Source organism: Rattus norvegicus, chromosome 10 (assembly GCF_036323735.1).
Source record: "Rattus norvegicus strain BN/NHsdMcwi chromosome 10, GRCr8, whole genome shotgun sequence".
In the NCBI taxonomy this organism is placed as follows: domain Eukaryota; kingdom Metazoa; phylum Chordata; class Mammalia; order Rodentia; family Muridae; genus Rattus; species Rattus norvegicus.
Window position 1 is genome coordinate 55,639,445 of NC_086028.1, and position 69,144 is coordinate 55,708,588.

At 47.3% G+C, this 69,144-nt stretch overlaps 4 protein-coding genes across 16 annotated transcripts; 3 read left to right on the forward strand and 1 right to left on the reverse strand.

The window, feature by feature from the left end:
* The first annotated feature begins 6,094 nt into the window (after positions 1 to 6,094).
* Positions 6,095 to 14,041, forward strand: Arrb2 (arrestin, beta 2). 11 transcript variants are annotated; one of them, XR_005489692.2, is made up of 15 exons: positions 6,095 to 6,258; positions 8,989 to 9,019; positions 9,632 to 9,692; positions 9,797 to 9,841; positions 10,028 to 10,224; positions 10,324 to 10,383; positions 10,769 to 10,836; positions 10,972 to 11,110; positions 11,339 to 11,423; positions 11,721 to 11,793; positions 12,037 to 12,174; positions 12,879 to 12,962; positions 13,043 to 13,139; positions 13,246 to 13,300; positions 13,536 to 13,618. XR_005489692.2 is itself a non-coding variant. In XM_063268463.1 (15 exons), the coding sequence occupies exons 1-15, from the start codon at positions 6,236 to 6,238 to the stop codon at positions 13,627 to 13,629; spliced, it is 1,266 nt and encodes a 421-aa protein (XP_063124533.1). In that variant the 5' UTR covers positions 6,095 to 6,235; the 3' UTR covers positions 13,630 to 14,041. The 11 variants fall into 11 exon arrangements, 9 of the variants coding, with proteins under 9 accessions (XP_063124533.1, XP_063124529.1, XP_063124531.1 ...); XM_063268463.1 differs by having other exon boundaries at positions 13,060 to 13,139; positions 13,213 to 13,300; positions 13,536 to 14,041; XM_039085267.2 differs by having other exon boundaries at positions 6,125 to 6,258; positions 8,963 to 9,413; positions 13,060 to 13,139; positions 13,536 to 14,041.
* Positions 14,042 to 23,511: 9,470 nt separating this feature from the next.
* Positions 23,512 to 25,130, forward strand: Med11 (mediator complex subunit 11). The gene is made up of 3 exons (NM_001399586.1): positions 23,512 to 23,657; positions 23,804 to 23,934; positions 24,679 to 25,130. The coding sequence occupies exons 1-3, from the start codon at positions 23,573 to 23,575 to the stop codon at positions 24,814 to 24,816; spliced, it is 354 nt and encodes a 117-aa protein (NP_001386515.1). The 5' UTR covers positions 23,512 to 23,572; the 3' UTR covers positions 24,817 to 25,130.
* A 780-nt stretch (positions 25,131 to 25,910) lies between these two features.
* On the reverse strand, positions 25,911 to 30,506 carry Cxcl16 (C-X-C motif chemokine ligand 16). The gene is made up of 5 exons (NM_001017478.1): positions 30,151 to 30,506; positions 29,830 to 29,968; positions 29,536 to 29,618; positions 26,846 to 27,247; positions 25,911 to 26,637 (listed from the first exon to the last, which is right to left on the reverse strand). The coding sequence occupies exons 1-5, from the start codon at positions 30,218 to 30,220 to the stop codon at positions 26,588 to 26,590; spliced, it is 744 nt and encodes a 247-aa protein (NP_001017478.1). The 5' UTR covers positions 30,221 to 30,506; the 3' UTR covers positions 25,911 to 26,587.
* Positions 30,388 to 37,002, forward strand: Zmynd15 (zinc finger, MYND-type containing 15). Of its 3 annotated transcripts, none has more exons than NM_001105800.1 (14): positions 30,388 to 30,915; positions 31,428 to 32,009; positions 32,687 to 32,921; positions 33,011 to 33,166; positions 33,404 to 33,564; positions 34,316 to 34,468; positions 34,791 to 34,871; positions 35,024 to 35,140; positions 35,227 to 35,315; positions 35,404 to 35,502; positions 35,646 to 35,799; positions 35,914 to 35,972; positions 36,157 to 36,317; positions 36,699 to 37,002. In NM_001105800.1, the coding sequence occupies exons 2-14, from the start codon at positions 31,430 to 31,432 to the stop codon at positions 36,868 to 36,870; spliced, it is 2,217 nt and encodes a 738-aa protein (NP_001099270.1). In that variant the 5' UTR covers positions 30,388 to 30,915; positions 31,428 to 31,429; the 3' UTR covers positions 36,871 to 37,002. The 3 variants fall into 3 exon arrangements, with proteins under 3 accessions (NP_001099270.1, XP_006246724.1, XP_006246723.1); XM_006246662.5 differs by having other exon boundaries at positions 30,775 to 30,915; positions 31,400 to 32,009; positions 36,699 to 36,986; XM_006246661.4 differs by having other exon boundaries at positions 30,850 to 30,979; positions 31,400 to 32,009; positions 36,699 to 36,986.
* The last annotated feature ends 32,142 nt before the right edge of the window (positions 37,003 to 69,144 follow it).

Below are 69,144 nucleotides of genomic sequence, written 5' to 3' on the forward strand. Positions count from 1 at the left end.
TGGATGTGTACAGGGCTTTGTATGTCTAAGTGGGCAATTATATCTTATCTATTGGATCTGAGGTTATTGTGTTGTGTGTTCTTTCATGTGGCGATTTAAATTTAAGAGAGTATGTGGGGAATTGGGATGTATATGTCTGGCATGGCGGCAGCCTCCCTTGGGAACTAGATGGGTAGCCAGATTGTTGCCAGGCTCAGAGAGAAGCCATCGGCAGTGTGATATGGGATGGAGCAGAGCAGGTGAGAGGCTTTGCTGACTGAGATGAAGATGTCCACCAGACATCTTGGGGCACTGCGGTGCCGGATCTAGTGCGGGATAAAAGACGGCATTTTTTATAATTTTACAGCAATAATGAAGAAACACACACAAACAAGTGCTGAAAACCAAATTAGGAAAACAACCTGGGCAAGCACCTGTGATAGAACGACACGGCAAGGTGTTCACTATGAAGCATCGCTGGTACCCATAGGGCCACAGACATCCTGAGAAACTGAGTCCTCCCAAAGACAGGCAAGCGCTCGTGACTCTCTGAGCATTAAGGGAATTTAGCTTTGTGTCTTATTGCCAGCTGAGAAAATGCAAGTGTTATGTGGGGAAAAAATTAAACATACCCTTTCATATAAAAAACCCTCAAATATTAAATATAAAATAAAACAAAGCATCCGATCAATAATAGGCAAATGAAATGAGCACGCAGTTCTCAAAAGAAGAAATATAAATGGTCAATAAATATATGGGAAAAACTTTAGCCTTCAGGTAAACGCGAATTAAAACCGTATGGAGGAACTAAGGAACTAGTCACTGAAATGCTGGTCATGGGGCATGAGGACTTGAGTTCAATCCCTGCATAAAAGCCAGGGACAGTGGCAGATGCTTGAAAGCCTTGGGAGGCAGAGATGGGAGGATCCCTGAGGCTGGCTGGGCAGCCGCTGAGCCCAGGGAGCCCCAAGTTTTAGTTACTTTGTCTCAGAAAAACAAGATAAAGGGCTTCTAGGGAATGACATCTGAGGTTGACCTCTGGCTTACACACACACACACACACACACACACACACACACACACACACACACACACACACACACATACACCATTGTGTCTTGGAGTATTGAGATTCCATCTTACCGGACTCAAAAGAACAGTCATCAAGAAAGCAAGTGGCAGCAAAACTGGTAGGCTGTAGGAGAAAAGAAATGTTTACATGCTGCTGGTGGGGCTTGTAAATTGTGTAGTCCCTGTGCAATCTGCATGGAGATTCCTCAAAAAACTAAAACTACAACTGTTGTATGACCTGGACATGCCACTTCTGGGCTAAGGTCACAATCCCACAGAGATACTGGCCCATCCACATTTATTGTAACAGTATTCACAGTGGATACAGTATTCACAGTAGCCAAACTATTGTGTTTTATGCAGCTGTAAAAAACAATGAAATTATGTCATTTGCAGGAAAATATATCAAACTGGATATGAACACATTGAACAGGGGTTCTTGACCTTCCTAATGCTGCAACCGTTTGATACAGCAATGTAGCTCCTCATGTTGTGGTGACCTCAAACCATAAAACCTCTTTCTTTCTTTCTTTCTTTCTTTCTTTCTTTCTTTCTTTCTTTCTTTCTTCCTTTCTTTCTTTTGTTCGTTCTTTCTTTCTTTCCTTCCTTCCTTCCTTTTTTTCTTTCATGTATATGAGTGCTCTGTTCTTCATGCACACCAGGAGAGGGCATCAGATTCCATTACAGATGGCTGTGACCTGCCATGTGTTTGCTGGGAACCAGACTTAGAACCTCTAGAAGAACAGCCAGTGCTCTTAACCACTGAGCCATCTCTCCAACCCCATAAAATTTTCATTGCTACTTTATAACTGTAATTTTGCTACTGTTATGAATCATAATGCAAATATCTGATATGCAGGAGATCCGAGATACTACTGTTGAAAAAGGGCTGTTTGACCTCCAAAGAGGATGTGATCCACAGGTTGAAAACCACCAATATTGAGTGAAATAAGCCAGATGGAGGAAGACAAATATATTTTCTCTCTTAGTCAGTATATGTATTATGTATGTGTGTATATGTATATATATATATGTATATACAATATACGTAGTATATGTACAAGTGTATATATGTATATGTATGTGAATGTATGTACATATGATGTGTGAGTGTATGTATGTGTGAATGTGTATGTAAATGTATATGTACCTATGTAATGACATGAAAGTAAAGAGAGAACTGTATGTTGAGAACATGTAAAGAGAGGAGAGAATGGGAAAGAGGGTGACAGGAAGAAAGCCAAATATTGCAGATTTTCTCCCATATGCAGTATCTAGACTTAACAATATGGATATATAAAACATAAAAACAGAAGGCGGAGTATGGGGAGGGGAAAGGGGACTGGGGGGACGAGGAACAGAAGGACAATGGAGCGTGAACAGCGAAAATGCCAGAAGGAAACAGTCTTTTCTTTCTGAATCTTATTAGGGATTATTCATCAAGGTTAAATTATTCATTTAATATAATGTTAATTATTCATTAAGGTTAAATCTCTCGGAGTGAGGGCGTTCTAGTTAGAGGGCACAAAAGCCCACGAAGCCTCCTCCGATCTAGTGAAACCTCAGCTCAGGTCCTTTGGTAAGCTCACTGCTTCACTCCAGGAACAGATAAAGGGTACTGCTTTGGCCCCACAGGCTGGTAGATGAGGAAAGTCTCTCCCACCCAGAACATGAAAATTAGGGATGCCACAAAGCTGAAGAGGTATTTACTCGTGGCATTCCAAGAGACAGGCATAGGGGACCTGTCCACATGATTCCTAATATATTAGGTCCCAGTGCGTGAGTCCATCACAGTTCAACTTCAGGTCTGAGAGGTCCCACGCATGCCATGGATCCCTCCCATGTTCGTGATCAGGGAGCTTCAGATAGCCACCATACCCTGCCAAGCTTGCCCTAGCCTTCTCCATGCATATTATACTTCTTGGGGTCCTGGCTTGTTCTCCTGGGGTCCCAGGGTATGGCCCTAGCAGCATGTCCTGTGATCATGTGGGAGACTTTCTATGCTGCCAGTGGCCCCTCACTACCCTTTGCAGCTACCAGATTCCCATGACTGCAGTCCAGGCCAAAGCCATCTTCACCTTCTCTGGAAAAACATCATTTTCTATCTGACCTTTAAAATTAGAGATTATAGCCAGGCAGTGGTGGTGCACACCTTTGATCCCAGCACTCTGAAGACAGAGGCAGAGGGATCTCTGAGTTCGAGGACAGCCTGGTCTACAGAGTGAGTTCCCTGACAGCCAACAACAACAACAACAACAACAATAACACAGCAATCAATCTCAGTTATCACCTTGATAAGATCTACCTATCTGAGAGGTGATCTACTATCATATCTATCCTCTGCCTATGGAAGAATAGTTTTATTAGGTTGACTGCCGTGGGAAGACTTTTCCACTATGGGTGGCATCATTCCCTGGGCTAGGATCCTGAACTTTATTTTTTAAGTGGCACTTGTATTCCTCGGGTATTTGGGTAACAGGGTCATGCAAGCCCTGGCATTTGTGTGGCTGTCAGAGACCAACTTGTATGTGGAGGGGTAGGGGTTGGTTCTGGGGATTGTACGCAAGCAGGTCATCAGGGTTAACATTAAGTGCATTTACCCACTAAGCTATACAGATTTCATGCCATACTGACCATTGCCTTTCTCTTTGCTATAACCAATAGCTCATTATTATTTTGTTGATATTGCTGTTGGTTATTGTTCTATTTCGTTGGTGAGTGTGTGTTTGAGACAATATCTCCATCAGCACAGCTAATTTAAACTCGATATGTGGCTGAGAATGACCTTGAGTTTTTGACCCCCCCTCACTAGCACACCCAGTTTTGCAAAATGCCAGAGATCCAATACAAGGTTTTTGTCTTGGTTTTTATTTTTAATTTTATGTGCACTGGTGTATTTCCTGCATGTGTGTCTGGGTGAGGGTGTCAGATATTGGAGTTACAGACAGCTGTGAGCTGCCATGTGGGTGCTGGGAATTGAATCCAGGTCCTCTGGGAAAGCGTTTAGTGCTCTTAATCACTGAGCAATCTCTCTAGCTCCCCACAAGGTTTTCATGTATGTTAGGCAAGCACTCTGCCAAGTAAACCACATCCCTTGCCCCCAGATACCACGTTAGATATAGATTGTCTTACCTTGACCCTCGGCAAGGGTCAAACCTGAATAAGAGCCATTCATGAGTCAAAGTTTTACTGTTAAAACCTTAAGAGTAAATTTAGGCTGAGTTTGTTGTTTCAGGAGGCATAGGTAAGGGGACCTTGTGAGTTCCAGGCCACCCAGGAATCATATTGGGGCTGGAGAGATGGCCCAGTGATTAAGAGCACTTCTTGTTCTTGCAGAGGACCTGGGTTCAATTCCTAGCACCCACATGGAGGTTTATAACTGCTTGCAACTCTAGTTCCAGGGGACCTGATACCATCCTCTGACCTCCATAGGCACTATACATACCTGCAGGCCAACACTCATACACATAAATATAATAAATTGTAATAATAAAAGAGTGAACTTAGAAGGTGACGATAGAACCATGAGGGGAGGGGTAAGCAAGTGGTAAGCAAGGTCTATGTTCGAAAATTAAAGATGATGGGAGATTTTTTTGTCTTGTGCACATTGTTTTTCAAACGGAAAAGTGGAGAGAGTGGCACAAAGGTATTCCACTGAGGGGAAATAGGGAGGAGCGGAAGGAAGAGACCAAAGAGGAGAAAAGCCTGTCTCTGTAAGTCTAGAAATGTCAATCACCCTTGTCGTCTTCCGCCAAACCCAGTCAATGCTGCCCCAGCAATGAACCTCTAATATGGCCCCTCTGCTCCCCTCCACTCTCTGTTCATCATTTTCCCTCGGCTAGCTTATCTTCTAGCGAGCGGTCTCGCTATGCGACACGTTACCCAAAAAGAGAAGTCCTATCTCGACATTCCTCTGGTGAAAGCAAAACCCAATCAAATCAGCACTGGGCTGGAATTAGTGGTGAGCTAAGCATATGTGAGGCCCTAGCAGAAAATTAAATTAAATTAAATTAAATAAAGACTACAGTTCCTCGGGCTCTTTCTTTCACCTGCTATACACAGTCTTCCACCGTCTCTTCTATTCCTCCGCAGCTCTACCTCCTGCCATCTAACCCACAGACATTTTAGAACAGGGCGTGCTTTTCCTTACTCATCTTTAGGATGTCCTTTCCCCACTTCTGTCCATCCTTCAGAAGGGCTGTCCTCAAATTTCCTATGCTATGGAGTGACTGCACTCCCTCCTCCACGCTGGCCAAGCGCTTTTAGGCTTTTAGTTGCTTGATGGTCTGAGTCATATCTATTATAGCGTTCCTGGGAGCATAATACCTGTTTTATATGTCTCACGGATCCCAGGAAACTTAGGCCATGATGTTGTCCCGATGGCTCTGCACAGTGACTTACACAAAATAGGCAGGGAGGGAAGGATGAAGAATGGAAGAGATAAGTGGAGTAGGTGAATGATGGCTAGGATAGACGGTAAGGGAGATGACAAAGTCTGAATGTTTTAAAGTGACACTGCAAAAAAAAAAAAAAAAAATCAAAGACAATACACCAGGGGGAGCTGAAGACCACGAGAACGCGGGAAAGGTAGGCCAAACAAGGCTGCAAGCTCAGGGATGAGCAGCGCATACCAAAGCAAGCATCATCACGCAACAGATACGGCTCACCCACGTGGGCAGCCCCTTGGTGCTCAGACCCAGACAGTGTTTGAGCTCATTCCCACCGCCCCCTCGATCCCGTCCCTCCTCCGCTACAGTGAAAGCAAACAAAGGGGAGGGATCCCTGCAGGGCTATGGATACCAACGGCCAATCAGCTGCTTCTAAACTTCTCGAAGGCGGCCGCCTCCATTTTAAGGGGCCCAATCTAGTTCCAAAGGCTTGAGGAGGGGCGGGGAGATCGAGAGTAGGGACGGCGCGAGGAGGCTTCCCCGAGGGAGACTGAGGGCGGAGGCGTGGGGCGGAGCCAGCTCGAAGAGGGCGGGCTGCGCCGCGGCGCGCGGGCTCCGGCTGACGCAGCTGGCCCCAGCTCCCCTAGACCCAGACCGCGAGGGGAGGGGAAGGAGGAGAAAGAGTGAGGACGCGCGTGCGCAGTGACTCGGGGAGGAGTGGGGACCTGGCAGCGGGTGAGAAGGCTGCGAGCGAGCCGCGAACCCGGCGGGTGGAGGGCGGCGAGCGCGCGCGCACCATGGGTGAAAAACCCGGGACCAGGTAAGGGAGGTGGGGCCGTGCCGCGGGGCATGGGCGGCTGCTCGCGGAGTGTGCCAGGTTGATCCACAGACAAGGACACCGGGGAAGAAACCCCGGGGCCGGACGCCTGGGTCCCTAGAGGGTAGCTGTCCGGGGCCGCAAGCCTAGGTCCTTGAGGATATTGGAGTGGGGGTGCGTGCTGGGGCTCCTGCAAAAAGCAAGACTTGATAGAGATCGGGAAACCCACGCCTGGGTTCTCACAGAGATGTAGGAGTCGGACTACTGGGTTCTCTGCAGGCTGTGATGCAGGGGCGGAGGAAGGAGGAGCAGGTGGCCGGCCCCGAGGGGTTGTGTGCTGGGAGACTGGATGCTGGGAAGGGATTCCCCTAGACTCGTGCCCAACCAATGGAAAGCCTCCTGCCCAATACCCCACAGTCTGATTGCTCCCACCTGTCCCAAGGGTCGGATAGCTCTGCTACCAAACTTCTGCCTTCTCCTAGGTTGCTAGGAGCAACAGCTTCTTGAGAGAGTAGAGTGCATAGGGACCCTCGCTGAAATTGGGCTTTATTCCTGTCCTGGGGAGAGAGAGAGGTAGTATCTGCCCTGGACACACATCCTCTCCCCGGATGTTTTCTGTGCAATCGAGGCTCCTTCCTTCCACTGATACCAGAGTTCTCTTTTTTGGTCTATAGCAAAATCCACTTCCTGTTGTGACCCAACACCCCCAGGAGGACATGGGGTGAATACTTGAGTTCCAAAGGAGCAAGAACTAAATAATAGGTTGGGGCCATGTGCCTCAAGCCAGAGAGGACCAAGGATAAGGGCCTGATTATGAACAGTGACTTCTGCAAAACATGAGACCAACCCCACCACTCCCACTGCCCTTAAGTATTAAGAAGACCAATATCTGAGAGAGATGCTTACAGGGAAGATTGACCTCCTAGATTTGAGGTTAAACTAAACCCCAGAGAAAGGAGAAGTCACTTACTTGGGGGGGAGGCCCCCAAATTTCCGTTGAGTACTTCAGGGAGGGAATAGATGGACCAAAGAAAGACTGCTGACTTGGCATAATTCCCTACCATCTCATCAAATTCTGGGCCAGAGGAAATGGCGAGAATGGCAGGAAGTACAAAGAGGCATCTGCTTTAGCTGCACCCCTCCAAGCTGGGTACCTCCCTGGTAATTCCCTTGCTCTGCCTTCTTGGCCAAGCACACTGTGCACGCTGCGCCCTCCCTAACCATGGCTGGGTAAGAGCAGGGCAACTGACGGAGATACAATGATTGTGTGGTCGTCACAGGTTCTGCCAGGGCTCCCAGTGGGGGAAAATACAAGACAGGAGGAAACCAGAAGTAGGAGAAAGAGCCAACCTAGGTGATGTCCAAGCTGTCAGCCCTAATTGGGACAGAAATTAGAGTGATTATTCTAACCGCCACCATGTCCAAATGTGCCTTTATTACTTGGGGATACTTAGGGCAGCCTATGTATATGCCATGTGACCCTAAGTGTGTGTGGCCCAGTGATGTATGGGCAGCTTGGCTTTGGGGAAGGAGGAGACAAGTGGTTTTTCCAAGCAGAAACTCACATAGTGTGTTGAAGGGAGGATGGAACTCTGGGCAGTTTTCAGCCTGTTATCTGGGGGCCCTTTCAGGAATTGCTCCGGAGCCAAAAGGCCTTAGAAGGGGTAGAGTTGTTCTTGGAAGAACAAGCCAAGGAATGGCCAGAGCTCTGGGGTCACTAGACAGTTTCCTATCCTCCTAGCCGTGGGTGGAGTCTAGACTTAGGTTGTTCTAGTGTCTGTACAGAAAAATCCCCTTAGACTTGACAAACTGTGACAGGCGAGCTTCACGACTTAGTGGTTGAGAACAGGGTCTTGAAACCAGGGTGCCTTCCTCAGGTTTATATCCGAGTCCCACCCTGTACCTTCTCTGTGACCTTTGACAAAATTCTTGTTTGCCGTAAAGCCGGGGTCTTTTAGCCTCTGTCACTGGGCGATAAGAGCTGTAAACGCAGTTGGTACAGTGCTAGAACACAGCAGTCACCAGTCAATGTTAGCCAGAATCACCATGTTTGTCACAGGATGCTACTGTGTGGGGACCACAGTGGGTTTTTTTGTTTTTGTTTTTTTTTAAGCTGCTGAGGTCAGAAACGGGGCTGTTGGAGGTTCATGAAATAGTCAGACTTGGGGACAGAAACATCTGAGGGGCAAAGACTCTGCTCCAGGAGTCACTGTGTGAGTCCTTGAAGCTAGAGGTCAGTTAAAGAGTTCATCTGAGTGTGGTAGTTCGTGCCCCTTCATCCTAGCACCAAAGAGACAGAGGTAAATGGATCTGAGTTGGGGCCAGCCTGGTCTACAAGTCAAGTTCCAGGCTAGCCAGAGTTACATACTAAGGCCAAGGTCAAAAGGGAGGGAGGAGTGTTAGGTGTGACCCAGACATTGTGTAGCCATCAGTTGACTCTTGGTTTCGGAGAGGGTCCCTCAGGAGAGCCTGAATAGTTGGCTGGGGCAAACAGTGGCCATTTACTATAAGCGGAGGAGTGAGTTAGTAACATCAACAGCAAAGAGGAAAGGCCTGACAGTTGGCTTCAAGAGGCTTCAAATACCGGTGGGAAGCAGTAAAAAAAAGCAGTGGGAAGGGTCGAGCAGGGATCCAGGGTGAATTCCATTTCTCTGGGGGGAGGGATAAATCCCGGCGTGGTGGTCCCTGCCCAGCCTAAGGGAGGCAGTGGGGTCTTCCTTTCTGTTTTGTTAGGGTCTTCAAGAAGTCGAGCCCTAACTGCAAGGTGAGTCTCCCTCGATGCTTGCTTACCCTTTGATCCTCCCTGGGCCCTATCAGAGCCCAGCCTACCCCTAGATGATCCCCAACCCTTAGCTCCCCACTTCCTGTGACAGCTAAAAGCAGACTTCCTTCCCTCCTTAAGCCCCTTGCCACAGTCTGAAGAAGCCACAGGGCTGGGTGGAGACTGGGCTTGGTTCCTAAGCTAGCTTGTAACTCTCTTAGGAACCAACGCAAGATGCCTGGGCTAGGAAAAGTTAATAGTTCCCCAGGCAGTGGCCCGTTTATCTCAGAGCCTGTTGTGGGGACAGCTGCTAACTGCCTGGTCTGACTGAGTGTTCCCTGAAGACATGGGAACACATATATACACATTTACACCTACCCGTGGTTGGTGGGCACAGGTATGGAAAGTGACCAATGCGGGCAGGTAAAAGCTTAAACAAAAGTTTTACTGAGTAGTCTAGAAAACCCTACCACTCTTACCATCCAATAATACTGGGAGAAATTCCTTCCTGATAACCCAGCCAAGGGGAGCCCAGGATAGGGTAGACATCTTTGAGAACTCTGGTGGCTTGCCACCATCCTCCCCAATTTTCCCTGTGACCCTTGACATCCTCAGCTCACCGTGTACTTGGGCAAGCGTGACTTTGTGGATCACTTGGACAAAGTGGATCCTGTCGGTAAGTTTGCCTAGAAGGGGCTAGCACAATCCTCCAAGAGGGGAGGTGGTGCCTGAGTTTGGGAATGGCCCCCTTCAGAAAATGAATGCATCTCCCTTTCCTAGATGGTGTGGTGCTTGTGGATCCTGACTACTTGAAGGACCGGAAAGGTATTGCACCCATGCTGGAGGGGAGAAGAAGACATTAGATGGGCTGGCATTGGTAACAGAGAAAAGGAAGGACGAATCAGAAGCTGGGGGCAGGATTCTGGGAAGTCTGTTATTCCGAGGAAGGATGTGGATACCATGAAGAAAGGGGGTTACTCCTAATCACCCCAACTTACCCTTACTTTTCAGTGTTTGTGACCCTCACCTGTGCCTTCCGCTATGGCCGAGAAGACCTGGATGTACTGGGCCTGTCTTTCCGCAAAGATCTGTTCATCGCCACCTACCAGGCCTTCCCCCCCATGCCCAACCCACCTCGGCCCCCCACCCGCCTACAGGACCGACTGCTGAAGAAGTTGGGCCAGCATGCCCACCCCTTTTTTTTCACAGTGAGGAAACTGTCTATTTCCTGCAGGGCAAGGGGTCTGGGGTTGACATGGGATGAAACGCCGGTTACCAGTTGAAACCCCTCCTCTTCTCTGCCACAGATACCCCAGAATTTGCCTTGCTCCGTCACACTGCAGCCAGGACCGGAGGACACAGGGAAGGTACAGAAGGGACAACTCAACAGTATGTGAACAGAACCCGGCTCAGCAGATGCACAAGACGCAGCCGAGCGGGAGGGTGAAGTGTAGTGGGCTCTTGAGGACAGGGAGGTATCCCCATGGACGTGTGTGCATGGTGTGGTCACCAGATCTGTTCTCTGACCCGCATGTACCTTGCTGGGTATAGTGGCTCCTCCGTGCACTGCCATGAGCCAGCCTCTGCCAGCTGCCAAGCTAGAGAGAGACAGTGGGGCCAGAGAGTCCCTCTGTTTCCATGATGAGGCAAAAATCCACACCAAGAGGAACTAAGCGGGGAGGAAGGAGGGGGTGTGTTGGATGTGGTACCAGGAGACTTGGGTAAGCGGCAGCCTTTCCTCCTCTTCCCAAGGCCTGTGGAGTAGACTTTGAGATTCGAGCCTTCTGTGCCAAATCTATAGAAGAAAAAAGCCACAAAAGGTAAGAACAACTCTCTTTCTCTCTGGTTTAACCGCTTCCACCCATCCTCGAGGTATCCTGGTGGGGGGTAGGAATCCGAATTGGCCTGTGCTATCTTGCACCTAAGTCTTTCCCCTCCTCCAACCCCTGACTCAGGAACTCCGTGCGGCTTATCATCAGAAAGGTACAGTTTGCTCCTGAGACACCCGGCCCCCAGCCATCAGCTGAAACCACACGCCACTTCCTCATGTCTGACCGGAGGTCCCTGCACCTAGAGGCTTCCCTGGACAAAGAGGTAGGGTGTGAGAGAGTGACAAAGATGTCACAAAGCAGGCCAGACTCTTGTTGGGGGGGAGGGGTGAAACCACAGGCAAGATGGTGGTTTAGGAAGGTTTTTTCTTTTAATAAGGCAATTGCCTCACTTGGGTAGAGGTGCTATGGGCTGGATTGGGGATGGAGCAGGCCAAGGGAATGGGGTCAGTGAAAACCAGCTACAAGCTATGCAATCCCCTCCCTTCCAAAGCTGTACTACCATGGGGAACCCCTCAATGTCAACGTCCACGTCACCAACAATTCTGCCAAGACCGTCAAGAAGATCAGAGTGTCTGGTAGGAGGCGGGAGTGGACATTGGGATGGGGGAAGGAAGTCCCTACTTATAAGGGTTTCTGCTGCCCTTATGTCAGCCTAGGCCCATAACCCACTGTAGGAAACCTACCAAGCCATAAAGAATTTAGTCTGTTCCAGAATAATATACAGCCCTAGTGTTTAATATAGGAGGTCTGTTGGCCAGGGGTGGAAGGGGGCATGGGGCTGCCCCCAGGGGGATTTCCAGCATGTGGTCGGGAATTGTGGTACAGTAACTGTCTATACTTCACCCAAAGCCACTTGGTCCCCTACCCCACAGTGAGACAGTATGCCGACATTTGCCTCTTCAGCACCGCGCAGTACAAGTGTCCTGTGGCTCAGCTTGAACAAGAGTGAGTAAGGGTCAAGGGTGGGACCCAAGCTTCCAGGAAAACATGAGAAGGCAGGATTCTAAGGGTGTCTCTCTATAGCCAGGGGGCACCAAGCTGTTGACTATCTCCCAACAGGTTGAACCAGAACCTACCCTCTCATAATCTGTGCCCTAATGGACAGTGAGGGAGGAGAGACTGCCTGAGGGTGGTAAGATGAGCCTCCCCTAGCCCAGTCTCTCCAACAATCTTGTTCCCAACCCCCAGTGACCAGGTGTCTCCCAGTTCCACATTCTGCAAGGTGTACACCATAACCCCGCTGCTCAGTGACAACCGAGAGAAGCGTGGCCTTGCCCTTGATGGGCAACTCAAGCACGAAGACACCAACCTGGCTTCCAGCACCATGTGAGGGGAGAAGGGGGGTGGGGGAGGGGGGAGGGGCCAGGGGACGGGCTTCCGTTCAAAGCAGGCCTAGTGCCAGGCTTTGTCCTGGGTGCCAGGAAGGTATCAGTGAACAGAAATGACAGAAACTTCTCACATTCTAAGGGAGGGAAGACAGACAATCAGATAAGTGGTAAACTAGATAGCACGTTAGGAACAAGTGTTAAGTAGAACAGTATAAAGTATGAAAGATAGAGTATAGCAGATAGTGTATAGAAAGGGGCGGGCTGTGTTGATTTTAAATAGACTGGCCAGGGAGGGTGAACACTGAAGGACCCAGAGGAAGGAGGCGTTATGGATGGCTCTAGGCAGAGAGACTTCCAAGCTTAAGGACAGTTGGGATGGTCCCCAGTGTGCATGAGGAATTGTGATGTGTCACTATGACCTTGGGCACGTGTAGCCCTAGAAAGGCCAGAGCTTCACCTGGTGTTGCCTCTGCACCGGGTACGTATGTCACTAGCACATAGGCCCACATGGAGAGAAGAGACACAAAGAGAAATAGATAAAGGGAGCTGTGCCATAGATCAAAGCACCCCTGTGAGCCCCAAAGATGAGGCCCCAGGAGGTTCTGCATGGAGGATACCATGAGCCTGTATTGCTATGGCTGCATAGCTGGTGCCTCAGGAGCCCTGGATCCCTGACCTCAGCTTCCTTCCTCCCAAATGCAGTGTGAAGGAGGGAGCCAACAAGGAGGTGCTGGGAATCCTAGTATCCTACAGGGTCAAGGTGAAGCTGGTGGTGTCTCGAGGCGGGTGAGTACAGTAGTCAGGGCTGGGCAGGGTCACTGGGTTCTCTGGATCCATGGGTTGTGGTAATTGTCCTCTTCATGCAGCCCCTCTCCCTCCCCAGGGATGTCTCCGTGGAGCTACCTTTCGTCCTAATGCACCCCAAGCCCCACGACCACATCACCCTTCCCCGACCCCAGTCAGGTGAGTACTGACCACACCCTGAGCCCCACAAAGATTAGCTGAAGCAGGGTCAGTGGGGAAGTGATGGTCCTAGCACCCCTCTACCTATCCCCTCTTTGCCCTTCAGCCCCCCGGGAAATAGACATCCCTGTGGATACCAACCTCATTGAATTCGATACCAAGTAAGAAACACCCCTTACCTTCTTTGTTGACCCTCTAGGATAGAGATTCCCATGCCATTCAGATCCACCCTCCTACTTTATGGGTTGCTTCCTTCTGGTGGGAGAAGTGGTGGAACTATCCAGTGAGATGGCCCAGCTTGTAGAGGCTGTGGCTACTGCCCTGGGTCCCTTGTGAACCCCTCTGGTTCTGTGATTATAGAAGCTTTTACCTTATCTCCTTCTCACTGTCACCAAGCTATGCCACAGACGACGACATCGTGTTTGAGGACTTTGCGAGGCTTCGGCTGAAGGGGATGAAGGATGACGACTGTGATGACCAGTTCTGCTAGGAAGAGGGGCTGGGAGAGGTAGGGGTGGGCAGGACTGAGGTCCCACTGCCCTTGCGGGTAGGAGGGTCCCAGCCTCTCCTCCTTCCCCGTCCGTCCACCCGAGATACACACTGGACCCATCACTCGTTGAAAGTGGGCATTAATCTTTTGACTTCAGCTCTGCCACCCCAGCCCTGCTCCCTAGGGTGGCAAGCTGTGTACACACCTAAAGTTTTGGGAAGGGAACACTGAAAGCAAGGAGTGAATGTAGAGAAAAGGAGTAGAAAGGACACCCATGTTTGGCCTCATACCAACCCACTCCCAGTCACCACTTCTGCCTCCCAATCCTTGAAGATGAGATTTCAGGGGAGGGACCAGCAAGGCCATATCTTCGTTTCTGAGCATAGGGAAGAAATAAACCTTTTAATAGGCATGAACGTGTATGTGTTTTCTTAGTGGAGTTTAAAGGGGGTATGGTGTCCCCATCGATGATGCTTTTTTCTACATCTGCAGGGTACCTTACACAGGTTATCAATAAATGTTTACTGGATGACTGTGCTATGCCTGTGTTCCAAGGTAAATATTGAAACTCAGCTTGGTCGGAACACAGTCGCGATTGAGACTGGTAAAGCCACAAAGTAAACTTAGTCTTTTACAGGGAAAATAATAACTAACTTCCCTGAAGACTCGATGCTCCTGAGCTGGGCAGGGCAGGTTCCTCGACATGACTGTATGTGCCAAAGCCAGGCTGGGGGAAGGAGTTAGCAACACTCAACAGACATTTCTCATCATCCAGCGCAACTCCTGGAAGTAACCTCTCTGTCTTAATTAGGGTTGCTATTGGAGCGATAAAGCACCATGATCAAAGCAACATGGGAGTTTCGAAAGGATTTATTTGGCTTACACTTCCACATCATAGCTCATTATTGAAGGAGGTCAGGACAGGAGCTCAAACAGCAGGCACCTGGAGGCAGAAGCTGATACAGAGGCCATGGAGAAGTGTTGCTACCTTGTTCTCCATGATCTGTCCAGCCTGCTTTCCTATAGAACCCAGGACCACCTGCCCAGGAGGGACACCATCCACAATGGGCTGGGCCCTTTCATATCAGTCACTTAAGAAAAACCCCTGCAGGCCTGCCTATATAGTCTGATCTTACAGAGGCATTTTCGCAATCAAGGCTCCCTCCTCTCGCTTGTGTCAAGTTGACATAAAACCAGCCAGCACACCTTTCTAAAGGCTCCATCCTGTGAACAGTCTTGACCTACATCCCTACCACATGCCAATCATGGTATAGGGACATACAAGCATTAACTCATTCCCTAGTTGCACTCTGTGTCCCAGGGAGGATGGGAACTTGGAATGCGCATATGGCGATCTAGGTTGGGGTTGGGGTTGGGGTTGGGGATGGTTTCTCTAGAGGAACCTTTAAGCAGAGAACTGAAAACGAGGTAGGGGATGTGCAGGGAAAACCTGGAGCACAGCAAAGCTACAGTGTAAAGGCCAGAAGGTGCCGTGAATAGACTCAGACCAGGGACTGGAGTAGCCAAGAAGTACGGGAGTTTTCTCTGAGGCAAATGGGGGAAGCCTGCATGGGCCTTGGTCTATGGTAAAGCTTCTGAAATGGTAATTAAATCATCATTTATCCACAGGCCAGAAACCCAATGCCAGTGACCGCGCTCACCCTATCACAGGCCATGTCCCCTACCCGTGCTGGCTTTGTCACACAAAGGGACTAACTCCTTTTAAGTCTTTGCTTCCAGCCTCTCTGACTCCTGTGACCCAGCTCTATGACCTCTCAGGCTTCACCAGAAGACTCAGAGATAAAGATCCAGGATTAGGCCCTTCAGTCTCAGTCAGAAGAGCTAGTGGAAAACCCATGACTATGGGTTGAAGAATGCCTTGTTTTTAAAAGGGGGGTTTATGTTTTCAGTGCTGTTTAGGGAGGTAATCCAAGCACATGGGTTAAAAAAAAAAAAAAAAAAAAAAACTGAACCATATAAGACAATAAACAGTGAAAAGCCAACTCTCTCGGTCCTCTTCCCCACCCCAATTTCTCTTTCCTACCAGCCACCACCATCACCAACCAGTGCCTTGTTTATTCAAAGACTGTTCCTCGCACTGAGTCTCACGTACACAGGCCTTGTGTGCTCAGTCTCAACCGAATACAGAAGGCAGCAAACCATGAGCTCATCTGCGTCTTGCTGTGTCTTTCAGTTGATATCGTTACCTGCAAGAGCTTTCCTGAAGCTCCGCTTGCATCCACCCCGTGCTTTTTTTTTTTACTTTATTTGTTTATTTTATGTATGTGAGTACACTGTCGCTGTCCTCAGACACACCAGAAGAGGGCATCAGATCTCATTACAGATGGTTGTGAGCCACCATGTGGTTGCTGGGAATTGAACTCAGGACCTCTGGAAGAGCAGTCAGTGCTCTTAACCACAGGGCAAATCTCTTCGGCCCCTCACATTCCCTTTTTATTTAAAGCACACAGGGTTGCCTTATTCGAGATCTCCACATTGTTGGACAGCTCTCACCTTTATCTAGTTCCGAAACACTCTTGTTATTTATTATTAACGACGCTACACTTTTATCTGAAGGTAAACTTTTCCTACCCTTTTCTAACTGGCATCTTAGTTTGCTCTGTCACCGAGCCGTTCACCCTTCCTCTTGCTCGTGAATAAACACTTCATTTTCTTTCCACTACACACATCCAGAGCTTATCAACCACTGTCTCATCCAGTTTCTCCTCTTTGCACAATTTCACCTTCACCCCTGGATCTGTCCACCCACCCCTACCTCTGTTCTAACACCAGGCTGAGTGGCTGGTTAGGATACGCTGCCAAAGAAGGAGTCATATGACCACCCTTATTTGCTCATTCAACAAACATATTTGAATACATCCTAGGTTCTGACATGGCGCTGAGCCCTGAGTAGAGATCTAAGACCACTAAAAAGTGCTGCTCTCTAACCTAGGCTGGGCCTTCAATGCCTAATAGCTCTGTTAGCCCTTCTTCTGCTCCAATGTTACCATTTTTACGCCTGCCTCATGGTGAATGACATTTCCTTTCCCAAGATTAGGCTAAAAAGGAATGAATGATTTCAGCATCCTACCTCCTACTCCTACACGTTGATCTAGACACCAATTTAAAATAGGACGGGTAAGGTGCCTCCCTAGGGCAAGGCCAGTCTTTCTCTCTGCTCACATCTCCCCGTCTCCTGTTCCACCTTGACTCATCAAACCACCCCAGACCCTCTCGTCTGTCTCTACTGGCTCATCCTCTAAGGAAAATAAACAGGCCATACAAGTACAAGTCCCCTCCACTGCAGGGAGCAGGAAGAAAGGAGAGAGGACCAAGGGAAGAAAACAAAACCTCTCCTCCACTATGAAGTCTCTTTCCCAGAAAGTATATCTTGATTTCCTCTCTCACTTTCCTGTTTTTACACTTGGTCTTAGCCAAAAGGCCGAGAAGTGATACTTTTCTGTTTTTAGCTTGGTCTGATTCTTTGGTGTGTTGTTGTTGTTGTTGACCTTGATTTTTATTTTATGTGTATGGGGTGGGTAGTTTGCTTATATGTATGTCTGTGTACCACGTGCATTCAGTGCCTATGGAGGCCAGAAGAAGGTGCTGGATTCCTTACGAGAGAGGGTACCACTGCTTGTGAGCCACTATGTGGACACTGGGAAACAAACCTGGGTCCTCTGGAAGATCAGCCAGTATTCTTAACTGCTGAGCCATCTCTCCAGCCCCTTGATTTGTTTTTCTGAGACAAGTAGTTGAGGCTGGCCTCGAACTCCCCTTCCTTTGCCTTCTAAATGCTTGGTTATTTTTTAAATATTGCTACTTTTTAAAAAATTTTCGGGGGTTGGGGATTTAGCTCAGCGGTAGAGCACTTGCCTAGCGAGCGCAAGGCCCTGGGTTCGGTCCCCAGCTCCAAAAAAAAAAAAAAAAAAGAAAAAAAGAAAAAGAAAAAATTTTTCTTCCTCCTTTTTTTAAGATTTATTTATTTTTATGTATGTGAGTACACTGTCACTGTCTTCAGACACACTAGAAGGGGGCACTGGATCCCATTACAGATGGTTGTGAGCCACCATGTGGTTGCTGGGAATTGAACTCAGGACCTCTGGAAGAGCAGTCAGTGCTCCTAACCGCTGAGCCACCTCTCCAGCCCCTAAATTTTACTTTTTATTCAAAGTAATAAACACAGATCTTTTAAGGAGGTAGATAAGGACTGGAGATGGAATTTAGGGATAGAGTGCCTAACACATACAAGACCCTGAGTTTATCCACAGGCATACAAGCATCGTATGGTGCTGAAATATTCTTTACTGTATCTGGCACTGGTGTGAGTTTGGATTTGGTTTGGTTTTGAGGTTGGGGTTTTGTTTGCTTGTTTGGTTGGTTTTTGTCTGTTCGCTTTGCTTGATTTGGCTCTTTGAGATAGAATCTCAACACATAGACCTGGCTGTCCTAGAACTCAGTATGTTGACTAAGCTGGCCTCAAACGCACATAAACCTGCCTGCTTCTGCTTCCTCCTGGATGCTGGGACTAAAGGTTAAAGCCTGCAGATTAAAGCCTGGTGGCTGAAAGAGTCTTAAACAAAAACAACAACCGAAAATAAATAGATAAGGCAGGCCCCTGATTTCTTTCTCCTCAGAGGGAACTCTCTCCCTCGTCCTTCAAATGTTTCTGAAGGCATTTACTACCCCTCTCACCCTCACCCCTATCTCGGAACACGATAGTTTTGCTCCTTCTTGACTTCTGCCCTCAGCATCACCTAGCAGATGCCCGGCTCCAATGCCACGACATGGTGCCATCATCCACCAAGCTCATGCTCAGACTATGCTGTAACTGCAAAATTTTTAGTTGCAAAATAAAAATTGCAAAAATAAAAATTGCAAAAAAGAAAAAAAAGAGAGGAAGAGGAATGGGAGGGACAAGGCTTTTTTAGATTTCATAATGGTTTAAGTAAGTTTATGGTTTTGTAGGCCACATTTGAAGATAAATTTATAGATGCAGGCCTCAGAGGGGACAAACCTGCCAGAAGGTGAAGGCTGAGCCTATCTTTGTGCCTCCTGATCATCGTGTGACGCTATTCACCCTGCCCCCGGCCCATTCCCCTGAGGATTGTATCAGGTGGAGTCAGATCGATGTTGAGTATTGAATTATGCCTCTGCTAAGGTTTATAGTGGATCTGTGGTCCTTCGTGATCACCTCCTGTTTTCCATGCTTAATGGTCGTTTGAAATATGCTTATTCTCCAGTTTAATCACAATTCACCTTGTACTCCTCTCTCCCAGGAGTCTACAGTCCAGACTCTTCCTATTGCACTGGGGTTGCCGGGACCTTTCACGAATGACCTGGACCTGTGCCTCGTCACTGAGGAAAGCTGACAGTTTGTTCAGACCAGAGTGTCTTTATTCCGTCTTCCTAATTGAGAGTTCAGCTTTGTGAATCCCTAGATACCCCCCAAGATCTATTCTCCTGAGGTGACCCAATAGCTGGCCATGTAGGAAAGGCCTACGCTTTCCACAGGTAGGGAAAAGCACATGGCTAAGCTTCCTTCATGAAATATGAGTCACTTCCCAGCCAGACTCCTCACATAGTTCCCTGTCCTCTACAATTTCCTCTTCCTCTTCCCCTGCAGTCCTAGCCCAGAGCAGGGGAAAGTCAGGTTTCAGGGGGCACACACAGTGCCCCCACCAGGGTTTCTCACACTTTATTGTGCATACAAGTCACCTGGGGACCTTTAAACACAGCCTGTGGCTCAGTTGGTCTGGGGTCGGTGCTAAGACAATGTCTCTAATGAGTCTAGGGAAGGCTGACATCCAGGACTATGAGCTTACCCAGGCAAGACCTTAGAGGGCAACCGCAGCAAAAGCCTTGGCCCTCGTGTGACCTGTGGAGTGTGTGGAACTAACCGCCTGCACCTAACTGTTCCACGAGAAAAATACATTCAAATGTTCGATGGGAAAAACGGTGTCTTTGCATTTTAGTCTTCACGCCAATGCAGCTGGGGTGTGGAATTCTGGATTCCCAGCCAGTTCTCCCTCAAATGTGGAAGGTTATTCTAGCCAGAGGGAATGGAGTGGTGGTGGTGGTGGTGGTGGTGGTGGTGGTGGTGGTGGTGGTGGTGGTGGTGGTGGTGGTGGTTTTTCTGAAGTTTTTGTATTTATTTGTTTGTTTCCTTCCTTCCTTCCTTCCTTCCTTCCTTCCTTCCTTCCTTCCTCCCCCCCCTCTCTCTTTCCTTCTTTCTTTCTTTCTTTCTTTCTTTCTTTCTTTCTTTCTTTCTTTCTTTCTTTCTTTCTAAGAGGCCCCACACCATTCTAATTGCCCAGCCTTTGCCTCAGTTTCCTTTTTCTGGAAGCTTCCCTAGGTGCCTTTTGGTTAAGCCTGGTGCTCTAATTCGTGGGTCTGGTTTCCTCCTCAGCTACATGGGGCCTTTAATGGGCTCTTTCATCCCTTCATCCCAGAGGTACAAGTAAGCCTCCTGGGCTGCTTCTCAATGGCCTTTTCTTTGGCTACATTTATATTCTCTCTCTCTCTCTCTCTCTCTCTCTCTCTGTGTGTGTGTGTGTGTGTGTGTGTGTGTGCCTGAGTGTATGTGTGTCCACAGAGGCCAGAATGGATCCCCTGGAACTGGAGCTACAGGTAGTTGTGAGTCACCACATAAGTGCTGGGAATTGAACCTGGGTCCTTTGGAAGAATAACCAGTGCTCTTAACTGCTGAGTCATCTCTCCAGCCCCCAAAGATGCTAATCTTAAAAAACAAGAGAGAGGGGTTGGGGATTTAGCTCAGTGGTAGAGCACTTGCCTAGCAAACGCAAGGCCCTGGGTTCGGTTCCCAGCTCCGAAAAAAAAAACAAAACAAAAACAAAAACAAACAAAAAACAAAAAACAGAAAAAAAACCAAGAGAGAACAAATAAACAAAAACACATCGGTATTGTCCTGGGCTAGGGGTTATTTGCCAAGATGTATGAAGTCAAGAGAGCTGGCTGTCCAATTCCTTTGAATAAGCCTCTGAACTTTAGTACCAACTTTATCCGAAGTCCTATCCTACCACTAATTTCAGGGCAGTCTGCTCCCTAAAGTTTACCATTGGCTTAGTAACCATTCCATTGCTAAACCAGTTACCACGCAGCCTCTGTTCTCCAGCCAGCATCCAACGTTTCCACATTCATGCCCAGCTTCCCTTTCAGTACTGAGGAGAAAACTGGAAGCCCCAAACAAAGCCAAGCTACAGCGCCAGCATTTAGACTTTTGAGAACTAGTACTCTAGTTTTGCCTTGAGTTCACTATGGGGCCTAGTGTTAAGGTTACAGGAATACACCGTTACCTGCTTCTTCACTTTTTTTAGTTTGTGTTTTTCTTCTTTAGAAACAGGGTCTCATGGAGCACAAAACAAGCCATGAACTTGCTGTTTACCTTGAGAATGGCCTAGAACTTCTGATCCTCCTGCCTCTGCCTGCCGAGTTCTGGGGTCATAGGCTAATGTGCCCTGTTTCCCATTCCTCTTTGTTGCTTTTGTTGTTGTTTTGTTCTTTGTTTCTTTTTTTTTTTTTTGAAGATTTATTTATTTATTTAATGTATATGAATACACTGAGCTGTCTTCAGACACACCAGAAGAGGGCATCAGATCTCATTACAGATGGTTGTGAGCCACCATGTGGGTGCTGGGATTTGAACTCAGGACCTCTGGAAGAGCAGTCAGTGCTCTTAACCACTGAGCCATCTCTCCAGACTTCCCCCACCTTGCCCCTGCAAACTTTTAAAATTAATTCTTTGATAATGTTGTACAATATATTTCAAACATATTCATATCTACTACTCCCTAATCCACCCTCCACCCTTTTACTTTGTGTGTGTGTGTGTGTGTGTGTGTGTGTGTGTGTGTGTGTGTGTGTCATGTGTGCTGGCACATCTGATTTCCTGGAGCTGAAGGTATAAGCAGTCGTGAGCCGTCTGATATGATGCTGGGAATTGAATTCAGGTCTTCTGAAGAGCAGGCAGTGCTCATAGCCCGGGCGTCTTTCTAGCACCCCAGAATACATTTCGATTACTTAGCTTACGAGTTTTCCTGTCCCCTGTTCCAGCTTCATGCCATCCCTCAGCTCCAATAACATTCCACGCCCTCCACATAAACACAACTCCTTACTGGACCTCAACCACACCAGGACCCTTCACGTCCCATCTCTTAGAGGATACCATTTTCCTTTTCCACTACGGCCTCTCATCTACCTCAATAGCCTTAGAGTTCAGTTCAAGAACCACTTGCTCAGAGAATCCCCTTCCAGGGGCTGAAGGGAAAGCTAAGTGGTTAAGAGCACTGGCTATTCTTCCAGAGGACCCAAGTTCAATTCCCAGCAACCACACAGTGGCTCAAAACTGCCTATAGCTCCAGTTCTAGACAATCCAATGTCCTCTTCAACCTCCATAAACAATGTGTGCTCATCATTCACACACATACAGACAAAACACCCCTACTCACCAAGTAAAATAAATAAATCTTGGTGGGCAGTAGCAGTGCATACCTTTAATCCCCATACTCAGGAGACATAGGAAGGCAGATCTTGGTGAGTTCGAAGACACCCTGGCCTACAAAGCAAGTTCCACGACAACCAGGGCTGCAAAAAGAAACTCTGTCTTGAAAAAAAAAAAAACTTTAAAAAAATAAAATAAAAAAGCTAACAAACACCATTGAATGAGAGAACATTTTCTTTATCTCTCTATCCATAGAGCCTCCTAATTGATAATCAGAGGGAAGGAACCAGGTCGTGAAAATTAGCTGGGCTCAGGATCAGGAAGAAGCTTTTGGGAGAATGGCTTAACATGCCAAGTCATGCTTTCTTTGGGAGAAGTTGGCCATCCAAGAGCCCATGTATGGAGGAACACAATTGAACTCCCACCGTCATCTCCCGGCCCAGGGCCAGTGCTTAATAACAAGTTCCTATAAATGCAATAAGTCCACCAGACTGTCAATTATATCGGACAGATCTGAGTGGCTTTGAGCCACAGGGATGTTTCAGTGGTGGTTCATACCTTTAATCCCAACATTAGGGAGGCAGAGGCAGTAATACTCAATTTGTGGGAAAGCGGATAAGGGGAAGACTAGTGCCCAAGTCACGTCTGGCTATTCTTTTTCAATTAGCCAATTAAAAGTGGAAAGTCAGAAAAGGAGACTTATTCAATGTGGCCACATTGGGAAGAGTGTGACAAAGAGATCTGGCAAGCCCCCTCAAGTCAGTCTTCAGGGTGCTGACACATCAAAGTTTAAATAGAGCAAGGCTGTGAACATCTAAGTAGTCTGTTCAAGGTTTGTGGTCACACCCACCACTGACTATATCTGGGCTTCAGTCTCATCCTGTAAAGTGGTCTGACAAGTTGTTAGAATTGTGTGAAATGTCTTTCCGGAAAACAAGTTCCCCCTCTGGCGGGGAACCTTTCTTTCTCTCAGCATGAGATTCCTAGGGAGATTCTCGTTTCTTTGGTGGCCATTGTTTCAATAACCTGATAGTCAAGACTGAAGAGATACAAGTATCTCTTTAGACTAGCTTCATTTTTTTTTCTTTTCTTTTTTTTTTCAGAGCTGGGGACCGAACCCAGGGCCTTGTGCTTGCTAGGCAAGCACTCTACCACTGAGCTAAATCCCCAACCCCGACTAGCTTCATTTTTGACAGACCTATTACACCGGAGGATCTCTCTGAGTTTCCAGGCCAGGTTGGTCTATACTTAGACCCTGTCAGAAAACAAAAGTCAATAACCTCCTCTTTCCACCCCTGGTCTGGCCTGGCATTAGAGCACTGGCAGTCAGACTAGACCAGGTAGACTCCGAAGCGCGTTGAGCATCCTGGGAATTGTAGTGTTCGCTACAGTGGCCTCTGCGCAGGCGCACAATAACAGGCATTTCCGGGCCTTGGCGCCGCACCTCGCAAAAGACAGCCTGCGGGGCTTTCCACTGGAACGATGGCTACCTACAGCCTGGCGAACGAGCGGCTGCGCGCCCTGGAGGACATCGAGCGCGAAATCGGCGCCATCCTCCAGAACGCAGGTTTCGGGAAGCGAGGAGCGGACGGGAGGGGGAGAAGACCAGCCCCGGACTCTGCGCGCAATTGGGGCGGGACACTGAATGCTGGCCTTAGGGCGGAGCTAAGTCTCCAGCCTGAGTCTAATACCGCCCTCTACCCGCCCTGGCAGGAACAGCAATCCTGGAACTGTCCAAGGAAAAAACGAACGAGCGTCTCCTAGACCGGCAGGCGGCAGCCTTCACCGCTTCTGTGCAGCACGTGGAGGCAGAGCTGTCCGCTCAGATCCGCTACCTCACCCAGGTGGGTGTGTTTAGGTACTGGGCGGGGACGCCAGCTCTCCAGCACCGCCCTAGCCTTAGGGATTCCTTGAGCTTTTAGTTGGGTAAGACTCTGCCTTTTACGCGATTGGCACTTGCATTTCAGGGCTGGTTTAGTCTTCTAAAAGCGAAGGATTAAAAATGTCCAGGGTGTATAAACAATACCGTAGCCAGACCTAGTGGCACAGGTCTGTATTCTCAGCTACTCAGAAGGCTGAGGCCGGAGGATCACAAGTTCAAAACTTGTCTGGGCAATTCAGACCCAGTAGATAGGTAAAAAAGAGGACTTGGAGTTCTGTGTGAGAGCACTTGCCTACCATAAAGAGGCCCCAGTACTGAACAAAAATAAATAAATAAAAGCAAAGCTGAAACTATTGAACTTTGTTCCCAGAAACTTGGCATGGTGTCCTGTGTGAGGCCACATATGCTTGGGGACTAAGGAAAGGGACAGCACTAAGTGGCTTCCAGAGTCCTTATACTGTTTACTAGCATTTGTGGTGTGCTGGTCACTCTGCAGTGTCTTATCCTACAACTCTAGGAAGTACTTGCTGTGGTCCCTCGTTCATAGATGAGGCTCACACAGGTTAGGTCTTTTGCCTTAGAACATTGAGTTACTAGACAGCTAATGTAGGTCAGACTAGGGAAAGATATGAGACCAGAGACCTAATACTGCCTGGTTATGGGTGGTCGAGAGAGGCAGTGCTCCACTGATTGATCTGTCTTGTAGGTGGCCACAGGGCAGCCGCATGAGGGCTCCAGCTATTCTTCCAGGAAGGACTGTCAAATGGCTCTCAAGCGAGTAGATTACGCCCGCCTCAAGATCAGTGATGTGGCAAGAACCTGTGAACAGATGCTGGAGAACTAAGTCAGGATGATCCAGAGTGTGAACTGCACCTTGGGACAGAACCCAGAGACCGGTAGGATGGGGAACAGAGTAATATCTACATGCCCTACTGGTTCAGGGCAGATGAGGACCACGAGTCCGAAAGCAGAACTGGAGACTCCAAAGCCCAAGTGTACACACAGATTTCTTCTGGCTCCTCCAGCAAGACAGCCCTGTTTTCCACTGTGCAAGCTGAGACAGGAGTCAGAGGTCAACTTCCAACCCACTTCCTCGTGTGCACCCTTCCCTGGCATTTCAGAAGACTTGGCCCAATAAAAATAAATGTATTCTTAGTAGCACGGCATGGTGGCTCACACCTGTAGCTCCAGTATTTGGAAAGCAGAGGTGGGAAGATTGCTATAGCTTGAGGTCAACCTGGGCTAAGTACATAGAGAGACCCTCCTTCAAAGAGAACTTACGTTCCTCATTGGAAGAAACAAAACAGGAACTAAGTGTCTCAATAATAAAACCTGTAATTTTTTTTTATAAAGCTCAGACTGTCTGTCTCTGTCTCTCTCTCTGTCTCTGAATCTGTCTGTCTCTCTATGTCTCTGTCTGTCTGTCTCTCTCTCTCTCTCTGTCTCTGTCTCTCTCTCTCTTTCTCTCTCTCTCTGGGATATATGTGAGGGACCCGAGAGATTGAGGACTTGAGTCTAGTTCAGTCTGTACAGCATCAATGTAGCGGCTGTGAGGAGGGGAAGTGAGAAAGCCCTAGCTTTCAGTGTGGGATTGGAGAACAGCTGACGGAGTCTGAAGAGAGACTTGTGGCCAGGAGACACCATCAGCAGTTCTGAAGGGACAAAGACCCAGCATCTGCAGAAGTCCATGATTCTAAAAAAGCCATTTCGCCTATGTTTATTTTATGTGTATGAACAATAATTTTATCATATGTGCACCGTGTACATATCTGGTGTCTGTGGAGGTCAGAGGAGGATGTCAATCCCCAGGAACCAGAGTTGCGGATGGTTGTGAGCCACCATGTGAGTCCTCTAGAGTCTAGAACAATTACTCTAACCTGCTGAGTTATCTCTCCACCCCTCAGCCAGTAATTCTAAAAGTAATCTTTAGTATTACAGTTAAAAACATAGAATTTGTCCAGTTTATTGTTACACAATGTAAAAAGCAGACACTTTTTAAAATTAATCTGTTAATGGGCAGGTTGAACCTCGAACTTTACACTCCACCTCTGACTGCACTTTTGGACCACATACTTGAGAGTATTACATTTTATTAGAGGCAGGGGAAAGGCTAGGGCAGAGGGGCTATGCAGATGTTATTAGTTGTAAAGAGGGTTTCCCAAGGGCAGTCCTTTAATCCCAACACTGCAGAAAGGCAGACCTTTCTGAGTTCTAGGACTGTCAAGGCTGAATAGTGAAACCCTGTCTCAAACAAACCAAAAAGAAAAGCGTTTAGTGAGTGTGTAAGGAGGCAGGGGACCTAGAGATACATAGGGAATTTGAGGTTGGCTTGGGCTAAATAAGATCTTCGCTAAACAAAACAAAAACCTGAAAATTTATACCTTATTTATGAAAGTAGACGAGGGCAGATGCAGTAGGATATATCTATAATCCCAGAATCTAGGAGGTCGGGGCACAGGCTCTGTAGTTCAAAGCTGTCCTAGATTACATAATGGCTACTTTGATTCAAAACATCACCAGAAAAAATGAGCTCAGATTCAGTTCGTTGATGGAGCCTAGCCTGCCAGTCTGTCTGCCACCTCTCCCACATCATCTCTCACGAGCTTCCATTCTTGCTACAGGCCCTGGGGTCTTGGTTCAACAGGTGTATAACAGAGCTGCAAACCTGGGACAGATAAAGACATGGGTAGATGATCTCAGAGATGAAGGAGAATTGAGGCAGGACATGAGCTGAATTGGGGAATCACATTCCTAGATATTAACATCAATGCCTAGAACATTCTGGCTGACTCTTCCCTCACAGCCCATGGTGCAGACAGCCTTCCCAGGAAGGCTCGAGGTCGGTGGGGGTGAGGTTTAAGAGTCCCGCTTACCTGAAGAGCTCTGCCGAGTCACTCTCCTGTTGCACAGCACACAGACCATGGCTGCCACGAGGAAGAAGACGATGGCCAGGAGGGATAGCACCGGCACCAAGGCTTGTGTGCCAGCACCAGCTCCTGGTTCTTTTTGCTGTTTGTGCTGTTTCTCATTTGCCTCAGCCACAGGCCTAGCCTCCAGACCATAGCCTGAAGGGAGAATGGTTGTTTCCCAGTGGCGGGTGAGCTCTTTGTTCAAGGATGGTGCTCCAGATGGAAAAGTGGACTGCTGGGTGCTCTGAAACTGTACAGCCGTGCTTGTGTCTGGAGGTTTCCCTTCTGTGGCCTCAGGGATCCGGGTACTGGCTTGAGGCACATGTTTTTGGTGGTGAAAACTCTGCCCATGACCGATTCCACATTCTGGAGAGAAAGCAAAAGATCAGCTGTTAGAATGGCCATAGAAGTGTCTTCCTCATGTCATCATCAAGGCTCTCACACACACACACAGGCACACACACATATGCACACATATGCACACACATGCGCACACACACACCCACTGCTCCCCCAACCCCCAAAGAAAGAAAAGCAAATTAAGAAGAGTAAAGTAGAACAAATTCAGCCAAAGTGTTATGGGAGGACCCAGGACCCTTCAGAATAGAGCACAGGGAGAGTTGTATTGTGTTTAGACCAGAGTAGGGATAGAGGACAGTTGTACAGAAGTATGACTGGTCATAAAGGGCTCTGACTAGTGTAATGAACAAGGGAAGGCATTGGGATGTAGCATGGATCAAACCTCCAGTCCAACTCCAATCCCAGGGTAAAGCAGGGAGGAGACCAGTGAGTCCTTGTCAGATTTCTTTTTGGCCTCTTTGTTGGCCCGGACTGCTATAGCATAAAGTTTTTATTATACCCCACGTTTCAGGTGATGTCATAGAATTCCTTTATGGCCAGCTATCACAGAGAACGATGGAGGAAAGTCAGAGTGATTTGCTTTGTTGGGTCTCTCAACTACTAAAATTCCCTATTTGGGTATCATGTTCAGACCCCAGGAGAAGGAAGGGCATGGGTAGCTGATGATGTTTGAACAGCTGTGTATACAGCTCAGTGGCAGAGTTCTTGCCTGGCATGTATGAGATGAGGCCCTGGATTCATTCTCCAGTGTTGTCCAAAAAGAGTTGAGGCAGGGTAGCTGAAGGCCAGAGGCGGAAGACAATGGCAGAGGACAGACAGGGGCAAGGAAGTTCACAAACCACTGGATGCAGTCACAAGGACAAGCAGGTGTGCTGCCCTGCATGGGACCCTAGATGTCCTTTACCCCTCGTCTACAGCCTTCTGGGACTCTCTTCAGAGTAAAAGGCCTAGGGTATCTGAGAGGGTTGAAGAATACAATGTAGTCTCTGTAGCCTGAAAGGCAGTGGGGTACCTTTGATACCAGGTAAACTAATTGTTTGAGACAGGGTTTCTTTGTGTAGCCTGGCCATCCTAGAGCTAGCTCTGTAGACCAGGTTGGCCTCCAACTTACAGAGATTGCCTGTCTCTGCCTCGTGAGTGCACTTTTGGAGGCCTGCTGGGAACAGGACTTCTAAAAAAAAAAGCAAGTATGTCTGGAAGGCTGTGGTGCAAACAATGCTGGCTACAAGCGAGGTCTCTGGAACCAAAGAGAGCACACAGCTCTTCTTAAAATTGAAGGTGTTTATGCCTGAGATGAAACTGAGTTCTACTTAGGGAAGAGGTGGGTTTTGTTTGTTTGTTTGTTTTGTTTTTTTGTTTTTGTTTTTGTTTTTTTATAAAATAGAGTTCATTCAGGGCATGGGGGGAGTTAAGAGAGTCGTAGAGGCAGAGAGAGAGAGAGAGAGAGAGAGAGAGAGAGAGGTGGAGGTGTGTGTGTGGGGGAATAGAGGCCAGCCATGAGTATGTGGGGGGGGGGGTTAGAGAGAAAGAGAGCAAGAGAGAACAAGAGCGCAAGAGGTGTTCTTATGTGTTCAAAGCAAAAAAAAAAAAAAAAAAAAAATACAGTGACTCCTGGAGGAGTGATCTGGGGCAAACCAAACAAAACCAGAGTGGTCTGGGGAAAAGTAACTGGGACCCACAGAAACAGTGATGCGGTTTTTGTGCCAAATTCCAAAGCAACCTTCCTGCAAAGGCCATTGGACACAGAATCCGTGTGATCCTGTGTGATGCTGTACCCATCCAAGATTTAAACTAATGGAGATTAAATAAAGAAAATTAGATTTGTATGCTTGGGGGAAAAAAGTATTAGAAAGTGAAAATAGTACCTTCAGGTGATTTCAATTAGAACACAGCAGGTAAAGCCAAGCCTGTTGCAGAGTCCTGTAATCCCAGCTACTAGAGAGGTTGAAACAGGAGGAGACCATCCCGGTCAACTTAGTTAGACCCTGTCTAAAAATGTTTAAGAAGCAGAGAGATAGATCAGGGGCAGATTAGCTTGACCAATCTTAAGTACAGTTTATAACAGTGACTTCAAGAAAATATTAAGTAACAGCATATGTAGTAGGACAAATTGGCCAAAAGCAGGAAGATGACAGTAAATGATATTGGGAAAACACTGACTTAAGTGACAGTACTTCAGCGAAAGTTTTTAAAAGATTTTAAATAGGAAAAGTGCTGTGTGGCAGAGGCAAAGGGAATGGTAAGATGGCAGCCTGAACCCTGATGGCCCACTGGAGGACAGAAAAGGCTCTCACGTTTGTGCTCAAAGCAGTTCACTAGTTCACGGACCCACTGGTCTTGGCTTCCTCCACACACACTCTTGGACTGCAACTGGAACCTGCAAGAAAGTCAATCTAGTCTCTTGGCCACTCCTTCCTTTCCCTACCATTCCTCATTCCAAAGGTGTGAAGTCACAGGTGAGCCGCACTGTGGCTGGAAATCCCCAGAGAGACGAAGCTAGAAAGGAGCTAGGCTCCCCGACTTGGACCGGGTATTCAGATTGCTGGTTCTACAACTCTGCCCTCCCGGGGAAAGGAAAGAGACAGTACCTGATAAAGAATTGACAGCGATGGAACGTTTTCAGATATTTTCGCATATGATTCAAAGTAGCAGGCGGTATCTGGGTGCCAGAAGGAATTGTACGATCACAGTAGCAACTTCCAGCGACACTGCCCTGGTTGCCATCGCCTAAATGGAAAAGAAATCAGCCTCGGTTTTTCAGACTGAGGAATCTGCCCTTGTCTCAGACAAGACTTTCCCTAGTCACCGCTGCAGCCCTTGACGGTTCAGGGCTGAGTTCTTAATCCCTCGGACGTAGTGCACCTCCGCGGTTTCCATAGGGGGCTCCAGTCCCGCCCCCCCTGACTAACCTGGCAGAGTCAGCAGCGCAAAGAAGAAAAGGAAGAGTGTAAGGGCCAAGGGTCCAAAGCCCCGCCTCATCTCAGGCCGCTGCGGAGCTTGTTGAGGCCAGGTCACCTAGCCGACATCCAGCAGATTCTCTATTGCTTTCACTTCACCCTGGCTGATGCTTTGCGGAGGCGCTGATCTGTGCCAAGCTCAGGAAGGGAGGGGGCGCGAGGTGGTGGCGCCTTCTGTCCCCCGCGCGCTGTCCTGAACCGACCGTCTGGTCAGTACCGGGGAGCCCGCGCTGCGCCCAGCTCCCAGTCGGGGGACACACACATCCCTGCCCCGGAAGGCGGAGCTCCTTCCGACTCGAGACTCCTGGCCAGCAGTAGGGTCAGCCAAGACTATCGGACAAAACCGAAAGAAAACTTGGGCTAGAGCCAGAAGAATCCGAGTGAGCAAGCAGTGGTCCCGGAAGAATGACTCGGTTGGGTTCGGGGATTTCAGTCCTCTTGAGCGGTCATCTGTCTGTCTGCTGGTTTGTAAAGTGGTTTACCCTCTAGATCCTTCCTCTGGCTCCAAGATGCTTTCACTTCCCTGGACCGCTGAGTCTCAGTAGGATCCAGTCACATGGCCAAGGTGAAGCAGTCAAACAAATCCCCAGGACTGTGGGAGTGTCCACGCCCTGTCCACGCCCTGGCCAGGTACTGCCAGATGCCCTAAGCGCGCCACTGAAGTTATGAGCTGTGGGCACGGGCGGCCCTGACGTCACGACGGTCCTCCAGCACGAGGTATTTACCTTCGAAAAGTGGTGGCGGCTGTAGGTACCGGAGGAGAGGAGCGGCCAGAAAAGGGGTGGGTTTTAACTGGGGCTCACACCAAACCGATCCAGACCCAAGAGATGCCTCGTTACTTACTTTCACTTCTATTTCCCACAGACCAACAGACCCCCAAATTTACCTTTCTCAGCAAGCCTTTCTCTATAAGATTAGCCTTACCTCATGTCTTCCCTTAATTCAAATCGCATTTTAGGATTTGAGTCATTGAGTTTTGTGCCCCAGGTACAATTTCATCCCTGAGTACTCCCCTTTAACCCTAAATATCCACTTTCCCATCTAGCCTCCCTCCATTCCCGTCCCTGCAAATCCTAGTCTCAGCTCCTAATATTCCTATGTAGATCTTACCTCAAGCCCACACCGTTCTCCCTTTTGTGACCCAGCCCAAACCCACCACTACCCTGATCCTCATGGTTATCATATATCCCTTTCTGCTCAGTCTGGGTCCAGGCCCTGTGTATCTAAAGACATGGAGTTTGTGTCTGGATACCGAGATGAGTTCCTCGATTTTGCTGCTCTTCTCTTTGGCTGGTTCCGCAAGTTTGTGGCAGAGAGGGGGACCATGGGAACAAGCCTTGAGGGCCGATGGCGTCAACTGGAGTCTCAGATAAGGAGGCTGCCTCAGGACCCTGCCCTTTGGGTGCTCCACGTTTTACCAAACCGCAGTGTGGGCATCAGCCTGGGGCAAGGTGCAGAGCCAGGTCCTGGGCCAGGCCTAGGGGCTTCCCGGCTCCTGGGAGACGAACCTCCACTTCACCTGAGAGACCTGAGTCCTTATGTCAGTTTTGTCAGCCTAGAGGATGGAGAGGAAGGGGAGGAGGAGGAGGAGGAGGAAGAAGAGGAGCATGGAGAGGAGAGACCAGGCACAGAGAAGGTGGAACTGCAGGAGGGTGGGGAGCCAGCCCCTCCAAGCAAGGAACTCCCCCAAGAAGTAAAGCCTGCTCAGGAGTCTGAGGTGACCCAACAGGAGGCAAGCTGTGATGAAGGCTGCCGAGAGGAGCGGGCAGAGGATGAGAGGGCGCCTGAAAAGAGGAAAGGACGGAAGACTGGTAAGAGCCCAGGATGGCCCCGCCCTGTTCCCTGTCCAGACACCTTTCTGAAGTCCTTCCCCGTCACTCAAAACCCAAAGGGGAGCCAGGAACCAGTAACCTTCATGCAAACCTGATGCCGGAGGTTGTTTTCATCTACCGCAGTGTGTTTTTGTTTTGTAATTTGAGTCAATATTTAAGCACTGTAGGGAACAAAAATCCAGAAACCTTGCATCTTAAGGAAAATATCTAGGTTCTAGAGCTGGAGGGATGGCTCAGAGGTTAAGAGCACTGCCTGCTTTTCCAGAGGATCTAGGTTCAATTCGCAGCGCCCACATGGTGCTAACCATCTTCTGTAACTCCACTTGCAAGGGGGATCCAACACCCTCTTCTGGCCCCTGCAGGCACTACATGCGTGTGGAGTACAGACATACAGGCAGAGGAAGTACCCATACTTATAAAATAAAAATAAGTGAAATGAAAGAAGGAGCAGAGCCAGATTTTGATCTGGTTCCTGTTTTCTTTACATTCTGGCCCTGTATGTTGTCTGTCCCCATTCGATAGGGAATGCCTCTTTTATCTTGTCCCTTCTACTCATGGAGGTCACTCACCTGCCCTCTCAAGGCATCCAAATCTGCTGCATTTGACTATGACTATCTGGCCCCAGCTCTCTCCCCCAATTCTCCGTCTTTCCGCAGAGGCTGCCCCCCTGCACCTCTCCTGCCTTTTACTGGTGACGGATGAGCATGGCACCATCTTGGGCATTGATCTGCTAATGGACGGAGCCCAGGGGAGTGTAGGCCAGAGCCCAGGGACTGAGAATCTGGCGCCTCGGGCCTATGCTCTCCTCTGTCATAGCATGGCCTGCCCTATGGGCTCTGGGGACCCCCGAAAGCCCCGGCAGCTTACCGTAGGAGACGCCCATCTGCATCGGTACAGAAGTCTAGTACCAGAGGGTAGGCGGGTGTGGGATCTGAACTCCTGAACCCTTTTAGCCTGATGCCACCTTCATTCCCATACAGAGAGCTAGAGAGCCTGGTGCCAAGGCTGGGTGTGAAGTTAGCAAAAACCCCAATGCGGACATGGGGTCCTCGGCCAGGCTTCACCTTTGCCTCCCTTCGGGCTCGAACTTGCCACGTGTGTCACAAGCACAGCTTTGAAGTGAAGTTGACACCCTGGTGAGCACCCACAGGGCTTGGAGACTTCAGCAGCTGGCCAAACCAAGTAGAGAAGGAAGCCAGACCAGTGGGGGGTCTCAGCAGATGGCGGTGGGAGTTATGAAAGGGTAGAAAAATCAAATTATGTGCTCTTAGTTAAAGGCCCAATATAAGGAGCATGAACAGCATACAGGCAGATGTACAGCCTACAGGACATGAAAACTAATACTAGGTGCCTATGCCCCCCATGTCCCCCAGCCCCCAGTGCAGTGCTGTCTTGTACTGTGGAGAGGCTTGCCTCCAGGCCGATTGGCGGCGATGCCCAGATGATGTGAGCCACCGATTTTGGTGCCCGAGGCTTGCAGCTTTCATGGAGCGGGCAGGAGAACTGGCAAGTTTGCCTTTCACCTACACTGCAGGTACCAGAAGAAGGCCAAAGTGGCAGGGAGGGGACCCTAGGACCAGGTCTTTGAGACAAGATCCAGGGCTTGAAGGATACATGTTTGAAGTCTACATCCCTGGGATAAGAGCTGGGTGCTGTGTATTTGGGGTTAGGGATCAGAGACCGTACCTGAAGCAGAAGAGTAAATGACAGGGTCCCTGAAAGAGACTAGGATGTTTGAAGGCTTGCTGCCCACCTTTACCACTATCTGGTCACGTGACCTCAAATATGTCACTTAAGCCAGGCATGGTAGCACACTCATAGCACACGTGAGGCTGAAGCAGGAAGATCGGGAGTTCCAGACCACCCTGTGCCACGAGACCTTGTCTCAGAAACAAGACAAAGAGACAAAGCAACAGCTGGCCCAGACGGGACATACCTGTAACCCAACGCTGCTTTGTAGGTGGAGACAGGGGTATCCACAGTCACCCTCTGTTACATATGAGTTACATATGAGCCTGTGATACAATGTCACCCTGTCTCAAAACAAATTCTTCAAACCCAAGTCTTCTCATCTGCAAAAGAGAAATACCAGCAACTCTAAAAATCACAATTATTTCAAGGGGAATAGAAGTCTCTGTGCCTGAAACATGGCAGGCACTCAGAAATGAAAGTTTCCACCCTAGGTTCACCTAGGCCGACAGTCAGGGATCTCAGGGTTAGCAGATGTCAGGGAAAGTCCTGGGGCATAGCCACCAAGCCCTCAGTCCTCACCCCCTCTCCTGCAGAGGTTACCAGTGAGACCTTTAACAAAGAAGCTTTCCTGGCCTCTCGAGGCCTCACACGTGGCTATTGGACCCAGCTCAGCATGCTGATTCCAGGGCCTGGTGCTCCCAGGAACCCTTGGGGAACCACACCATCCCTCAGCTGCCTTCTCAATGGTATGTGAGGCCTTTTGCCAGGAATGGACTCTTAAGCCTAGAGGGAAGGTTTGGGGACTGGGGGAATAAACCAAGTCCCATATAACTACTTCCAACACACACCAACCCTGTGCTAACACAATCAGGACTACCTCAAGCCTTTCCAGACTACAGGGGAGTCCTCTCTGCCTGATCCATCCAGTAATCCTGTCCCTAGACTAACTCCAATCCTACTACAGCTTCTGGCCTTCTCCCAGGGTGCACAGCTCTTGTGGGTGGAGCAGGGAGATAGGGTGGTAGAAGTTTACAGGCCCCTGGGCACTGCTTTTCCTCACCCTCTCAGGTGATCCTTACCAGCTTCTGCAGGGAGATGGGCCTGCCTTGATGCCTCCAGTGCCCCTAGACCCACCCAGGAGCCTCTTTGGTGAGCCAGAGGGATCCTGAAAGAACTGGGAGCTAAGAGAGAGGTCCTGGAGGGGGTGGCAGACAAAGCCTGGTACTGGAGCAAAGGGACTGCTTATTAGAGGATGGGGTCCAGGCCTGGGGTCCCATGGCCCATCAAGACACTCTCCCCAGGTTCTTGGCAGGATTACTACACATGGCGGGGCCTTAGCCTGGACTCCCCGGTGGCTGTGCTTCTCACCTACCCACTGACTGTGTACTATGTCATCACCCACCTGGTACCCCAGTCCTGTAAGTTCACCCTGTAAGTCCAGGGTGTGGGGCACAGTTGTGGCCATAAGGGAACCCATATTTTTAAATGAGTTCTTTCTCACCAGTCCCTGAGCTCAACATCCAGAACAAGCAGTCCCTAAAGATCCACGTGGTAGAGGCTGGCAAGGAATTCGATCTCGTCATGGTGTTTTGGGTAAGTCTCCAACCCGGAAAGTGTACATTGAAAAGATGGATGTGAACGTAGGGTGAGACCCAGAGCTGACCTTCTCTCTGTCTCTAAGGAGCTCTTGGTCCTTCTCCCCCATGTGGCCCTGGAGCTACAGTTTGTGGGTGACAGCCTGCCACCTGAGAGTGACCAGCAGCATATTACTATGCAGAGGGTGAGAGCAAGAGAGGGGCCTGCTCTTCAGCTGTGTCTCTGGGAGCTTCCCGGTGGGACCCTCTCCTTCCCCTCCACCTTCCTCTGTTTTTCCTGATGCTTCCATTATCCTGTGGCTTCCTCATACCACTCCTGGCCCCACAGGATGGCCCTGAGGCCTCTGTTCGTCCTGGTTCTGGAGTATCAGCACGGCTCAGCTCTGGGACTAAGGAGAAGGGGGGTCGAAGAGATCTTCAAATCAGGGTGTCTACCAGGCCCTATCACCTGCTCCAGGGACCCAAGCCTGACCTGGTTATTGGTAAGAGCCTGGGGCTCACAGATGGGGATCTGGGAAAGGTTTAAAAAAAGGAAGAAAAAAAAAAAAGAGAGAGAGAGAGAGACCTCAGAGGCCAGTGTCATCCTCTCTCGGCAGGATTTAACTCCGGCTTTGGTCTCAAGGACACGTGGCTGAGCTCTCTACCCCGGTTACAGGTGGATAATGTCACCTCCCACCTCCTTCCCTTCTCTAAAGGCTCCTTCCACCACCCCTGAACTGCTCCATAGACTTGGGGAGCACCTCTCCAGCATCCTGGTCCCTTCTGGGAGGGTGGGGCTTGGGATGTACCTGAGAAAAGGAACCACCCGGGGAGTGTCTGAGGGCCCACCCAAACCTCAGTCTCTCCGAGTGCCAGCTTTCTTCACTGAGAGCAGTGAGTACGGCTGTGTGATGGACGATCAGACCATGGCGGTGGCCACAGGAGGGGGTACCAGCTCGCCACAGCCCAACCCCTTCCGCTCTCCATTCCGCCTTAGAGCAGCTGACAACTGTATGCCGTGGTAAGGGTCCAAGGCCGCCTGTTGCTCTCCTGACTGGCGATTTATGCACTCTGCATCCCAAAAGGTCTCTGTATTCCTGGGACTCTCTTCGCCCGACTTACAAGTCTCCATCTCTGTCTTCACTACTTTCCCACTCCCTTGCCAGTCTGGACAACCTCCAACACAATCTTTTAGATACAATTCACAACATCTCTTAACTCTTCACCCTACTCCTGAAAAGACTTATTTTTTTCCTGGGGATCGAACTCAGGCAGCGAGCTCAGCGGTAGGTGCTTTTACCCTCTGAGTAGCCCCCAACCGCCACCGCCTTGGAGCTTTTTCTTGCACTGAGCAGCCTCACCTCGCCTGGCCCTTCCCCTGACCACGCCCTCACCCCGGCAGGTACTGCAACGCCTTCATCTTCCATTTGGTCTACAAGCCACCCCAAGGCGGCACAGTTCGCTCAGCTCCCGGCCCTGCACCTCGACCCCCAACTCCGGCTGCTCCTCCTGTCCCGGCTCGAAGGCGCCGAGGAGAAAAGAAAGCTGCACGCGGACCCCGCCGGCGCAGATGAGAGCGGAGTTGGCAGCAGTCCATTCCCAAGGATGCTTCCTAATGGAAAACATTCCAAGGCCCGGGGAGGACTAATTGTCGGGACACGAAAGGTTAAATAAAATCCCTTGTTTGAAATCTCTGAGTTATTGACCCTTTAACTTCATCCTCGTGATTGGGCCATTTTCCTGGGAAGGAAAATAAAGGATTTAGAAGTGACTTTCTCCGGGCCCCTTTCACTCTGCTACCTCAGGTAGCAGCGAGTAGGGTGTACAGCCTTCCCTGGCAATCCCAAAATCCGCCCCATTTATATGTTGATAAGTCCTATTTCTAGACTGGTAACATCGAAGTCTCTCTTCAAGAAAGTGAGAGATCAAAGTGGCTTCCCTTAGCGGGACTGGGACCTGATCCGTACTTGGTTTGGAGTAAGTTAAGAACCTCAGGGGGCAAACTCCGCCTCTCTCATTCTTCGCAATCTTACCGGACCAGAACCTAGACCTCTCTGCCAACATCCCTTCGGTGACCTCTCTTTCTTAGGTTAAGTGAGGTTTGCTAGATAGAAATAGAAAAGTAGTTATAACTGCACGGGGATGGGATGAGCTATATTACAACAGGATCATGCAAATGGAGCCTGGCTCTACAAGATTTCTCCGTAGTCAACCCAGAGCAACTGTTTTTTGTATCAATATAATAGCATCTCCAGAAACAAGATGGCTCAGCAGGTAAGGGCACCTGCTGCAACGCATAATAAAACCCGGAGTTCAATCCTCAGGACCCATATGGAAGAAAAGCAGTTTCTGGAAGCTGTCCCCCACCAGTGGGGCACATGCATCCACACATCTCCATGCCATTAGCATTGCAGAGTGGCTGAAAACTTCCCAAAGCCAGGTGTGGTGGCTTACTCCTACAATCCCAGCACTCAAAAGGTTGAGACAGGAGGATTCCCTTCGGTCCTAGGACACTCTATGCTACAGTCTTTTTAAAAAGATACCAGGTATTCTCTTTCCACCATGTGGGTCCCAGGAAAGGATCTGAGTTATTCCTTTCTTTGGGGCAAGTACCTTTAGCTGAGGAGCCATCTTGCCAAATCCAATAATTTCTTAATATAATGTCCTGTTCACATTAAAAATTCCTTCAGTTATTTCAAATATGCCTTTAAAGTTGGTTTGTTCTGATCAAGAAATAATGAGAGGTAGGTATGATGGCAGATGCCTGTTATCCAACATCTGGAAAACTGAGGCAGGAAGATCTCCACAAATTCTAGCCTGAAGTACGTAGTGAGACCTCACTAAAAGAATGACAGGGTTGGGGTGACCTGGAAAGATGGCTCAGGGGTTAAGAGAATTTGCTCCTCTTGCAAGAGGATCCAGGTTCCATTCTCAGCACCCACATGGTGTCTCACAACCATCTGTAACTCCAGTTCAAAGGGATTTGATGTCCTCTTCCTCCCTGTACACCAGGTACACAGGTATACACAGATAAGGTCTCTTCAAGTCTCTCAGTCCATAACAGTTCTCTCTTCTCTCATTCTCACAGCCCTTACTCAATGACAACCTGAATCAGTTTTTCCCCCGAAATGTTCCTCATTCAGGCTGATTACTTCCTCAGGGTGTTTTTTGCCTTTATTCATGTACTTAATTTCCATAAACAGGTCATTAGATCTAGCCGATTGATAGTCTGTTTTCACATCATTCTTGCCAACTTCTACCAGCTAAGCTTGTGACGTCTAGTTCTTCCGTCCCCTCAAGCCAGACACCTCTAAATAACAATATGCATTCTGTCATTATGGAATTTCCCATTTTCTTGCTCAATTACTATTTCACTTCCTTAGGGAGGGAGGCATTTCCTGAGTCATACTTGATAGTTAGACAGACACATCCCCCAAGTCCTGAAATACCTTTTATTTCCCCTTGTTATTCCTAGTCTAGTTGCACACAGACCAAGGGTGGGTACTAATTCTGTCTCTAAAGGTCTGGTGGGGCACAGGGCTGGGAATTTATTATACTGTTTATCTAACTCCTCCTACACACCCACGCTTTCCGCTCTCTTCCCATTGTAGACTCTCAACTTGTTTCAGTCTCTGTAGCCAGAGAGTTTTCTGGTAGGCTGAAGGGAAACAAAATTTCAGTGCTCTGTCCCCAAAAACAACCTCCAAACTCCCAGCCAAAATCTAAACAAACAAAGAAACAAAGCAGGGAAAGATATGCTATCTGCAAGCCGTGGGATAGCCAAAGATTTCTTTATTCATTTTCATTTTGTTCTATGACCTGTTGACTTTTCTCCCATGAACAGACACAGTCCTTTTGTAATAAAAATGTTCCATACCCAGGCAGTGGTGACACACACCTTAATGGAAGCTCTAGGGAGGTAGAGTTAGGTGGATCTCTTGAGTTTGAGGCTAGCCTGGCTTACAGAGTGAGTTCCAGGACAGTCAGGGCTACACAGAGAAAACCTTGTTTCCAAAACCAAGTTTCATAAGCAAACTGTCCCTTTATGAATTCACTTCCCCCTGAGCATGGTTTCATGCCTTTTGTAGCATAAACTGAGAAGACTGAAGTTAGAGAACAGCAAGTTGGAAGTCAAGTCCTGAGAATGAAGGAGGAGGAGGAGGAAGAGGAGAGAGAGACAGAGAGAGACAGAGAGAGACAGAGAGAGACAGAGAGAGACAGAGACCGAGACAGACAGAGACAGACAGAGAGACAGAGACAGAGAGACAGAGACAGAGAGACAGAGAAGAAGGAGGAGGAGGAAGAGAGAGGGAGAAGGAGGAGAAGGAGGAGGAGGAGAAGGAAGAGGAAGAGAAGGAGAAGGAGGAGAAGGAGGAGGAAGAGGAGAAGGAGGAGGAGGAAGAAGAGGAGGGGGAGGAAGAAGAGGGGGAGGAGGAGGAAGAGGGGGAGGAGGAGGAAGAGGGGGAGAAGGAGAAGGAGAAGGAAGAGGAGGGGGGAGGAAGAGGAAGATGAAGAAGAAGAGGAGGGGGAGGAGGAAGAGGAGGGGGAGAAGGAGGAGGGGGAGAAGGAGGAGGGGGAGAAGGAGGAGGGGGAGGAAGAGGAGGGGGAGGAAGAGGAGGAGGGGGGAGGAAGAGGAGGAGGGGGAGGAAGAGGAGGAGGGGGAGGAGGAAGAGGAGGGGGAAGAGGAGGGGGAAGAGGAGGAGGAAGAGGAGGAAGAAACAAAACTAAACCAGGAAACAAAATTTTCACACTGTACAAATTATGTGAATGTCAAGCTAGAGTGTCCATAAATCTATGTTGGAACAGAGCCACAAGCATCACCCTGTGTGTTATCTGATGCTGTAGAACACAAGTGCAAACCCTGACTACCATACCGGTGCTGTGATTTGGGTGTGAAGTCTCCCTAAAAGTCTCAGACGAGACTTTGGAAGGGATCAGGTGGCCAGAGCTCTGATGTACTCAATGAATTGCTTGATAGATTCTTAAGATTGAATTATTGCCAGATGGTGAGAAGTAGGAACAGAGCTTTATTGGAGAAGGCAGGTCCGTGGGGACACATCTGTGGGGCGCCATGTTGTCCCAGACCCCTCTCTGTCTCTTTCTGCTTCCTGATTTCTTCGAGGTGAGGAGACCGGCTCCAGATGCTCTCTGTCAGAATGATCTGCCTCATTTCAGGCCCAAAAGCCACGGAGACACAGCTCTTGGACAGAAACCTGCGAGACTGCAAGCCCCAAACAACAACAGCAACAAATCCCTCTCCCTTAGTTGTTTACTCCGGTATTTTGCGATGTCAATGAAAAGTCTAACATGATTTACAATAAAAACCCTGTGACTACAAAAGCTGAAATATTAACTGGCCTTTTGCAGAAAAGGGGTGTTGGCCTATTCTAGGGTAGAATTTTGAAAATGTGAGTTTATAATATCTTGTGTGAATCAGAAATCCAAGTAATAGGTCTCAAAAGACATCCTCAGTGGATATGGTGGCAAACCCCAGTAATCCTCACAACTGGGAGGTTAATAGTCAGAAGACCTGTAGTCCAAGGTCACACTCGGGTGCATAGAACTTCAGGCTAGCTTAACCTCAGGCTAGCTTAACTTCAGGCTAGCTTAAGCAACCTGACACTTTTTTAATTAATTAATTAATTAATTACTGTGTTTTGAGACAAGGTTTCTCCATGTAGCCCTGGCTGTCCTTGACTCTATAGACTCACTCTGTCCACCAGGCTGGCCTCAAACTTTCAGACATCTGCCTGCCTTTGCCTCTCAAATGCTGGAATTAAAGTTTGTACCAACATTGTCAACTGAGACTTTTTTTTAAAAGAAATAGAATCTAATGAAATAGAATACAATTAAGTATCAATGTATACTATGTGTAGTACTAGTAAAAAATATTATTCCAGTTCACCTGCCTATGCAACATATGTCCCCACATACCTATATGTGCTACATTATGATAGAAAATGTATCTTTTAATGTAGGCCATGACTGGACAAAACAGACAAGGAAATCACAGTGATTGGTGGGAGAATGAAAGAACTACACTCTGAGAAATAGAGGAGGCTCCAAGACAACCTCTGGATGATCAGGAGGAACTGACCTCGTAAGGACACCAGGGAAGAGGAGAAACATGACAGTCATAACAGCACGTGCAAAGGCTCTAGAGACAAACGAAAAGGAGGTGAAGCACCTAGGACAGATGACAAGAAGTTACATCTAGGTGAAGTTTAAAATCAGGCGCACCACCCCGGCCCCATTCTCCCCCTCTTACCCTTCTTGCCTTCTTTCCCTTTCTCTCAGAGTCTCAGCTCTATAACCACAGGCTGGCCTTGAACTGTGGGTCCTCCTGCAGATTTCAGGTAGGCCCCGCCATGCCAGGCTGTCTACCCACCACCACTCTTTATCACGTGCCTTGTTTTTTGTTTTTTGTTTTCTTTTTTTCGGAGCTGGGGACCGAACCTAGGGCCTTGCGCTTGCTAGGCAAGCGCTCTACCACTGAGCTAAATCCCCAACCCCTTGTTCTTTTTTTTTCTTTAGGCACTTATCATTTTTTATTATTTCATTCATTTGCTCATTTACTATTTACCAAATGCATGCATGCTAAAACTTACCAGAACTATTAAAAAATAGCATCCATGAAAAAAGAGACCATATTTGGAAAATATATTTTGATTATATTTATTTACGTGTCTATGTGCATATGTGTGCACGCATCACAATGCACATGTGAAAAAATATATGTATATATGTGTACACGCACACACATATAATATATATCAGAAGATAACTTGCAAAGCTGGTTCTCTCCTTCCACCCCGTGGGAGGGATCAAATTCAGGCTGCCAAGATTGTCTGAAAGTGCCTTCTGAGTGTCTGAGAAAGAGCCTTCTCACTGACCCAAAGGAGGCCATCCTGTTTATAACCATTCCCTAGCAAGGTGCCTAGGATATCACAGCCACTGAAGTACTGCAGGAATTTTAGAAAGATACTCCTGTTCACTCCTGTTCCACTGGAGTAGAGAGGGGTCTGTGGGTTGGAGATGTAGCTCATTTGGTAGTGTGTTTGCCTAGCATGTACAAAGATCTGAGCTAGTTCCTCAGCACCATATAACACCGTGGGTGGGTACATACCTGTAAACCTTGCACTTGGGAGGTGGAAGCAGGAGGATCAGAAGTTCAAGGTCATCCTCTTCTACATAGTGAGGCCAGCCACGGATCTGTGAGACTGCGTCTCAAAAACAAACAAACAAGCAAGGACAGTACTAGATTATAAGAGGTGTGAGGCTTTGAATATGCTTGGCTCTCTGGGAGTGGCACTATTAGGAGTTACGGCCTTGTTGGGGTAGGTGTGGCCTTGTTAGAGGAAGTGAGTCACCGAGGGGGTGGGCTTTGAGGTCCTATGCTCAGGCTCCAAACTTCCTGCTGGCTACTTGTGGACTAAGATGTAGAACTCTCAGCTCCTCCTCCAGCACCATGTCTGCCTGCAGGCCACCATGCTCCCCATCATGATGGCAATGAACCAAACCCCTTAAAACTATAAGCCAGAGCTAATTAAATGTTTCCTTTGTGAGAGTTGCCTTGGTCATGGTGTCCCTTCACAGCAACGGAAACCCTAACTAAGACAGAGAAGAAAGGAGAAGCAGGTAGAACCAATGGACAGTGATCAGCATTGGAGGGGAGCGAAGCACAGAGAGAAGACAGATAACGATGGGCGGCCGGCCAGAGCCAGGACACAGTGAGAGTGCTGAACCTGGATAGCTTAAAACGGTAAAGGAGAAAGACAATTTATGCTGGGACTTGAGGTACTCGTGGGGCATCCTGAAGAAGATTATGGTCAACGACGTCCAAGAACAACTCGCAGGACTAGGAGAATAGATGAGAGCACCTGGACGGACCCAGAACGGCCTCCAAGCCACAAGTACCGGCCAGGAATGTGGCTTAGCAATGGAGACCTTGTGTAACATGTCAAGGTCTTGGATCAGATCTCTAACAGTGAAAAAAAGCAAAGAGCAGACTTCACATGGGAGGGCAAAATGTAAGGGTGTTGAGAGGAAGGGAAGTCAGGAATGCTGTGGAGAAGCCAAGGAACTGGGTGGGGAAACGGGAAAATCAAGAGAGGCTAGAAACCGGAAGCTAATGCTCTCGAGCCAGGTAGGATGAATGGAAAGAAAGCCCCTGTTCTCGGTAGCAAATTGACGTTCCCTAGAGTGGTGGTCACAGGCTGGAGAATAGGTGGAGGGAGGGTGGATGAGACCATCCTCAGGTACTCTATTTCTGTCCTTCATTTCCTTCCTGTATTTATGTGTTGTTCATGACCTGTCTGCTTCTTCCTGCAACGACCAGAAAAACAACTACCAGAAAAGCATGAAACAAGCTCACTCTCTCTGTCTCTCTGTGTCTCTGTCTCTGTCTCTCTGTGTCTCTGTCTCTGTCTCTCGCTGTATCTCTCTCTGTCTCTCTCTGTCTCTGTCTCTCTCTCTCCTGGAACTCCCTATGCAGACCAGGGTGGCCTCAACCTTACAGAAATCCACCAGCTTCTGTCTACCCAAGGCTGGGATTAAAGGCGTGCCCCACCATGCCCAGATGTCATTCATTTATTCATTTGCTTGGGAGATAGGATCTCTCCAGCCCACTCCACAGTCTAGAGCTGCTAGATAGGCCAGGTTGACTTCAAATTCTCAATCCTCCTGCCTTAGCCTCCAGAGCACTAGAGTTGTAAGCATGCACCATTACATCGTTTTTATCGTCTGTTTGCTGCTGCTGTTTTTTTGTTGTTGTTGTTCTTTTTTTCGGAGCTGGGGACCGAACCCAGGGCCTTGCGCTTCCTAGGCAAGCGCTCTGCCACTGAGCCAAATCCCCAACCCCAGCTGCTGCTGTTTTAAAGCTGAGGCTGACCTCAAAGCCTCAGTAACTGTTCTGCCTCAGCCTCCTGAGTGCGGTGACGACACACTTGAGCTACCATGCCTTACCCACGCTTAATTTTTTTTAAAGGTTTATTTATTTTATTATGTGAGTACACAGTCGCTGTCTTCAGACACACCAGAAGAGGGCATCAGATCCCATTACAGATGGTTGTGAGCCACCATGTGGTTGCTGGGAATTGAGCTCAGGACCTCGGGAAGAGCAGTCGGTGCTCTTAACCCCTGAGCCATCTCTCCAGCCCCACTTTTAATTTTTTAATTGACATAGAATTACACATATTTATCTGATATGATGCATAACAACAGATGAGGGCATCTGGTACCGCCACAAACTTGTATCATTTTGTGTTTGTAGCATTCAGAATTCTTTGTGCTGCTGTTTTGAGACACGTAGTAAACCGTCTGCCACGCCCTGTGACCCTATCAGAACGTTATCCAAAGGCCTAATCGGAGTCCATCAACCATTCAACGAATGTGTGAATGCCCCTCAATCCCAGTGTTCAGAAAGAGTCACCCTAGCCGTTCAGTTGTATCTATAGAGACTTCCCATCAGGTTAAAATAAAGGTTAGCTTTATTTTAAACAAAATTTTATAGTCGAGGGCTGGAGAGATGGCTCACAGGTTAAGATCACTGGCTGCTCTTCCAAAGGTCCTAAGATCAATTCCCAGCCACCACATGGTGGCTCATAACCATCTATAATCAGGTCTGGTGCCCTCTTCTGGCCTGTGGGCATACATGCAGATGGAATACAGTATACTTAATAAATAAAAATCTTTAAAAAATTTTTATGATCACACTTGGTGTGATTCTATTCCATTGTCATTTTTATTACATCCATTCATTCATTGATTCATTCATCTAGAGTACATGCTCGCACCATGGGGCACATGTGGAGGGGAGAGCATATCCTGTTGGAATGGAGCTCAGGTTACCAGGCTTGGCCACAAATCTGCTGAGCCATCTCGTGAGCCAGGAACTTCCTTTTCAATGGTCAGTGTATTGTGGCCAGTTTTAAAGTCTTCGGGCAGCCTCTTTACGTGGATGACTGTACACTAATTCAAGATCACACTATATATAGCCAGCCCCAATTCCTATATTTCCTCAACAATAACTGAGGGATGATGTGGAAAGGGGCCTGGTTTGCTACCAAGCCAGATCCAAGCCAGTCCCGACCTGCCTGTCTAGTGAGGAATTGATTTCACTGCTTGGCATGGAGTTTCTAATCAAGGAAAAAGCTTTGTATATGTAACTGGTAAACGAGTGGGATGGGGGTGTGGCGATACTATGAGTCAGTCCCAGTCCAGCCTCCACCCCTGGCTTGCACCTTAGAGAGTAACCATAGGCAGAGATCTGAGGAGCCACTGACAATAACTGCTGTAGAGCCAAAAGGAGCTTTGCTTCTGGGGACACACAGGGTAGCTCAGCGGACACCAGTGATTCTAAGGAACCCACAAGAATAGCTTTAGGCAGGGATGACGGGCAGCCTTCAAAGCTTTTGCTTACTCACTGGAGGCATCATAGGTGACCATAGGTGATGTAAAAGCTTGCAAGTGTGTGTGTGGGGGTGTTAACACTATTATATCCTGACCACAGTTCCCACTCCTCCCAGTCTATCCCTCACCCCCCTTCCCCCAGATTCACTCCTCCCCCATTTCCCTTCAAAAACAAAAGAACAGGCCTCCCAGGTACATCAGGCGAATGTGGCATAACAAGTTACACTCTGACACAAACCCTCATACCAAAGCAGGTAATCTTCCTGTCACCAGCTTTTAGCTCGAGCCCCATTATAAACACTCTCTACGATCTCGGCCTTTAAAACATTTTAAAATCTGTTTTATGTGTGTGAGTGTTCTGCCTACATGCATGTGTGCCTACACGTGTGGCTGGTGCCCACAGAGGTCAGAAGGGGGTGTCAGATCTCCTAGAACTAGAGTCACAGACATTTGTGAACCAACACATAGGTGCTAGGAACCAAACCTGGGTCCGCTGTGGGAGCAACAAGGCCTCTTTTTTTTTTTTTTTTTTTTTTTTGGTTCTTTTTTTCAGAGCTGGGAACCGAACCCAGGGCCTTGCGCTTGTTAGGCAAGTACTCTACCACTGAGCTAAATCCCCAACCCCACAACAAGGCTTCTTAACCTCTGAGCAGCGCCATCTCCCGTCCCTCGTCTCAATATGTTCTGAGGCTACTGGAAAAGAGTGAGTTCTATTGTTAATCTGTAAATATTGATTATACCCTGTTGGTTGAAAGCACTGAATCTTTGTTTCCTTGATGATTTTTGTTTAATTGTTCAGTTGCCAAGAGGTGGGTCTTGGCTCAAGACCTCAGGGAAAACCGGTTTGAAGGTGAGCTCTCTCAGCGGTCCGCAGAGCAGAAAGGCATCTTCTAGAAAGGTGGATAAACTGATAAGTAGCTAGACTGTAGAGAAGCGCTCAGGTCTAAGGTCTGTCAGCCGAGGGTGAAAAGCACAAATATCAAACGCTCATATGCTCCATGCCAGACTACGCATTAAGTTCCTGATGGTGATATTACCCTCACTTCATAGTAAGGAAATTGCAACACAGGGGACCATGGGACTTAACCAGTCAAACACACCAGGCAGCTGAGCTTCAGGACTCCAAGTCTTAATGAAGCTCACCATCCTCCCTTATGGTAAAGAATGCAGTTTTCTGGGGCAGAAAACCAAGGCTTAATCTGGAAGCCCTTCCTTCCTAGCTGCCAGCACTCTCCTCACTGCCCCAAATCCCTCTCTGTATGTGTGTGTTTGTTTGGGGAATTGTTATCATTTTGAAGCATGTGTGTGTTCGGAGTCACACCCCTTGTTTTGTTTTGGTCCAAGACAGAGTCTTCCATTGGTCCGGAGCTTGCCCAGTGGCCTGAGTGACCATCAAGTCCTGAGGATCTGCTCTGTCTGCCTCTGTCTTCCATTGTTGGGATTACAAACCAGCATCAACATACCGGCCAGCGCTTTTTTTTTTTTCTAGATGAGTTTTGGAGATCAAAGTCTGGGAATTGGACTCAGATTTTCAAGCCTGCAAGGCAAGCATTTTATAGTAAACTACTTCCCCGGCCCCAAAGCCAGTGTGCCTTAAACCATGATTAACCATGCAGAGAATCAGAAATGCTGGTGCCAAGTTTTCTTTGAAATGCATGGAGAGACTAAAGGAGACCTACAGCGGCGCTCTAGGTTCATGGCTGCCCCTCAACCCAGCCCTGCCCACCTCACCACTGCAGTGAGAAGAGCAAAGCTTAGAATAAAAGATTTAGGAGTCAGATGACATGAATTTTAATCCAATTCCCTGAACTGACTAGTCTCATGATAGCTATATTTAGGCTTTGGAATGTCCCCTAAAGACCCATGTGGACTTGTAATGGTCCCATTGTAGGACAGAAGTTTTGACAGGCAGAGCACAATGGGAGGTCATTTAGGCCACTGGGCTATGCTCTTGAAGGGAAATGTGGTACCTGGGCCTCTCCTCACTTTCTTTTGCTCCTTGGCCACGAGGTGAGCATTTTTACTGTGCCCCTGCTTCAGTGTGGCGCCTCACTATGACCCCAAAACAGTGGGCGCACTGATCTTGGATGGAAGCCTCTGATTTGGGTTTTCCACCCCTGGCCAGCAGAGCTTGGATCTGAGAAGTATTTTTCTATTACCTAGTCATTTGTCCACTTTTCTAGAAGCTGATTTTCTGCTCGACTGACTAGGAGAGCCCAGCTTCCAACCAGTTTTCTCTGAGGTCATAAGTCACAGCTCACCAATCAGCAACCGATTTGAAAAAATTAAATGAAAATCAGTAAGGCAACCAAAAATTCAGTACCTTCAGCCAACAGGGTGTAACCAGTATTTATACATTGCCTCTCCCAACAATAGAGTACACAGAAGGAAGATAAACCTGTTCTCCAGAAGTTAATTCTCTCAGGGATTTTGTTAAAGGGATGGAAAGCTAACAATGGCCATAGGCAAGTGACCCAATTTCTCTGGCTCTATCTCCTGACATAAAACTAAGCCTAGAAATAGTGCCTGAGGGCTAGGGAGATGGCTCAGCCAGTAAGAGCACTGACTGCTTCTCCAGAGGTTATGAGTTCAAGTCCCAGCAACCACATGGTGGCTCACAACCATCTGTAATGGGATCCGATGCCCTCTTCTGGTGTGTCTGAAGACAGCGACAGTGTAGTTATATAATAAATAAATAAATCTTTAAAAAGGAAGGAAGGAGGGGAGGAAGGGAGGAAGGAATCGTGCCTGAGTTTCATCCTCAGCCAGCCTTAGCCCCAGTCTTCTCCATCCTGCTTTAAATCCTTTCTGTGAACTTTCGGGGACTCAAGGTGAGACATCCACACAGTGCCTCAGCTCACAAGCGGCTTGCTCTCACACTGCCTTCTTGCGCTCATGGAACCCGGCTCTCCCTGGACTACACTTCACCCTGCAACACAGAGAGCAGGTAGCTGTTTTTCTTCCCACACTCTATGTACCTGGAAACAATGCGGGTGTCTTTCTTGCTTCTTGTTGCTTCCAAAATGGTCTCCTTCCAAAATCTAAGCTTCTTTGAAGGACATGCCAACAGACTACACCGCCCATGGCCTGTTTGTAACAATCATCACCCGACTCCCACCGCTTGCATCAACATTTAAGTGTTTGGCTTACACTCGCTTTTCTGTTTTGAAGCTTTTCCCTGTTTGTGTGGGCACAAGTCCACCCGCTCGATTGAGCCAGTATCTTCACCACTCAGTTCCTTGTCCTCTGCACTGAAGTATCATCTTTCCCTCTACCCAGTCTCAGCTACGCTTTCAAAACCTCGTCAAAACCAAAGGAGGCTGGCAGGAACCGACTGCTCTGAGCTCCCCATAACCAGCATCTGGCCATTATCGCTCCTCCCAGACCGGTTTCCGGTTTCCGTTCGCTCACACCAATGAGTCTCCAATCCTTCAGGCTCTTTAGAGTAAGTGTTCCACATTTGCACCGTGGACCACCACTTCTTATCCTTCTGTCTCAGCTAAAACCAGTTGAGATCCATTTGTCCTTTACTAAAAATATCCTTTGGGGTTTTTTGGTTTTTTTTGGGGGGGTGTGTTTGTTTGTTTTTTAGTTTTTTGAAGCAGAGTTTCTCTATGTCTCCCTGGCTGTCCTGGAACTCACTCTATAGATGAGGCTTGAACTTAAGAGATCTGCCTGCCTCTGCTTCCCAAGTACTGGGATGCTAAACACATTCTTTTACATATACTGCTTTGTGGATGGCTTTTCAATATTATTTGTCTGACACAAGGTTTAATGTGAGATCTCTCTCTGTGCAGCTAAGGATGCAGCTAAGACCTTGAACTCCTGATCCTCCTGCTTCCATTTCCAAAATGCTAGGATTAAGGCGTGAGCCACACCCAGCTCTGTCTACCCGTAGTTCTCTTTCCATTTTAGTTCACTGTAAAACTGAAAGCTTTCACCAGGCTCAGGGATACACACCTTTTGTCCCAGTACTCACAAACCTGAAGCAGCAGGATTGCCACTTCTCTGTGGCTAGCCTGGGATACATAGTGAATTCAGGGCCAGCTTGAGCTACAAGTTAGATCCTGTCTCAAAGGAACAAAACAAATGGGCTGGAAAGATGGCTCAAGGGGTGAGAGCACTGGGTGCTCTTCCAGAGAACCTGTATTCAATTTCTCACACCCATAAACCACTCACATCTGTAACTCCAGTTCTAGGGTACCAGGTCCCCTCTTCTGGCCTTGGTGCACAGACACGCTCGCAAGCAAAACATCCATACACATGAAAAAAAAAAAGAAGAAATTTTAAGGGGGCTGGAGAGATGGCTCAGCGGTTAAGAGCACTGACTGCTCTTCCAGAGGTCCTGAGTTCAATTCCCAGCAACCACATGGTGGCTCACACCCATCTGTAATGGGATCTGATGCCCTCTTCTGGTGCAGCTGAGGACAGCAATAGTGTACTCGTATACATAAAATAACTAAATAAATCTTAAAAAAAGAAAAAAAAAAAAAGAAGAGGAAGAAATTTTTTTCTTTTTTCTTTTTTTTTCGGAGCTGGGCAACCCAGGGCTTGCCTAGCAAGCGCTCTACCATTGAGCTAAATCTCCAACCCCAGGAAGAAGTTTTAAAACAAAACAAAGACCAGGAAAATGGCTCATAGGATAAATGTGCTAACTGCACAAGCCCGATGGCCCACATAAGATCCTCAGAACTCATGTAAAAGGCCAGATGCTGTGACAGTCCTGTGATCTCAGCATTCTTACAGTGAGGTGAGAGGTGGAGGCAGGAGATTGCCTAAAAGCACAGCAGCCAGAATGTGAGCGCTCCAGAAGGCAAAAGGGGAAAAACAGAGTCCTGAAAGTTCTCTGACTCACACCATGACACAGTCATACCTGCATTCACATGCATGCACCACACACACACACACACATGCATACACACACACACATGAATACACACACACATGCATACACACATGCATACACACACACATGCATACACACACACGCATACACACACATGCATACACACACACGAATACACACATGCATACACACACATGAATACACACACACGCATACACACACATGCATACACACATGCATACACACACATGCATACACACACACATGCACTCACACTCACAGGCACACAACATAGGTAGATAATAGATAGACAGACAGAAAGACAGACAGATACATAGATAAATTTAAAACAAAACAAAATCCTGTGAATTTGACTGAGCCAAATTCAATCAATGATATTTTCCCCCTTTTTGGAATACTTTTATTTATACTTCAACAATTTCATTATGATACAACCACATATCTTGCTCATATCCACTCCCGATTCCCCGTATTTTCCCTAGACCCACCCCTAACACATCCTCTTTTATTAATGCAACCCACTGAGCCCAACTAATTCTGCTGCATGGCATGGATATGGGGTCACCCCCCAGAACCTGTTAGTCACGAGGCCTCGTGAGCCTCCCCCATCGGTGCTGGAATGCCGCCTGGCTCCGTCTTGAGCAGTTGTGCCTGTACTCACAGCTGCAGTGGATTCATGAATACAGTGGCCATGTCACGTCCAGAAGACAGCTCTCCTCCCACCTTCTGACTCTTAACCTTCTTTCTCCCCCTCTTGCTTGACATCCCCTGAGCCTTAGGGTAGTTATTATAAATGTCCTATTTAGGACGGATCGTTCACAGCCACCTTTGGCCAGTTGTGAGTCTCTGCATTAACTACTACCCACTGAAAAGTGTTTCTCTGGCCAAGATGGAGATCAGCAGTAGCCTACGGGTACAGACTCAGTTAGAAGGCTGTTTGATGACATGTCCATTTAACAAAACAACAGTCCTAGGTACCTCCCGAGGGCCTGTGACCTCTCTGCCCACACATGGTTTGTTTGTTTGTTTGTTTGTTTTACCAGCTTTAAAGTACCAGGCATGAGTTCCCTCCTGGGCAGTAAGCCTCAAATCTGATCAGAAAATAGTTGACTCCTCCCGTGATGTCCACAGCACTATTTCATGTGCATCTTCTCTGTCAGGTTGATATTGCAGCACGCAGGGTCCACTGTCCTCCTAACATGACCACTTCTGGTCAGTGGCAGATTGATTTCTCTATGTCCTGAAACCACAGTGGGTGATGTCTTCATCACTAGGGTATTACTATTTAGTTATGGCGGGCAGAGCAGGAGCAATAGAGTACCAATAGTTTGTGCTGCTTTGGGGGTCCCGAGGCTTCCCTGATCCATGACTCATAGACAGGTATCTCATGCACTAAGGTTCTTGTTTAATAGACCATGTCCACTGTCTACCAGTGCAGAGTACCTCTGTCCTAATTCCTTTGTATTTTAATTACATTGTTTTAAATTATTTGTTTATCTTGTGTATATTAGAGCTTTGTCTTCTGGTATATATATATATGTATGCCTGGTGCATGCCAAGGCCAGAAGGCATTGGAACCCTGAAACCGGAGTTACAGGTATTGTGAACCAACATACAGTGCTGAGAAACAAGTCCAGGCCCTTTGCAAGAGCAGTGAGTGCTCTAAACTGCAAGGCCATCTCGCCAGCCCACTATTTAGTTATAGTTTTAAATTAGCTTCCAAAGTAATGGGTTTCCCTAGGGCTTTCACATATGGTTACTTTGGGGGAGCATCCCCCCTTTCTCTGTGCACTTCCCCCAACCATCCCTGCTTAACCATTATCCTCCATCAACCTTCCCACTACATTCATATAGAGCATATATCATGTTCTATTGTCCCTTCTCTCCAACTCCATCCCTCCTCCCTCTCACCAGTACTTCCTGGCCTCTTGACCTCTACAGACAGTCTAAAGTTAAATAAACAAAGCTCAAAGCTAGAAGTCATGTATGAGAGTGAGTATACAAGTTCTATCTTTCAGGGCCTGAGTTACCTCGCCCAGTATAATTTCTATCCCACCCATTTTCCCGAAAATTTCATCTTTATTTAATTGTATTTACATGTACCTGTGTATCCCTGTGTGGGTACACAGCTCTCAGAGTCCAGAGAGGGTGGGGGATCCCCAGAGTTGGACAGTTGTGCATGACCTACGTGGGTGCTTGGGATGGAATCTGGGTCCTCTACAAGAGCTGCAAACACTCTTTACCCTCAGCAACCTGGTGTCTCAGGGGCTCCCAAGTGCACAGGCTGGTGGAAGTTAGGTAGGGAAGTAGGTGGCTGTGGAAAAGCCATCGTATTGGTGAGTGAAGCCTCTCACTGTGAATGCTTTGGAACCAGTCATCCACGCTCCTGTAGTCAGCCCCTCACCCATGCTCTGTGTCCAATCTACTCACCAGTATCCTGAGTTGAACTTTGGTGAAATTACACTTTGTGTTGTCACATATCCTTATATGTCATAAGCTTGATCCACACAGAAAGACCCTGTCTCAAAACAAACACAACAGGCTTTGAACGTAAGTATGTAAACAAATACTACTTTTCAAATTAATTTTACTGATAAAGAGGAGGGTGGATGTTGTTTACAACTCCACAGAGAAAGGATTCTTCCACAATATTGGGGAGCTCAGAAGGCTATGACAAAACCAGGCGTGAATTTGGGGTTAGCAGTACCATTGTCCCTGCTGTGGGTAACGAGGCAGACAGCTGAGGCCAATACTGACTTAGGATCACAGCCTGTGCCCCAACAAGGCATCTGTTTCTGATAAGGCAATCAGAGCGACCAAATTAAGAGTAAAAACATGGCTACACTGGAAGAGGGATGAAGAGGGAGATACCCCTCCTCACCACCTACCCTCCGACCACTCAAGTCCATCTTCTAGGTTCAGATGTGCAGGAAGCTTTGCGAAGCAGCTAAGGGGTGTGCCCGCCTAAGCGGTATGGCTAAGGCGTGTGAGGGACTGCCCCCCACAGTCACAGCTCTCCTGTAAGGCCACCTGACAAGACGCAAAGCTTCCTGCGGGAGAAAGTTCCTTCTTTGGAGGAAGTTCTTCCACTGGCTGCCTTCAGGGCTTCGGACTTTCTGTCATCAGCAGATTTCAGGTGTGGGTGTGTAGTCTAACAGCTAAAGATTTATTCATTTATTCTGTTGGTCTGGCTGCTTCCATTCTCCTGCCACTCAGTCTTGAGCTGTCATATGCCCGTGTGTGTGTGTGTGTGTGTGTGTGTGTGTGTGTGTGTGTGTGTGTAACAGGACCCCCAGACCTTAGCACAACTAACACCATGACGGAAGTTTCATTCAGGCCTTGGAACCTAAAACACGTAGTCAGCAACACCTACAAACAAAACAACAAAACACAACAAAGAGCAAATATCTAATCCATCCAGGTCCATAGTACTGGGAAGGTCTCTAATGTACCGACCTTACCTTTTGGCTTCTGTAGTTCATTCTGATTCAATGTGGGTCCACAGCATGTGCTTAAAAGCCCAACCTGAGAAAAGCTCAGAATCCCCCATGGATCCTGAGCACCCAGTGTACTCGATTGCCAGCCGGCTAATAAAGATCCTCTCTGGGACACCTCACAGCATCTGGAACAGAACTCAACAGGAGCCACAGCCGGAACACGTTCAGTTAGCGTCGTGTTACCGTGCACAAGGACCATTTCTGCACAACGTCTTGGCTTTTAGTTGCTTTTGGAACGGCTGACACAGGCAACTCCATCTTGTAGGCTCTGGACAGTGTTTCCTCGCAAAGCCTAGGCTGGCCTCACACTTGTGATCAGCTTCCCAAGTGCTGGGGTTAGAGGCACTTCTATTACCAGCATGACTTCACTTCAATGCTGACACCACTACTCCATCTCTGAGGACATCGCCTCGATGATTAATCATTTTCTGGTTTGTCTACCATTGTCTCTGGGTAAGATTTGTCCCTGTTAGTCTGGTTAGTTTTATTTGATCCTACATTGGGGGATGGGAAAAGTGACAGACATCAGGGAATTGGTGTCAATGAATCCTGTATGGTTATTCCAAGGCGTGGAAATATGTCTCTTTTTTTTTCTTTTTTCTTTTTTTTTGGAGCTGGGGACCGAACCCAGGGCCTTGCGCTTGCTAGGCAAGCGCTCTACCACTGAGCCAAATCCCCAACCCCAATATCTCTCTTTTTTAAAATATTTATTTATTTTATATGAGTACACCATAGCTGTCTTCAGACACACCAGAAGAGGGCATCAGATCTCATTAAACAGATGGTTGTGAGCCACCATGCGGTTGCTGGGATTTGAACTCAGGACCTCTAGAAGAACAGTCTCAGTGCTCTTAACCGCTGAGCCATCTCTCCAGCCTGGAAGTGCCTCTTAAGTAAGTCAGTTCTCTTTCCTGTAGCCTGGGAGAAGCAGTTATTGGATTGCTGTTAACTGGCACACACATTTCCTGAACTTGCCCCTTTCCTCTCGGTGCCTAATTGGCAGTCAGGTCAGACTGTGAAGAGAGCTCCCGCCAACAGCATAAGATACAGCCATCATGTACTACAAGAATAAAAGACATTAGCTCTTTGTGTCGCTGGCCTGGGGTTCTGGCTCATCCTTTTTTACAAAAGAAAATGCCTTCCCAAGAAACTCCCTCTTTATTATGGTTCTTCTGTTGAAGAAGTACTTGTCCTGAATGTCAACTGACAGCCTGTAGAAGTAAAATTAATTTGAAAGGTAAGTACTTGTCTTACATCCAATACCTGTTTTGTTTGTTTTGTTTTGAGACAGTCTTTCTGTGTGGACCAAGCTGGCCTCAAACTCACAGAGATCTGCCTGCCTCCGTTTTCTGGCTCTGAGATAAAAGGTGTGCACCACCATGCACCCTCAGCTCATTGATCCAACTATGCTGGTTGGCCAACAGCTCCAGGGATCTGCCTGTCTCTGCCTTCCTAGTATTGGGATTGTAGATCCACGCCGCAGTACCTGGCATTTGCATGAACATGGGTATCTATAGTATGTCGGTGTCTGGGTATCATAGTGACACAGGTCACTGTGCTTGCACACCAGGCTCTTTACCCAGTGAACACCTATGTAGCTCCTTGTTTTGTTTTATTTGAGCTGGGGTCTTGTGCAGCCCCAGATCCCCTCAAACTCAGTGTGTACCTGAGGCTGGTGCTGAACAGGGTCCTTCTGTCCCCACCTTCCAGGTGCTATGTCACCATGCTTGGCTAGTCATTGGGAGTCTCGAAATCTGGGTACTCTATTTTTTTCTTTGTTTGACAAATGCTAACCAATTAAGCTGCAATTTCCTACTGTCTTTTTGCTTCTGATAGTTTCCCAGTTTATTTCTACTTCAAAACAGTATGATTTAACTGTATAAAGACATGACTCTTATACCATCACTGTGAATATATACAATATTGATATAAAATGACTAACAAAATACTGACAAACAGATGGTGGTAGCATAAACCTTAAATCCCAGCGCTTGAGAGGTAAAGGCAAGCAGACTTCTGAGTTCTTAGTTTAAGGCCAGTCTGGTCTACAGAGTGAGTTCCAGAACAGTCAAGGCTACACAGAGAAATCCTATCTCAAAAAAACAAAAACAAAACTACTGTAAAATATGGTTTAATTTTATTATTTATTATTTACTATTTTGAGTAAGCAACAGACAATAGAATTTAAAGGACAAAAGTAGGGGCTGGTCCAAGGCATGTTGACACACTTAGTGCCAGCAATCAGGAGGCAGAGGCAGGCAGATCTCTGAGTGTAAGGCAGCCTGGTCTACAGTGAGAGTTTCAGACTACTCAAGGCTATGTAGAAAGACCTTGTCCTGAAAAATGAAAAAGAAATGAGGGCTGGGGTATAGCTTAGTAGTAGAGTGATTTCCTAGCATACTTTGGGTTCAGTCCTCAGCAGCACTTGTGAGCATGTACACACGCTCACACACACACACACACACACACACACACACAAATACACTATACAGTAATGAAAAATAATTTTCTTCCTTCCCATCATCTAGTTTTCCTCCTCAAGGTAACCACTACTAACAATATTGTTGATCAGTTCGATTTGGAAACATCTCTAATGCTTTAATTGATTCTTTTCATGGAGTTTAAAATATTTACATGAACACTCGTGACCCAATATTTTTGTAGGATTAGCCATCTTATTTCATTCTTTCGGTTTTCTTTCATGTGTTTAATTTTATTCTCTGTAAGCTAACTTTGCTTTTTGGCAGGCAGAGGCCAGTCTGCTCTACATAGCCAGCCAGGGTTACATGGTGAGACCCTACCCAAACACTCTGTAGCTGGGTGTGATAACACACTCCTTTAATTCCAGTGTGTAGAGGAGACAGAGGCAGGTGGATCTCTCAGGCCAGCCTGGTCTACATAGTGAGTTCCAGAATGGCCAGAGCTACATAGTGAGACCCTGTGTCAAACAAACAAACAAACAAACAATGCTCTATGGAGAGATCTGTGGTGAGGAGCCTTGAATGCTCTTGCAGAGAACGAGGCTCAGCTCCCAGCATCCACATGGTGGCTCCAAACCATCTATGACTCTAGTTTCAGGAGACCTGATGCCCTCTTCTGGCCTCCTTTGGCACCAGCCACCTACCCACGGTGCATAGCCATACATGTGGGCAAAACACCCATTCACAAAATAAAATAAAATAAAATTCAACAACAACAACCACCACCACAAAGCCAAAACTATAGCTTTCATTTTCTCTGATATTTAAGAAGCCCTAAAGCCCCATGGTTCACTTCTCTAATGTTTTTCTTTAACATTTCCAAAAGGTTGGGTTTTTTGTCGTGCTGTGCTGGGATTGAACCCAGGTTCTTTTTTTTTTTTTTTTTTTTTCTATTCTTTTTTTCGGAGCTGCGGGTCGAACCCAGGGCCTTGCGCTTGCTAGGCAAGCGCTCTACCACTGAGCCAGATCCCCAACACCTGAACCCAGGTTCTTATACACGCTAAGCACATACTCTATCACGCCAGCCTTAAATCACTTTCCGTTTGTTTTGTTTTTTTGAAGAAGGTCTTACTGAGTAGCTCCAGCAGTTCTGGAGCTCTGTGCAGACCAGGTTGTCCTTGAACTCATAGAGTTCCTGAGTGCTGGGATGAAAGCCATGGGTCATCACACTCAGCCGTTTGTTTATCTAACGATTTCTTTTTACTATTTCTAAATTATATGTGAATGCAGGTGTCTGTGGAGGCATTGGGTCCCTCGCAGCTGGAATTACAGACAGTTGTAAGCCACCCAATATGGGTCCTTGGAATTAAACATGGATCCTTTACAAAAGCAGTCTACATTCTTAGCTACTAAGCCATCTCTCTAGCCCCACAAAGTTTTCTTTTTAAAGTCGAAATATAGTATTTGTACTTACTTATGAGGTACGCCATTGTAACTAAGTAACAAATAATATGACAAACACACGGCTGTGATACAGAGTGATCAAACCAGAGAAATTAGTCTCCATTCCAACTGTCCATATGTCCATGTGTTTGCTGGGAGCATTAGAACCCATCCTAGTTATTCTGAAATACATTTTAAGTAGAGTAAGTCGTGGTCTATATTTACCTGGCCATCCTATAGAATGTCAATCATTCATGACCAGTGGCACTTGAACCAGAGGAAGGCTTTGTTGCTCCTCAGATGGGCAGAAGGCTGTGCCACGTCTGTGAGTCTGAGGAATTACAGTTCATGGAGCAGCTGTGACATGTCAACAGTTCTCATTACTCAGGACTTCACTGGCTCTGTGTGCACATCCCTGCCTTTCTTATCTCTTCCATGTTCCCAATGCAGTCTGACCTCTGGCCCAGCGGCAGCTCTCCACATTCTCTGGAATCTGACTGAGAAGAGAGAAAAACAAAGCTCAGAAGCCTCTGGCCTGTGTTGGGTCATTTTACTCAAAAAAAATGGGAGAAAAAAAATCTCTGGGATGGGAGAGCAGCTCAGCGGTTAAGAACACTGCTCTCCCAGAGGTGCTGAGTTCAATTCCCAGCAACCACATGGTGACTCTCAACCATCTGTAATGAGATCTGATGCCCTCTTCTGGTGTGTCCGAAGAGAGTGACAGTGCACTCACATAAAATAAGTAAAGTCGTGGGGGTGGGGGGAGAAAAATCTAAATTGGTAAGACACGTGTAATGTGCTTACAGGATGTGCTTACACACGTGTAATGTGCTTACAGGATGTGCTTACACACGTGTAATGTGCTTACAGGATGTGCTTACACACGTGTAATGTGCTTACAGGATATGCTTACACACGTGTAATGTGCTTACAGGATGTGCTTACACACGTGTAATGTGCTTACAGGATGTGCTTACACACGTGTAATGTGCTTACAGGATGTTACAATAATGGGTAACCTGCATGCCAGGCTCCATCCAAGTACTTTCCAGACATTAAGCAACATGCTTCCCTCGGGGCTGCATGTAAGAGCCCAGCCACAGAGTCTGTGTACAAATTCTTCCTTTCCTTGGTGAATCTCAGTTAGCAAGAAGCAGTTTTTCCCTTGGAGGGCAGGCGACCTGATAGGGGACACTCAGACATGAAGAAACAAATCACACATGCCCAAAAGCTGGGATGGGTGGGCTCTCTCTGAGGGAAAGCACATCCAATTAATATCATGGAATTAATTATGAACCATGTAGAGGAGGGAGTTAATTCTCCCGGTGGGAGGTCTCTCGGTAGGGAGCAGCCTCAAGCTGCTGGCCCAGTTTTTGCACACACTATCAATCATTGGTAAATACTCATGCTTGGACCACAGAAAGGCTTTGCCATTCCTCTGTCCTCACTGGGGACGGTTTTGCCATCGCTGTGGGTCTGAGGTACTGATGTCCTTGACATGGTTGTGCCCATGACCACAATACCCATTCACTCCGAACTGTCTCCATTCCCCACACAAACATATAGACAAGCAAAGCAGAACAGCATACCCTGCTCTCCCCAGTGTAAGCCAAGAAGTCAGGCCTCCCCCTTTGTCCACCCTTCAGATAACACTGATAGTATTGGAGGTCGTAGAAATGGATTGTTATTCTTCTAGTCTGTCCCTATGGTTCTCAGAAGGTTCACACATTACGAAATGAATTGTGTCTCAAAATGTTTTTACAAGTTGATGTGCTGACCCCTATTACCTCAGAATGTAGCTACTTGGAAATCAGTGTCTCAAGGTGATTAAGTAAAAATGAGTTTCTTAGGACAGCTATTAATCTAATCTGGGTAAGCCCAAATATATCTAAGGAACATTTGTGTGGAAACACATGGAAAATGCCATCTTCGGTCTGGTAAAAAGGTCTCCGGGGCAGTGAACCATGCCAGTTCCTTGATTGAGGATTTCCAGCCTCTAGAACTGTAAGAAAATGACTTTCCATGCTCACGTCACCCAATCCACAGTACATGGTTACAATAGAACTAAACAGATACACTGGGACACAGACCCCAACAGATACACTGTGGGGGTGGAGGTGGGGCTGGAGAAATGGTTCAGCAGTTAAGAGCACTGACTGCTCTTCCAGAGGTCCTGAGTTCAGTTCCCAGCAACCACATGGTGGCTCACAACCATCTGTAAAGGGATCTGATGCCCTCTTCTGGTGTGTCTGAGGACAGCTACAGTGTAATCATATGAATAAAATAAATAAATCTTTTTTTTTGGTTCTTTTTTTCGGAGCTGGGGACCAAACCCAGGGCCTTGCGCTTCCTAGGTAAGCGCTCTACCACTGAGCTAAATCCCCAGGCCCAAAATAAATAAATCTTAAAAAAAATAAAATACACCAGGACATAGATCCATAGATCCAACAGATATGCCAGGACATAGAGCTCAACAAAGATGCTGTCCATAATAAAGAAAAGGAGGACTCACACCTGTACTCTTCTCACTGGCTCTGTTTGAAGTGGTTATGTACATGAGGAAGCAGGGGCTCCCAAGTGAGCTGACTTCGCCTGCTGGCAGCTCATCCTTGCCACTCAGCAGTGCCAAGAGAGAGTCTAGTTCCAGGTGATGGCCAGGTCGCTCTGAGGAGACGAGGAGTCAGTGAAGGAGAAGTGAGTAAGGACGGTGGTCAGGGGGAATCTTGCATCTGGACTGACTGGCAGTCAGAGTGCTTCTTTATTTACATGGCACTCAGTGGGCAGGGATAGATGCATGGTGTTTCTAACAAAGATCACATCATTTTTGTCCCCAGACATGTTTTAACTTCCTCTTGGTCATAAGCTGACCACTGGTCATAAGGTCATCATTAATAAACCATGACAGAGTTACTTTTTACAATTATTTTCCAACATCAACCCCATAGCCCAATTTTTAAGAATTTTGAAGCATATTTTGCCAACGTATGACAGCCCACTCTCAGGCCAGTAGCTCTTGAGGATTCAAGGTCGCTAGACAGAAAGAAAAATCTCCAAACCAGCCCGGGAAGATTGTCATGTCCTGAGCAGTGTATTGTCAACTCCTTTTTTTTTTTTTTTAAGATTTATTTATTTATTGTGTATGTATACAGTATTCTGCCTGCATCTGTGACTGCAGGCCAGAAGAGGGCACCAGACCTAATTATAGATGGTTATGGTTATAGATGTGGTTGCTGGGATTTGAACTCAGGACCTCTGGAAGAGCAGTCAGTGATCTTAACCACTGAGCCATGTCTCAGGACCTGTATTATCAACTCTTAATGGTGAGAGTTTTAATTGTCATTAGACCCAAGAAACACCTTCAGCCCAAAGCTGCTGCAGGTCTGATTTAACTTCTGCCGTAATACAATGTTCACACTTTATACCATAGTAGAATTTATCTGCAGGTCTAATCTTGGCCTTCTTTTGTTCCTTGGTCTCACACCACCACAGTGGCCCTGTATGAATTAACTCTTCTATGAAAGGGAGTTGTGTTTTGTTTTTTTGTTTTTTTTTTTTTTTTTTTTTTTTTTTTTTTGGTTCTTTTTTTCGGAGCTGGGGACCGAACCCAGGGCCTTGCGCTTCCTAGGTAAGCGCTCTACCACTGAGCTAAATCCCCAGCCCCATGAAAGGGAGTTTTAATACTTCATTCTTTTATTTATCCACATAACTCTCTGTCCATTAATTAGGATAAACCCCCGTGGTAACTCCAGCTAATGTAACTTTGCTGCTGTATCCGCCCCCCAGCCCCCGCCCCTAGGGGCAGACCATATGCAGCTCCCAGTCTTACATGCCACGTGATTGCCTGAGTGTATCGTAAGAAGAGGCTCTTAGCCTGATCTGCCGCCAGCTGCTCTAGCCCACCGAATCGGTTTCCTTTCTACGTTTCCTTTGTTCTGGTTATCTTGCTCCTGAGTAAGTACAGGAGCAGATGTTTCAAGAGCATCTTGAGGTCAGAGCCTCTGGCATCTTTATTTGAGTCACAGCATCCAGGGTGTAAGGAAGACCTTCAAGTAAGCCAGAGAAAGCTGTCTCCCTAAGAGCAGGAGGGGCGATATGCTCAGGACCTTCTTGGGGAAGCTTAGAAGCAGTACCCCTGGGAGAAGGCATAAATGATTCATAAGAAATTTCCATCGATCCAATGTCCTCTTGTCGTACAAATATTAAAAGCCTCCCAAGCATGGAGCCATGGAGCATACAGAGATCAAGACCACACGACAGCGATTACATCACTCTGCTTGGCTTTTGGGGGGGGGGGGGTCTTTGTCAAGCAGCAGTGCTGGCTTCATAACTTCCCCTGTTTCCATTAGATCCGGCTGTGCCAGGCTAATGATGACTGTCAATGACAATACACATGGCGTCTCCTTCCCTTGTTCAGGATCCTGCCTTTTTAGTCTCTCCTGAGATGAATAGCCACTAAGTCTAAGGAGCTAGGATATCTTGGGGAGATAAAGAAGGAGATCACCAATCGACCAATCGAGGACTTCTTGTTCTAGGGACCTTGTTTCTGGCACTGCACCGTAGATGAGTCCTACTTGTGGGTCACTCAGCACCTCATCGCTTAAGCTCCGAGGGTATCCACTGCCTCACTTTACCCCTGCTGAGCTGGCACCTTCTCTTGGAAAATGACACTCACTCCTCTATGCTGGGAATCTCTCCCAGTACCACCCTGAGTCTTGCCACAGTTGTAGCCAAATGTGTTTCATTCCTGTATCGGTTCAGGGGGACAATGAGTTCTGCCTCCTCTGGCTCCAAAACTGTCAGTTATAAAAGGAAAGAAGACATGCCAAGAGGCCATGTTTGCAGGGTTTCTCCCGAAACCCTGAATTCGGATCTTCTTTACCATCTGACGATTGCTCCCAGCATTTTGGAAGCTGAGACAAGAAAATCTGGAGTTCAAGGCCAGACAGGGTCACTGGCACTGGATTCAATCCCAACACCAATAAATACATAAATTAGAAAATTCACGGTGCCTTCCCTACATAAAGCCCTTCCAAGGCCCAACACGATCTATACAGTCCGGTCCCTACTGGCCTCTCTGACATCATCGTGGGCCTTTCTTCCTTTTTTGATTGAAATCAGAAAATCCCAGTGTTCTTCAAAGGTCAGTAACTTTTGGTTCCTTATTGTTTTCTTCCTCTCTGATGAAGTCTGCTTGTTTCCTGAAACCAGAGTGTGTGCTCTGCCTCCTACTCATCGTGTGGCTTCCCCTCCAGAGTTCCCCTCTCTGAGCAGAGCTGACAGATTTTTGTGGTCAAGAGGACAGACTGTCTGAATATGAATCCAGGGCACTTCTAGTTTCTTCATTGGCGAAACGAAAATGATGGTGATGGTGATGGTGATGGTGATGGTGGTGGTGAGGTTGATGGTAATGGTAATAATTCCAATATCCTGATTGTGAAAACTATAGGAGTTAATGTATGGAAAGTACTCGGATGGAGCCTGGCACACAGGCTCACCATCATCATGTCAGTTGTTATAGAAAATATTTAATCTCAGTCTGGGGCTTCTATCCCGCCTTTGATCATTCAGTTCCCTGATAAAAGACATACAACTTTTATATTTATAATAAGCCTTCATCAGCATTAGAGCTGAGCAGATATCCACCCTCTATACTATTAGAATCTATTGCCCCATCATTAACCCCATTTATAATTTGCTGTGTTACGGCTGGGCAGCTCTTAGTTCCAATTGACCAGCCCTCTTGGCCATATTTTTATGACTCACCTACCCCATGGTGGCTTCCTTCTCTCTCTACCTTATCTCTCCTCAAGGTCACCCTCAAACCCAGGAACCCAAGAACCCCACCTATCTCTCTTCTGTCCAGCTATTGACTGTAGGTATCATTGTTCACCAATCAGTGATAACTTGGGGGTCAAGGTTACACGGCATTACTTGGGTTGTCACTTGGGTTTGTGCAGACTCCCTTGTCCCTGGGGGGTAACCAGGCCTTGGGGGCAGCATTTAACATTACAGTATGAGCAGAAGACAGACCTCAACAAGGTGTTACTGTTAGTTCATCCTGTAAGCCCATCACAGGTGTCTGTAAGGCCCAGGACAGCAGTGTAAATGGATGCCCAATGTAAGAAGTCTCAATGTGTGAGATGCCTCCCAGCCCTGCCTGCTCACCTGGGATTTTTCTAGCATATCAGGGGCTGAAGAAGCCAATCTCTTCCCTGGACCAAGACTGATACCTTCACCCGCAGGAAGCCTAGATCTGCAGAGGCAGAATGGACAGAAGTTGGCTTTGGACCCAGACTCCTATATAGTTGTCAAGACAAACACACACATCACACATCCCCACGTGCGCGCGCGCGCGCACACACACACACACACACACACACACACACACACACAAACACACACACACATCCCCACATGCCCCTGCAGTCCCTCAGATTCACATCCACTTTAACTCACCCATTTCTTTCCCATAATCCCCGCTGGCATTGTTGGTTGTGGGACGTTCATGGAAAGTTTGGGTGCTGTGGTCTTTGTGTTTTCGCATTTGCTGCATCTTTTATAGCTTTGCTACCTGTGGTCTGATCCTTAAAAGAGTGTATCGCCCGGGGACTTGATAGATGTTCAGTTTGTACCATATCAAATCTACTGAATCAGAGCCTGACAGGACTCCTCATCGGGTGGGGCCTTCCCTGAAGTAGTGTCACATATTGCCTCACCCAGCAGTGATCAAATGACAATAACTCCTTGGGTGGGAGTAGGACTGCTCACTGCCACTCCTCCGTGCTGGCTTTTGTCTGGCTGGAGTTTGACTGGGTCTTCTTTGGGCTGTCAGTCTGTGGGTTCATAGATGTAACTACCCAGTGTCTGGAAAACACTAACGTTATCCACAGCCTCTGGCTCTTTGTGTCTCATCTATATAGATTCCAGAGCCTTGAGACGAGTTGTGATACACATGTTTCCATTTAGAGCCGAACCTTCCAAGGAGTCTTATATTCTCTCTCTCTCTCTCTCTCTCTCTCTCTCTCTCTCTCTCTGTGTGTGTGTGTGTGTGAGAGAGAGAGAGAGAGAGAGAGAGAGAGAGAGAGAGTCTGTCTGTCTGGTGTGTGTGTGTGTATGAGAGTCTTTCTGTCTGTCTGAGATCAGAGGACAATCAGATGTTTTCTTCTTTGAAGGAGCTCTTGTTCATTATTGCATGTATCAGGCTGACTCACGAGCTCCTGAGGAGCTCTGCTCCTGTTTCCACCTCCCCTCTCACCACAGATGCATAAGGATTACAGAAAGGAGTGCTGGAATGACAGATGCATGCTACTGAATCCAGCTTTCACATGGGCTCTGTGATCCAAACCCCACTCCTCACATTTGTGTGGCAAGCGCTTTTGATCCACTTAGTTCTCCCCCCAGAATCAAGTCTGGGGGTTGGGGATTTAGCTCAGTGGTAGAGCGCTTGCCTAGGAAGCGCAAGGCCCTGGGTTCGGTCCCCAGCTCTGAAATAAAAAAAAAAAGAACCAGAATCAAGTCTGATGATTCGATTCACAATCGCGTTTTAACAATTGGAGATTTGCTTTTCTTATTGTTTTATTATTTTTTTACTTATTTTTATTATTCACACCACATACTAAACTATATGTATGTGTGATGTGTGTGTTTATGTGAGTGTATGTGTACATGTATGCCATGGTGGACATGTAAAGGTCAGAGTATAACTTACAAGTAGGTTCTCTCCTTCTACCACAGGTTCCAGGAATCGAACTCAGGTCCACAAGTTTGTGTGGCAAGCACTTTTACCCAGAGAGCCATCTCACTGTCTGATGATTGTGAGTCTCTATGTAACATTCTTTTTTTTTTCTTTCTATTTTGTTTTCCTGCACCATTCTCCTAGGTGCTGTCAGGGCTGCCTTAGGTTCCTATTGCTGTGATTAAACACTATAACCAAAAGTGTTGGTTAGCATTTATTTCATCTTCTACATCTAGATAGCAGTCCATCACTAAAGGAGGTGAGAGCAGGAATTCGAGGCAGGAACCTAGAGGCAGGAACTAAAGCAGAGGCCATGGAGGAGTGCTGCCTCATGGCTTGCTCAGCCTGCTTTCTTATAACATCCAGCTGAGGGACCGCAGCCCCCACAGTGAGCTGGGGCCTCCCACATCAATCATCAATTAAAAAACTGCACCACAGGTTTGCCCACAGACCAATCTAGTAGGGGAATTTTTTTTTCAACTTAGGTTCCCTCTTTCAAAATGGTTTTAGCTTCTGCTAAACTGACACAAGAGTGATCAGCACAAGGGCATTAGTTCAGCAAATTCTTTGGGGGACAGGGAAAGGAAAGAACTGGAAATCAAACACAGGGTCTTGAATATGCTGAGCACATACTCCACCACTGAACTCCACTCCCAACCCTGCATTAAGAATATTGTCTCACTCTCTCTCCTATGAATACTGCACCAGTTATGTCAATACAGAAATGATATTTTAACTAATGTTCACTATTTTATTTTCATGTTTTCCTAAATACTTCAGCCTTAAAATCTTCCAAATGTAATTATTTTTGCAGTGATCCAAGGGCTTTTAAATACTAGCCACATTTAAAAGTGCTCTACTGGGTGCTGGAGAGACGGCTACTAGCTGCTCTTCCAGAGGTCCTGGGTTCAATTCCCAGGAGCCATGTGACAGCTCACAGCTGTCTATGACTATAGTCTCATGGGATCAGAGTCCCTCTTCTGTTATACAGATGTATGTGCAGACAGACAACACACCCATATATAAGTAAATAAATCTTTTAAAGAAAACCCTTTTTAATTTCTGTTTTTATTTTCACTTTATGTGGATGACGGTTTTGTGTGTTTGTGCACCACTTGGGTGCCTGGAACCTGCAGAGGCTAGAAGAGGACATAGGATGCCTTGGAACTGGACATACAGACAGCTGTGAACTGCTATGTGGGTGCTGGGAATCCCACTTGGATCCCCTGGAAGAGGAGCCAATGCTCTTAATACTGAGCCATCTCTGCAGCCCCCAATGTAATCATTTGGTGTGTGTGTGTGTGTGTGTGTGTGTGTGTGTGTGTGTGTGTACCTTATGGAAGGAGTATGTGGTACTCACCCATAGTTTCAGCTATTCCAATAGCTAGAGTAAGAGAGTCCTTTGAATCTAGAAGATTGGGACCAGCCTCAGCATCTTAGTAAGATCTTGTATCTACCTGTCTATTTATCTACACACACACACACACACACACACACACACACACAGAGAGAGAGAGAGAGAGAGAGAGAGAGAGAGTTGCACACAGAGAAAGACATTCACACACACATAGACACAGAGAGGGAGAGAGAGAGAGAGAGAGAGAGAGAGAGAGAGAGTTGCACACAGAGAAAGACATTCACACACACATAGACAGAGAGAGAGAGAGAGTTGCACACAGAGAAAGACATTCACACACACAGACACAGAGAGAGAGAGAGAGAGTGAGAGAGAGAGAGAGAGAGAGATACCCAGAGAGAGATATTCACACACACATAGACAGACACACACACACACACACACACACACACACACACACACACACACACTTAGTTTCTAAGTAAAATTGCCCCCTGACCTTCACAGCCTCTCCTGTTATCGACATCCGGTACCACATGGGACATTTGTTACAATCAATCAACCTATATTTATATTGTTATCAGCCAGAGTCCATGGTTCACATTAAGGTTCACTCTTGGTGTTATTCATACTATGCTTGAACACATAGATAACGGCCTATGGATTTCACCAGTATCACTCAGGGTATTCCAATTCCCTAAGAAACAATATACTTGGTGGCTGGAGAGATGGCTCAGTGGTGAAGAGCACTGACCACTCTTCCAGAGGATCTGGGTTTGATTCCCAGCAACCACATGGAAACTCAAAACCACCTGTAACTGCAGTTCCAGTGGATCCAACACAATGCTCTGACTTCTGAGGATACAGGCATGCACATGGCACACAGAAACATGCAGGCAAAGCACCATACACATTAGAATCAATTAATTAATTTTAAAACATATAATTATTCATTCTTTCCTCCATCAACAGTTCTGTCAATTACTGTACCTTTCACTGTCTCTGTAATCCTGTGGGTTTGGAATGAATCAACAACATTTCAGACTGACCTCTCGGTTGGGGATTTAGCTCAGTGGTAGAGCGCTTGCCTAGGAAGCGCAAGGCCCTGGGTTCGGTCCCCAGCTCCGAAAAAGAAGTGCAGACTGACCTCTCTCGCTTAGTAATGTAAATCTAAGTTCTCTGCAGTGTCTCCATGACTTGGGTAGCTTGTTTATTTTAGCACTCAGCAATATTTTTTTTGAGGGCAGATCCACAGTACATCAATTCACTTATGAACAGCGTTGGAACAGGGATAGAACTATGGGGATTTTCAAAGGTGAACTGAATGCATTTTGCATTATGAGACGGCAAAACATGGTTTGACTCTGAAAGGCCTGTACAGGCTCATGTGCTTGGTCTCCAACTGGTGACACTATTTTGAGAGGATGTGAAACCTTCAGAATGGGCATGGAGTCAGGGTTTTCTGACTAGTTTCTCCCCCCTCCATGGATTTATTTGTTTGTTTATTTTTTAATTCAATATATGAGTGCTCTGTCTGCATGTACACCTGCATGCCAAAAGAGGCCATCAGATCACATTACAGATGGTTGTGACCCAACATGTGGTTGCTGGGATTTGAACTCATGACCTTTAGAAGAACATCCAGTGCTCTTAACCACTGAGCCATTTCTCTAGCCCCCTAGTTAGAGTTTTCATAGGGAACAGAACTAATAGGATAAATATATTTTTATATATGTATGAGCGTATTAATATATAAAGACATATAAACACAGACACATATATATTTATATCTATATGAAGGGGATTTATCAGACTGGCTTAAAGGATGTGACCAGGTCATCCAACAAAGGCTGTTTTACCACAGAAAGGCCAAGAATCTGGTGGCTACACAGTCTACAAGGCTAGATGTCTTGGCAGTCCCAACCTGGTGCTGAAGGCCTGGAGAACTCTTGGAGCTCTGCTGGTTTTCGCTGTACACTGGAGTCCTGAAGAAGTTTGGGTGTAATACCAGCTGCAGCATAGGATAGATGAACTCGCTACAGAGAGTGAGGGCAAGGAGGCAAAAGGCAAGCTTCCTTCTTGCCTGTCCTTCTCTGTGGGTTGTCATCAGAAGGTGTGG

Excerpts from the sequence above, each read along its gene's own strand:
- Arrb2 (XM_063268463.1), top strand. The coding sequence starts at position 6,236 with ATGGGTGAAAAACCCGGGACCAG. Across the intron at positions 11,111-11,338 it reads AGGCTTCCCTGGACAAAGAG|CTGTACTACCATGGGGAACC; the intron begins GTAGGGTGTGAG and ends TCCCTTCCAAAG. Across the intron at positions 12,175-12,878 it reads AACCTGGCTTCCAGCACCAT|TGTGAAGGAGGGAGCCAACA; the intron begins GTGAGGGGAGAA and ends TCCCAAATGCAG.
- Med11 (NM_001399586.1), top strand. The coding sequence starts at position 23,573 with ATGGCTACCTACAGCCTGGCGAACGAGCGGCTGCGCGCCCTGGAGGAC. Across the intron at positions 23,658-23,803 it reads CGCCATCCTCCAGAACGCAG|GAACAGCAATCCTGGAACTG; the intron begins GTTTCGGGAAGC and ends CCGCCCTGGCAG. Across the intron at positions 23,935-24,678 it reads AGATCCGCTACCTCACCCAG|GTGGCCACAGGGCAGCCGCA; the intron begins GTGGGTGTGTTT and ends TCTGTCTTGTAG.
- Cxcl16 (NM_001017478.1), bottom strand. The coding sequence starts at position 30,220 with ATGAGGCGGGGCTTTGGACCCTTGGCCCTTACACTCTTCCTTTTCTTC. Across the intron at positions 29,619-29,829 it reads CGCTGTCAATTCTTTATCAG|GTTCCAGTTGCAGTCCAAGA; the intron begins GTACTGTCTCTT and ends ACTTTCTTGCAG. Across the intron at positions 26,638-26,845 it reads GACTCGGCAGAGCTCTTCAG|GTTTGCAGCTCTGTTATACA; the intron begins GTAAGCGGGACT and ends TATCTGTCCCAG.
- Zmynd15 (NM_001105800.1), top strand. The coding sequence starts at position 31,430 with ATGGAGTTTGTGTCTGGATACCGAGATGAGTTCCTCGATTTTGCTGCT. Across the intron at positions 35,973-36,156 it reads GCTCTCTACCCCGGTTACAG|TCTCTCCGAGTGCCAGCTTT; the intron begins GTGGATAATGTC and ends CCCAAACCTCAG. Across the intron at positions 36,318-36,698 it reads GCTGACAACTGTATGCCGTG|GTACTGCAACGCCTTCATCT; the intron begins GTAAGGGTCCAA and ends TCACCCCGGCAG.